Genomic DNA, 65,673 nt, shown 5'->3' on the forward strand with positions numbered 1-65,673 from the left:
TTGAGCATATATCCTTAATGAAATTATGGACCAGGTGACCCTACGCTGGCCAGGAAAGATGATTAAGCCTGCACATGAATGCAATAAGAACAAGTACTGTAGATTCCACCAAGATCATGGCCATGACACGGAGGAATGCAGGCAGTTAAAGGAAGAAATAGAAGCCCTCATCCAGAGGGGCCGCCTAAGCAGATTCATAAAGAAGGATGGAGGTTATCGAAGGCAAGAGAACCGATCACGAGAGCCCGAGGAGAGAATAAAATCCCCCCGCTCGATTGGGGGATAGTGAGGATAAGACAAATCCAGCGGGGTGCAGGCGCTATACTAAGAATGCACCCCTTAGAGAGATAGCTACAATCTTTGGAGTCCCAGGTTTGGGTGGAGAATCCTCAAATTCAAGAAAACATCGTTCTCGATGTGTGTTCTAGGCTGAAATGCCAGACAAGAAAAGAAGAATTGAGCAATAAATAACCTTCTCAGATGAAGATCTCTCTGATATCCAGTCACCCTATGATGATGCCTTGGTAATCAAGATGACTATAGCCAATTGCTCGATGGCCAAGATACTGGTAGATAACGGAAGTTCGGTTGGCGTGCTCTACTATGATGTATTTGAGAAGATGCAGTTGAAGCTTGAAATGCTGAAAAGGGTGGATTCTCCACTGTATGGGTTTTCCAGAGCACTCGTCACGTGGAGGGCTCTATTGAGCTATTGGTGACTGTGGGGACTGAGCCTTTGTTGTCCACAGTGATGATGAACTTTCTGGTGGTAAAGGTTAATTCCACCTTCAATGGAATACTTAGCCGACCAGACCTCAATCCCTTGCATGATATAGTCTCCACTCTCCACCTCGTAATGAAATTCCCCACTGAGGGAGGTGTAGGAGAGTGTCGTGGAAGCAAGATAACCTCAAGAAAATGCTATGAGGGATATCTGAGAGGAAAAGGGAAGGAGCCACAGATGCTCCAAGTTACACTCGAAGATGCTCGCGATGGTACCAAGCAAGAAAGATCAAAGTCAAGGACCTAGTCTCGGTGGAGATTGTTGAAGGGGATAATCATCGCACCGTGTAAATAGGTGCAGGCCTGACGGGAGAGCGAAAGAAGCGCATGGTGGAATTCTTGAGGGCCAATGTAGATGTCTTCGCATAGACAGCCATTGATATGCTCAAAATTGACCGAGAATTAGCCGAGCACAAGTTGAACGTCCATCCAACATCGCAGGAAGTCTTCCAGAAGAATAGGACCTTTGCACCTGAGCGCAGGGAAAAGTGGTTGAGGAAGTGGTTAAGCTATTGGAGGCAGGATTCATTGAGGAGGCCATTTATCCAGAGTGGCTCTCTAATGTAGTTATAGTGCCCAAGCCTAATGGCAAGTGGCGTATGTGTATTGATTTTACTGATCTGAATAAAGCATGCCCTAAAGACTACTACCCTTGGCCTTGTATTGATTAATTAATAGATGCCACGGCAGGCCATGAATTGCTGAGTTTCATGGATGCCTATTCCGGGTATAATCAAATCAAAATGTATGAACCATACATACTAATGACCTCATTCATAGCGGGCAGAGACACATTCTGCTACGAAGTCATGCCCTTTGGGCTCAAGAACACATACGCCACCTATCAGCAGTTGGTGAACATGATTTTCTAAAAACAAATAGCGTGCAATGTGGAAGTCTATGTGGACGACATGCTCGTGAAAAGTCTGAAGGCATCCGACCACATAACCAACCTCGAAGAAACATTCCAAGTTTTGAGAAAAATCAAAATGAAGCTCAATTCTGCCAAGTGTGCGTTTGGAGTAACTTCTGGTAAATCCATTGGTTTCATGGTGTCACGAAGGAGGATAGAAGCAATTCAGCCAAGATCAAGGCCATCTTAAATATGGTGCCACCTAAAATAATTAAATAAGTGCAAGAGATAACAAGAAGAGTAGATACGCTAGGGAGATTCATTTCTGCTTCTAGTGATTCGTGTTTTCCATTCTTTAAAGCACTGAAAAATCGAGCAGCTGAAAGGCAGGCCAAAGGGGTAAAGCTTACGTTTGAATGGACGAAAGAATGTCAAAAGGCATTCACATATCTAAAGAAATACTTGGCAAATCCACCATTGCTAACGAAACCTGGCCTTGGAGATGAGCTTCAGCTTTACCTAGCTGTTACCACATTAGCCGTCAGTGTAATATTGGTAAAAGGTAACAAGTGATTGCAAAAGCCAGTATACTATGTCAGCAAGGTGCTCCTGGCTGCAAAAACAAGATATAGCAATATAGAAAAGCATGCCTATGCGCTAATAGTGGTTGCACGGAAGTTAAGGCCTTACTTTCAGGCTCACACGATAGTGGTGGTGACAAGTCAACCTCTGAAGAAGATATTGGCAAAACCCGACCATTCAGGCTGATTAGTCGTATGGTCGGTTGAGCTCAGTGAATTCGAGGTTCAATATAAACCGTACACGGCTATAAAAGTATAAGTACTGGCGGATTTTATCATCGAATCCACCATACCAAATGATAACTTAGTAGTAGACACCGATCATGAAAGACAGGCAGAACCCTAGATGTTGTATGTGGATGGCTCCTCCAACAGCATCGAATGGGGGACAGGGCTGATTTTGACGAGCCCAGAAGGATTCGTAGTTCAATATGCGCTGAGATTCAAGTTCCAAACTACAAATAATAGGGCAGACTATGAGGCACTGATAGCTGGTTTGGGCCTTGCAAAGAGCTTGATGGTAAAAAGCATCACCGTACATAGTGATTCATAGCTGGTGGTCAATTAGGTGAACGAAGAGTATGAAGCAAAGGAGCAGCGCATGGCACAATATCTTGAGAAGGTACACAAACTAACAGATGAATTTACTTTCAAATATTGCAAGTACCCCATGCATAAAACGTATCTGCAGATGCACTATCCAAGTTGGTCACGTCAGATTTTCAAGAACTGGGCCGAAAAGTGTACATAGATGTTCTGAAGCACTGAGCATTAGAGAAACGAAGAATATAATGCCAATTAAAGAAGAACCCTACTGGATGGACCCACTCATCGCATATCTCCAGGGGGCTATACTCTCGACCAACAAGGAAGAAGCTAAGAAGATAAGGATGAGGGCAGCACGGTTCATCATGATTGGAGGAGTACTCTACAAAAAAGCATATGCTATGCCATATTTGAAGTGCCTCAGACCATCAAAAGCTAATTATGTCCTTAAAGAGGTACACACTGGCATTTACAGACAACATTTGGGGGGCATAGCGTTAGCTCACAAGGTGATCAGACAAGGGTATTTTGGCTGTACTTGCAAAAAGATGCAATGAATTTTATATACAAATGCGTTAAGTGTCAAACATTCGCACCGATCACTTGCTAGCCGGCAACCGAGCTCACCACAATCTCAAGTCATTACCTTTTTAACAATGGGGGATGGATATTTTGGGACCATTCCAAAAAGTAACCGGGGGAAGACAATTTATGGTAGTAGCAGTTGATTACTTCACCAAGTGGGTGGAAGCAGAAGCATTAGCAATAATCATAGCAGCCAATGTGTGGAAGTTCTTCCTGCAGTTTATTATCTATCGGTATGGAATCCCGAGGACCCTTATCACAGATAATGAGAACAATTCGAGCAGAAGTTTAAAGAATATAATGATCAGTATGTGATTCAACTGCATAAGACTTCAGTGGCTCACCCACAGTCCAACGGTCTAGCAGAAGCCATGAATAAAATCTTGTTGGATGGAATTAAAAAGAAGCTGGAGAAGGCCAAAGGGTTGTGGACGGAAGAGCTGCTGAACATCTTGTGGGCATACCGAACCACCATGAGGCTTGCAACAGGAGAAACTCCATTCATGCTGACATATGGAATTGAGGCAGTAATCCTTGTGGAGATCGGTGAAACTTCATTGAGAGTACAACTCTACAACCTAGAAACCAACAATGTAGAATTAAGAGCGAATCTGTAGCTACTGGAGGAAATCAGAGAAATAGCGCGAGTAAAGCACGCCACTCACCAACAATGAATAGCACACTACTATAATGCCAAGGTGAAGCCTAGAGCCTTTCACCAAAGGGACCTCGTGCTCCGCAAGGTAGAAGCTTCTAATCCAAGTGCCATGGGAAAGCTAGCACCCAATTGGGAAGGACCATACAGAATCTCTAAACAAGTAGCTTTAGGATCTTTTTTTTTTTTTTTGGTAGAAGTAGCTTTAGGATCTTATCATTTGGAAACCTTGGAGGGTGTACGCATACCAAGATCATGGAACTCAGAAAATTTGAGGAAATTCTATCAATAGAGGTCCGTCCTCATAGATCCTAAAGTTAGTTATGTACTCTATTGAGGAAAAGACCTCATACATAAACTCCAAGTCATCTATCATGATGATATAGAGGTTTTGATGATAACAAATAAAATCATATTGTACTAACTCTTGTTTAAATTGTTTAGATAAGAGCTTAGCACCAAGTGAGGGGGAGCACGCACTCAATTCAAGTGATTATTGCTCAAAGCTATTTTCAAAGACATGAAATGAAGAAATAAGCTTTGAAGATAAAGACTAAGTCAAGATAGAAGATTTTACATTGAAGACTCTCAAGAAAATTAAGTCTTGAAGATTTCAAGTTGTACTATATTGTAAAATCATTTGTTAAAGTCAAAATTAATATAATGCACACACACAGGCATGCATTCATATAGAATGACTTTAGGAGGTTAAAATAACCCCAATTCATGTGACCTAATTCATTTGGAAACCCCTAAGGTAGTCCATCAAAGTACTTAGTTTATTTCAGCAGAAATTAACTAATCCAACATACCGGATCCTTAAACGGCATACCGGATCAGTTTTGATCTCAGGAAATAACCTACAGTAACCTTCCAACGCACGCTGGATTGTGATCTAGCATACCGGATCAAAGGCTTGCTGTGTTTTACCCTGAACAGGATACCAGATTATGATCCAGCATACCGGATCATATATGACTGTTGGAATTTAACCGTTATACCAAAGATCATTTAAGGAAATTTGGTGAACCGGCATACCGGATTAGGAATCGGTATCCCGGATTAACATTGTCTAATCCAATCCAATCTTAAGACAGTTTCTAAATTTATTAGAGCTACCTAGCCTATAAATAGACACTTGTTTAAGGCTCTAATCACTACTACTAATCAACATCATTAAGAGCCTTCATTACAAGCATTCATTGCAATAGCATCAAGTGAGCCTTCATTGAATTTAAGCATCAATTCATCACAAAGCTCACACACTCAAGCTCCTTTACCTCATCTAGCTTCAAGCTCCAAGAGTGGAAGGTAGCTTACACATTTACTAAGGTTGAGGTAATCCTTTTCCTAGTAATTTTTTATTATATGTGTTAATTAAGTCCTCTTGGTCGGAATCAAGATTGGTTGAGTCCTCTTGCTTGAAATCAAGAGTAGTGTTGAGTCCCCTTGCTCGAAATCAAGGTTTATACGAGTTCTCTTGCTCATTCTCAAGATTCTTTTTAGTGGAGTTCTCTCTAAGGTGAGAGGAGTGGACGTAGGCAAGTTTTGGCCGAACCATTATAAATCTCTGTGTTATCTTTGTAATTTAATTGTCTCCTATTGATAATATTTTTTATTTCCGCATAAATTTTTATTTTCCACTACCTTCACCTATTCATCCCCCTCTAGGTGAATTCACATACTCAAGTTTATCCCACGTTTTTAGCTTTTATACTCAATAAAGGCATTTTCATCCAATTATTTCAATGCACAAGCATTTTCATCAAAGTATTTCAATGGACTTCAATGCCAAAAATTAATGGACAATCGACCATAATGGTGAGCTGCACCACAATAAAATTAATGGTCTCCCGATCATAGTAGTGAGTTGCACCACAATAAAGTTAATAGTCTCTCGGGAGACCATAATGATGAGTTGCACCACTATAAAATTAATGGTCTCTTGACCATAGTGGTGAGTTGCATCACAATAAAATTAATGGTCTATCGACCATAGTGGTGAGTTGCACCATAATAAAATTAATGGTCTTCCGACCATAGTGGTGAGTTGCACCACAATAAAATTAATAGTCTCCCGACCATAGTGGTGAGTTGCATCACAATAAAATTAATGGTTTCCTGATCATAGTGGTGAGTTGCATCACAATAAAATTAATAGTCTCCCGACTATAGTGATGAGTTGCACCATAATAAAAATAATGGTCTACCGACCATAGTGGTGAGTTGCACCACATAAAAATTGATGGTTTGCCAACCATAGTAGTGAGTTGCCATCACAATAAAAAAAAGTAAGGGCCCATCGACCATAAGGGAATAAAAAACGTAAGAAGTAAACGACAGAAGGCGAACAAAAAATACTGCTGATAAATAATGAAAAGTGAAGATTTTATTAGCAAAAAGTACAATTTACATTTACAGTATACATGATACATGAGAAGGTCACCGATACATAAGTTTCTTGCTAGGATGTCGAGCATTAGGAGGCAATGGACTAGGAAGATTCTGAGGAGGAGGAAAGAGAGGCAAAGAAATAGAAGAAGATTCCAGCTTCACGTCCCATACTGGGAGCTCGGGATTAAAACCTAAATTGATGTTTCCCCACTTAAAGTAGGTGGCAACCTTCCTCATTTTATTGTATAAACACTAAGCACCCTTTAGGGCCTTGTCCTCATAAAAATGGTGGAAGACCACTGACTTTAAGAGATGGTCAATGGCAAAGTTCGCAGCGGCATGCCTCTCAATCCAGAGATAGTCAGCAACATCATTAACAATATCCTTGGAGAAATCCAGCCTCTTAACTAGATCATCCGCCCAACTCTCAAGTGACTTGTAGTAGTCAAGCTCCTTTTCAAGATGAGTCTTGAACCTCCATAAAGCGGCGTTTGAAGACTCATAAATCCTCAACCGAGCATGCAGTTCCTCCTCTCTACTTGCTCCATCAGAAGGCACATCGAGCATTATGGGATGGCCCTACATGTAGAATTAAAAGGTCATGCTTGAAATTTGAAAGTGTAAGGATAAACCTAAGAAATAGAATTTCAACCGAAAGCTGGAAAACCACCATATCAATAATACTCTCTGCATACAAGAGGGGATATAGCAACAAAGCTCGGTTATAATCATAAAGCAAGAACAAAAGATACAAGGTATGGGGTGAGTCTAAACTAGGGCTTGAGTATCCATGTTCGGATCTTCAGCTTCAGAGGCAAGGGCTTGCTCATCTTTTTCTTCCACAAACTTGGCACGCTCAGCTTCCTGTGCGGCAGTCTGTTTAGCTTCAATTGTAGGATTCTGCTCGCCCATACCCGAGCTTCTCACCTTAGCTCCCGAAGATGTAGTAGCAGCCTTGGAAACCTTCAGTATAGGGATCCTCACCTCCCCCTTGGATGGGATGGGAACAAAAGAGCCATCTTCAAGCATGGACAACATCTTCTCCACCTCCTTCATACCACTGAAGTTAAAGATGGGATCCTGTTCCTTCACTTGTCTCCAGAAGGTATAGGCGTACTGTATTAGTGTCTTCGTTGAGGTCTTCAGGTTTTCCACCTTGTTCTCCTCAGAGGCTATGTATGCTGCCACTACTTTACTCCTGGCCTCCTTCGCTGAATTCTCAGCATTTGCCAGCTTAGTCTTCAACTTGGAGATCTCCACCTTCTGGCGCTCCACCAAGTTACCTCTTTTTTTTTACTCTTCTTTGACCCTCTTTTGAACAGTCATCGATGCGTTTCTCAGCCTCATCCCGAGCAGTATCGGCTGCCACCAGAGCAACCTCGGCAGTCCCCTTTGCCGACTCCAGCTCCCTAGCTACATTTTGGAGCTTAAAAATCTGTTGGTCGCGATCTTTGCAGACCTGCTGTAGCTCCTTAAAATCCTGCTCGAGTTTGCTGTATAGGGAAGCATACTTCCTCTTCCGCTGAACCACCTCAAAGGCGTAAGCTAGCACTGGGAAACTTAAATGGGTTAGAGAAAGGAAGAAAACTCATTGGAAATAAAGGAATGGATAAGACAGGGAATTACCTTATAAGCCCGAGCACATGCATTTCTCTCGAAGGAATCATCATCCATATTGGAGAGTGCCTCCCGATTAGTGGGAGGAATGCAGTTCAATGCCACTTGCTCGACAGCAGCGACGTCGTCCAAAATCTTTTGGTCAACTCATACCGACCACTTGGGGATAAACATGTCTGGAGACAAGTTCCCCTTGCCCATGGAGGACTTATTCAGTGTGTCCTCAGGCAAGCTGGTGCTCAGTAGCACCGTAGCTTTACTGCCTTTTTGGGACTCGGAAGGGACACCATCCCGAGCACCATAATCAGTGGCTTTGAGGATCTTCGTCGAGAGTGTCTTATCTTTCCTGCTAACGCGGAGGCTTTGGCTCTAGGGGACCTCAGTAGGCAGGCTACCCTTCTTTTTGGACTCCTTAGGAGGAGTCCCCTCTAGTTTGATGGGAGCCAACTTCCTCTTCCTCCTGTCCAACAGCGTGGAGGAGGTCAGCTCGTCCCCAGTAATCCTGATGTTCCCTTGAGGGATGAACTCCATCGCTGAACCAAGGTCAATATCCACTGCATCCAACAATGAAACTTGGTTAGTATGAGAAAAGAAAGTAGAACTACACGAACAATATACTTGAAGCCTCACCTCTCTCTAGGCAAGACATATCTAGGACATCAATGTCGGCCAGTTCCACAAGATTCTTGGAATCCATTATCAGTTGGAGAGTTTCCAGATCCTCATTGTCGAGGAGCGGGACCTTATTCAGAGTGGAAGTATTGGGTGAGCACCACACACGGGGAAACTTTATCCCGAATATGAAGCCCAGAAGAACCTCTGTTTCCAAGCGTGGATGGAAGAATAAATTTTACCCATATTCGGGATGTTCGGATCACGCTGGCTAAAATAATACCACCCAGGGTGGGCACTATGTGAAGTCAGTAGGAAACGTCTTATGAACAGTGCAGGGGAGGAACGTCTACATAACCGAGCACACCTAAGGATGAAGGCACCCACACACCTCCAGGAATTCATAAGTGATTGGCTGGGAGCCACTCCATAGTGTTCAAGAAGACGAGAAATGAACCGAGAAACAAAAAGACGAAAACCAACCTCGAACGCATAAAAAATAAGGCTAATTTCACCAGGACGATAGATATTCACTCTATCCTCGGGATAAGCAGCCCTAAGGTTAATGGATTCGGGAATCGAATAGATTCCTCAAATCTCAATGATGTCAGACACATCTAACACGGAAGGGATCTCCTCTACCTTCTTTCCTATGGTGGGATCGATCTGGGGTTGGTGAGTGTGAGAGACCCTATGACGGGAGGGGGCAGAAGTTTTCTTCGGAGGCTTACTAGAGGAGGTACTAGCAGTGGCATTGGACCAAGTGTGAGATGCCACCAGAAACTCCCCGGAGGAAACCGTGGCAGCATCCCCAGACGCAGGAGCGTGGAACAACTTGTCTGACTCCTCAAATAGGGACTCAGTATCCCCCACGGTCTTAGGAGCCGAGGTATTCTTGGAACTTGACAATTCTTTGATAAAAAGAAAAGAACTCAAATGCAGAAGGAAGGAGAGGAAAACTTACTCGAATGAGAGGAGTGTAGTTGAAAAGAAGGCACAGAGCAAAAAACATCAAAAAAAGTTAGAAAGGCAGAAAATCGAAACTCCAAAGCTTCAGAAATTGAAAACGATAATGAAGGAGAAAGGTCCAAGGAAGTTAGTGCCTTATATATCCAGAGGAAAAGGATGGACGCTTTAGATCAGTCCAGCATGTGCCAATGGATGGTCAAGATGCAACTAAAATTTTAAAATCAGAACGTGGGAGGACACGTGTCATACGCTCAAAGGAAGCTTCTTCAACAAGGTGAAACCGGGATACAAAGCGTTTCAAATTCAACTTTATGATGTCCCTTCAAGTCCCCTCGAAAGGCGCAAAATCTAGAAGATATTTTGGGCTCACGTGCTAGAAACGGTAAATGGTGGCGCACTTTTGGAAACTCACGTTTCGTATCTAGGACCATAACCGTCAACGACAGTAACATATATTTTAAAAACGAAACAACTTCCCTAATTCGAGGGATGCTTTGCACTGTCGACCATCCTAATTGATCGATTATCAACGTAAATCCCATGGTCCACCAAGGTCAGGAATAACGGATAACTGATCGTGATGGTCGGTAGAAGGACACCCAAAGGAGATGTGAAGTTCTTCCTATGCCTTGCTCCAGACAAAGGGAGTAGGGGGCAAATGACACCATATTGTATTCAACCAGTTGCAGGGTGACACGTGGTAGCACAAGGCCCGAGAAACATATTCCTTCGAAGACTCCTACATCATAAGAGGCAATGAAAACGTGGGGGAACACATTAGTAAAGTTAGTTGGAAAGAATCCTGAGGCCGTTAAGATTGGAAACCGCACTCCATATATGGAGAGACTCCAAATGGCTAAAATGTAGGAGGAGATCACTCCTCTAAGGAGAATCCAAAGCTTAGAAGGACTCAATCATCCAGAGAAGAAGGAAGGCAATCTCGCACGTCTTTGGAAAGGGAATCATGGGGGAAACATGTATAAATAGAGGCCATAGTGCCATAAGAAAGGGTTTGATCCTTGAATCAATTAATAAAGATTTTTGCAGTGTTCTTCGTGTTCAATACAATCTCTTGTGCTGCAGAGAGGGAAACCTCGCTTCTTTCTTTGTGCAACAATATATAACATGTGTTAGGAAGTTTTTTCTTTTCTAGTTTTTTAATTTTGGATTGCTTGGAACCGATTAGGAACTGGCCCACCCACTAGTTAATGGTCCTGGATCGCATCAGGTTTTAGCCCGATTAGTTTATTGGTCTGGTTTTGGCCTTACCACTTAGGGTTGGAATCATTAGGGAACCGATCCAACAGCCCAAAACCGGACCAATTGACACCCTTCCCCCTAAAACTGTCCCTTCCATTGACGAATGACGATTGCCGATTGGGTACGGTCGGGTCGGTCAGTTTACCCACGTTTGGTTCCGACAATAGTTTAGGGTTTCGAATCTAAAACCCCTTACTGTTCGGTTGCAGAGCCGCTATTTCAACCCGTCCGAGGTAAATCTTTTCTTTCCTTGATAACCTTTCACATTTCCAGTTGCCTCTCCATCTATAGCGCGGCTGAAATTGTACAGAAACCCTGAGTAGCATCAGAAGCTTTTTTTTCTGTGAGCCTTAAGCTTAGGAAGTCTGATAGAGCTGGGATTGGAGTGAAAGAGAAACACTAGAATGGAAGATTCTCCAACACTTGGCAAGCGGAAATCCCCTGAAGATTCAGAGGCCGAACTCAAACAACCCTCTGAAGAAAACTCAAAACCAGATTCAGTATTGAAGCGAAGGAATTTGGCTCGTACATGCGTTCATGAGGTTGCAGTTCCCACTGGCTACACTTCTACCAAAGATGAAGCTGTGCATGGGATCCTTTCGAATCCTATCTACAATGGTGCCATGGCTAAAACTTATCCCTTCAATCTTGACCCATTTCAGCAAATATCCGTAGCTTGTCTTGAGAGAAATGAGTCTGTTTTGGTCTCGGCACATACTTCTGCTGGTAAAACTGCTGTTGCTGAGTACGCCATTGCAATGGCTTTCAGAGATAAGCAAAGGGTTATATATACATCACCTTTGAAAGCTTTGAGCAATCAGAAGTATAGAGAGTTGAGCCAGGAGTTCTCGGATGTTGGGCTTATGACGGGCGATGTCACGCTATCACCTAATGCGAGTTGTTTGGTTATGACGACAGAGATTCTTAGAGGAATGCTATACAGGGGTTCTGAGGTGTTGAAGGAAGTTGCATGGGTTATCTTTGATGAAATCCATTACATGAAGGACCGGGAAAGAGGAGTTGTTTGGGAAGAAAGCATTATATTTTTGCCCCCTGCAATTAAAATGGTTTTTCTTTCAGCAACAATGTCAAATGCTACTGAATTTGCTGAATGGATTTGTTATTTGCACAAACAGCCTTGTCACGTTGTGTACACGGATTTTCGGCCTACTCCGCTGCAGCATTATGTGTTCCCTATGGGTGGCTCAGGATTGTACCTTGTTGTGGATGAGAATGAGCAGTTCAAGGAGGATAATTTTATGAAGCTACAGGATACTTTCACAAAACAGAAGAATAAGGGTGATGGTAATAGGAGTGGAGCCAAAGCAAGTGGAAGGATTGCGAAGGGTGGGAGTGCTTCTGGTGGTTCTGACATATACAAGATTGTGAAGGTATGTGCTATATTCTTATTATTGGTTTTTTTATTGTTCCTGGTGCTGTTTGTTATTTGTTTCAATTTTTCTATCAAATTAGGCTGCAAAAGTATTTATTTTCTTAACCATAGCTGGGCTTATCTTGTCTTATTCATGTCTCCCATGGGAGTATGGGACACTTGTAGTCCGGGAAAGATAACTGCTATTCATATTTTCAATAGTCTTCTTACCCTTAGACCATCAATGGAGACATGTACATGGGTATGAACAGAAACATGCCTTACTGGCATTACTCAATTTTTCTACTTACCCCATCTTGTTTTCGAAATGAGTTCAATCACCATCAGATGGAGAAAAAAAGGGTAACTGATTGAAACTGACTCCATTAAGGATTTAAGAAGAATCTAGAGATTCAAAGGATTGGGACGCTTTGATTCAGGAAGGGGAAAGGGTTAAGAAACCCCATTGATCCTCCAAATGCTCTCCTACTTAAACCATTCAACCTTTTTACAATTTTCACGCAACATAAGTTAACAAATGTAAAAAGAATTATCAAAATTATGGAGTGTGGAGAGGTACTATAAAATTAGTGAATGTAGAGATTGTGCCTTCTCTTAGATTACCTAATGTAGCCTAGGTGAAATAAATCTCACTTAGGACCAGGTTCTGTTTTAGGGTTGGCCGAATGGGCAGTTTAGGGTAACTAGGGCAAAATTAGGGTTAGGAATGGGAGATTGAGTTAGGGTTTTATTGGGTAATGGTCTGCAGAATTTTAGGAGTCTATTAGAATAGGTTTTAATGAGGTTTGAATAAGAAATAGAAATTCAGAAATATTAGGGTTAGGGTTTTGGGTTTTCAGATTTAGGATCTAAGCTGAAACTAGGGTTTAGGAGCAGATTTAGGGGCTGGGCTTTAGGTTGAGTTTTCCTAGCAGGGAGGGGGTGGTTCGGCTGGACTTTGGTGGGGTTTTGATGGCTGGTTAGGTCTAGGCAGATCTTAGGGTTTCTGGGTTTTTATGTTGAGGGAGGGATTTAGGGTTTGTAGTGAATAGGTGAGGCTGCAACTGAGATCGAGTGGGAGGGTTACTGTGATGGACCTGTGGTTAGGTTTTGAGTGTAATCTGATGAGGGAATAGGGCTGTGATGAATGTAGATGAAGCTAGGGTTTGGGGAAGTCGATTAGGTTAGATGGAAATAAGAAGAAGAGATGATAAAGTTGCAGGAAATTGTAACTCTTACTGGAATTGCAGAATTTCAGCAGCAGCAACCTTGAAGAACTTGAAGGAAGAAGAAAACGAACCTCCCGATCTGCAAGATGCAAGGAGTCGCCGGATTACTCCAGCCCTAGCCCTTGATATTACTCACAAGGGGTCTTGATATGACACACAAGACAGAGAAGCAAGAAAGATCATGGCGGCAAGAAGACAAGAAGAAACAAAATTTCAAACATAATAGGTGGGGAGCCTCCCACGATTCTACTATTTATAATAATAAGGAGGGCCTAAAGGCCTTACAAATAATCAATCTAAAGCAATCCTAATCGGATTAGGAGTTGGGATTCCTAATCAATCCTAATTATAAAACATAGAATAGACTTATACTCTAAATAGGAGTATGAGTGTAAACAACTAAAACAAATAAAATAAAATACTAATCCCTCTAAAATCGTGGAGGGGAACTAAGAAGATAAACCATGAAAAAGACTGTTTTAACCCTAGGCTAAAAGAACAAACAAATAAAAAGGCTCCAACGAAAAATCAAAGAACAGCCAAATTAATCATGGTTTCAGCCGCATCAACTCTCCCGACTTAGAAACATTCATCTCCGATGAATGGGTGAAATCCATGCAACGCTCTGGCAACTTGGGGCTGAGCTTGTTGACTTCATGAATGGGAGTCCATGTACCATGCTTGTGTGAAGAAACTCGTCCACGAACCTTGTGATGAGGAGGAGGAAGTAACATGTGGGCAGCACTTCAACACTTCCCTGGCTCGTTGAAGGTATAACAGTGGGAATATGGTCTTCAAGTCGTGGGGCCTTCTCTTCGAAGAACCAAGGGGCATCACAAAATCAATGTGTTCAACCTCCAAAGGGTCTTCAATATTTATAACCTTCTCATTCAGCCCCACCTCTTCAAGAACAAGAACTTGCTTGATCTGTCTCCCGTGAAATGTTCCCAATTACCTTGTCACAATCAACCACATCATCCATGAGAACTCGGAGCAATTGTATGGACACCTTGAGCACCACCATCTAGATCTTCAAGGTGACGGTCTAAGTCTTCATCACTATCAGGGGGTAGTGCATATATGCCATGCTCATCGTGCTCTTCAGAGGTTTCCTCTGCCTTGGCAGCCACATTAACAGGTCTATGCTTTTGTGGGCAATCTTTGGCATAGTGCCCAAGTTCATTGCAATGGAAACACTTGTGGGGTTCATTGCTGTCCATGGGAGCTTTACCTTTATAATCAGCACGTGGAGGACGGGAAGAACTACCAGCGGAGTAGCCTGATCGAGTAGGACCAGCCGTAGAATTTCCAATTCTATTGTGACTAGTGGTAGTAGACTTGAATGCTGAAAAAGTTTTGACAGTACCCTCAGTGGAAGAATCAAATCCTCTATTCCCAACCAATAATTCTTCAGCCTTCAATGCCTTCTCAAAACAATCCTTGACATCCAGAACATCCACAACGCCAACAGCCCTGAGGATGTCAGATCTCAATCCCAACCGGAATCGGGACAACATCTGAGTAGCACTTTCTATTGTGTCAGTGCGAGATGAGAGAGAGTCAAACTTTTGCATGTACTCGGATACAGTCATGTTCCCTTGACGAAGGGAGTTGAATTGATCTTGCATCTGAGCGGTGTAGTGTCTTGGTAAGTACTTCTCTTTCAAATCATACTTCATATCCTCCCAGTTGGTAGGTGCTTTACCTTCACGTTCCATGTCCCGCTCTGCCTTGCGCCACCATTCTCGAGGAACCAATTAGTTTAGTGCGTGCGTCTCATCTTTCGGTCTTCGGCAAATCATACTAGTCAAAGTAGTCAACTAGGGCAGCAAGCCGGTCATAGAATTTTTGTGGATCACCATGCCCATCATACTCTTTCAATTCTAGCTTGACCTTCGTGTATCGAACCGCCGGTTAGTAGCTTCATCTCCAGTGAAGTAGGACCTCAAATATTCCTCAAAGTTAGGTCTTCGAGGTGCTTGATGAGTTCTGTCCCTGTCTTCTCTGTAGTCATCTCTGTCATACCTACGTCGATCCCTGTAGTCTCGGTCATGTCTAGACTGATCTCTGTGGTCCCTGTGACGTCCGGGATGACTTCTATGATATTCATCCCTTCCCGAGTTCCATGTACTTGAATGAACTTGGAATCTGTCTTCCTCTACATATAGAGGGTTGCTTACAAGAGGCACAGCTTGCCTTTGTTCTATTGTTGTCATTCGATCACCAAGAACTTGTTGGTCTGTTGAGATCTTCTGCAGCATAGCCATGATTGCAGCAAGGGAATCAGGTTGGGGTGGTCGTGTGGGATCCATAGCAGGGCTGCCATGTTCAGCCATGGCTCTGATACCAATTTAATGTAGCCTAGGTGAAATAAATCTCACTTAGGACCAGGTTCTGTTTTAGGGTTGGCCGAATGGGCAGTTTAGGGTAACTAGGGCAAAATTAGGGTTAGGAATGGGAGATTGAGTTAGGGTTTTATTGGGTAATGGTCTGCAGAATTTTAGGAGTCTATTAGAATAGGTTTTAATGAGGTTTGAATAAGAAATAGAAATTCAGAAATATTAGGGTTAGGGTTTTGGGTTTTCAGATTTAGGATCTAAGCTGAAACTAGGGTTTAGGAGCAGATTTAGGGGCTGGGCTTTAGGTCGAGTTTTCCTAGCAGGGAGGGGGTGGTTCGGCTGGACTTTGGTGGGGTTTTGATGGCTGGTTAGGTCTAGGCAGATCTTAGGGTTTCTGGGTTTTTATGTTGAGGGAGGGATTTAGGGTTTGTAGTGGATAGGTGAGGCTGCAACTGAGATCGAGTGGGAGGGTTACTGTGATGGACCTGTGGTTAGGTTTTGAGTGTAATCTGATGAGGGAATAGGGCTGTGATGAATGTAGATGAAGCTAGGGTTTGGGGAAGTCGATTAGGTTAGATGGAAATAAGAAGAAGAGATGATAAAGTTGCAGGAAATTGTAACTCTTACTGGAATTGCAGAATTTCAGCAGCAGCAACCTTGAAGAACTTGAAGGAAGAAGAAAACGAACCTCCCGATCTGCAAGATGCAAGGAGTCGCCGGATTACTCCAGCCCTAGCCCTTGATATTACTCACAAGGGGTCTTGATATGACACACAAGACAGAGAAGCAGCAGCAGTCATGGCGGCAGCAGCAAGAAGAAACAAAATTTCAAACATAATAGGTGGGGGAGCCTCCCACGATTCTACTATTTATAATAATAAGGGGGGCCTAAAGGCCTTACAAATAATCAATCTAAAGCAATCCTATTCAGATTAGGAGTTGGGATTCCTAATCTGAATCCTAATTATAAAACATAGAATAGACTTATACTCTAAATAGGAGTATGAGTGTAAACAACTAAAACAAATAAAATAAAATACTAATCCCTCTAAAATCGTGGAGGGGAACTAAGAAGATAAACCATGAAAAAGACTGTTTTAACCCTAGGCTAAAAGAACAAACAAATAAAAAGGCTCCAACGAAAAATCAAAGAACAGCCAAATTAATCATGGTTTCGGCTTCTGCATCATTACCTATCTATGCTGGGAGTGAAGGCTGTTGAGAAATCAAGAATTATCACTAAAGTTTCTGTAGTTATTTGTTCCCGAGTATTGTACACGTAGAAAAAGTATATTTCTTTGTAGATCCAGAATAAATTGAAATTTCAGTTGTCAGATCTGCAACTGTTCTATGTTTACTTCCTCTGGATAATGACTTCATACTTCTCAGGGTTATTTTTTCTGTTACTTATTTCTGTAAAATTTACTCAGAATTCTTAGCTGTCTATTCGACTTTTTTTTTTTTTAAACCTTTTGCTAGTCATAGTAATTATTAAATTCCTATGGGGTTTGAGTTGTGTCTTAGTTTTCATGCTTGTCAACTTGCTTTGTTCTGACAAGGACGTATCTATGTAATTATGATTTGAATCCTTTCACCTGGTCAGTGCTTAAGTTGGAGCATTTCTTATATTTCAGATGATTATGGAACGGAAACTTCAACCTGTTATCATATTTAGCTTCAGTAGAAGAGAGTGTGAACAACATGCAATGTCTATGTCCAAACTTGATTTTAATACCAAAGAGGAGAAGGAAATTGTGGAGCAGGTTTTTAGAAATGCAATACTTTGCTTGAACGAGGAGGACAGAAACTTACCTGCTATTGAATTAATGTTGCCACTTCTCCAACGAGGTATTGCAGTCCATCATTCGGGGCTTCTTCCAATTATCAAGGAATTAGTGGAGCTTCTTTTCCAAGAAGGCCTTGTTAAGGCCCTTTTTGCTACAGAGACGGTAAGATTATTATCAAACACTACTTAGTCAATGTCACATTAGTCTTTGATGTCCATTAGTTTTGATGAATGATAATCTCTGTGATTATGCTATTTGAAATGTCAAGTGACATTGATAATATTCTGCATGGTTTGTTTTATTGCAGTTTGCGATGGGTTTAAACATGCCTGCAAAAACTGTTGTGTTCACAGCGGTTAAAAAATGGGATGGTGATAGTCATCGCTATATTGGATCTGGCGAGTATATCCAGGTAAGTGAAGTGTTGTGAACTGCAACATTGGTAGTACATATACAAATACATCAGATTTTTCTTTTCACTTTTTAACATTGTGAGCTGTTCTTCAATTGTGGATAGATGAGTGGAAGGGCTGGGCGTCGTGGCAAGGATGACCGTGGTATTTGTATCATAATGATTGATGAGGAGGTATGTTATAGCAAGTCAATCTGCTTGCATATTGTTCTGTACTTCTGTAGCGATGTTTTCCTCCCATCTGGTCACTTCTTATTGTCAAGTTTGACTGCTTGGTTCTAATTAATGCAATCATACTTGATTTTTTTCATTTCTGAGTTGTTTACTCTGCTTTATTCTTCAGAATCAAAATAGGATTATTTCGATCCTGACCGCTGTATGCAGTCATGCAAAAGTTGCATCACTCTGGCAAAGAGACTCATTTCCTTCAGTTTTTAATACACTTCAAATATGCCTAATGCTCGTCTTATCTATGGACAGTACTAGTCTTGCAATTATTGCTTCTATTTTTAAAAAGGGCGTACCTAGTGCATGAGGCTCTTGCCACTACAGGGTCTGGGGAGGGTCATAATGTACGCAGCCTTACCCTTATTCCCCTGTTTATGCAAAGAGGTTGTTTCTAGACTCGAACACGTGACCACTTGGTGACAATGGAGCAACCTTATCGTTGCGCCAAGGCCCACCCTCTTTATTTGCTATTAATTTATGAACTTCAATAAATGAATTTTTTTGTAAGCGGTTAAGATAAGCAGATCAGATATGGGTTTCTAAATCCAAGAACAGGGCCAGGATGTATTGAAAGTAGAGCTTCCTATCAATTTTGGAAGGTTACATCAGTAATTACAGTTATATAGGTTTTTATAAGCTTGGGAGATGATGTAGGCTGGGATTTTGAGTCTGATCAATTCAAAGCTCAACACGGCCACCATCATATTTTACGGAGATCTGAGCGTATCAAGCCAGCAAACTGAGCTAGCAAGCAGCCCAGCTTGCTTGCAATGCCATGTCAGCCAGCCTCTCTTCCCTATCTCCACGGCACTTAGTAGTGAACCTCCTACCGATTTCAGCATGAGAGGAGTTCCTACTTTTTGATACTTTCTGATTCTGAAAATAGAAGGCCTTGCTGATTTGCAGCAGTGGAGAATATTGTCTTTACCTACTTTCCAATTCTGAAAATGTCAAATATTTGAAAAGGGAATTCATTATTTTTTGTAAAGTTCTATTGGAGGAGGATTGTATTGGGCTTAGCCATTGGTAATATTCCTTCTTTCATATTTGCCGAGTCCTTATTGGGTTTATTGGAGATTTTAATGGCCATGGCAGCAGCATCTTTTATTTTTGGAAAGCCATTGACCAAGGAGGATCATCCCCAAACTCACCAAGCATGACCAGTCAAGGGGATCGATTTTTGCAGCCTTCTTCCATAGCTTTTAATTTTTAGTATAATTGTGTGAAAATAGCCAAGCCCTTTATGTCTCATGATTTTGGCATTGGAACTTTGTTTTGTCTTTTTTATTGGTAATTAAGCCTTAGACTTGGGTTTTTAACTTCTTATAAATGTAAGCTGAATTGGCCATTAACGATAGAATGAATGAAAGAAGTTTTTGAGTTATCGGAACCTTGAAGTGTTCTACCTAGTAACCCTGAAAAGTTACGTTGCATCCTTGAAGAGTCATGTTAAACCCCTTGAAACCATAGAGAGTTTCACTACAGTCTGGTAATATTGTAGTTTTCCCCTTTGCGTTATCTTTATCTTTTGTGTTTATGTGACACGGTTACAGTTAGACACCTGGTAGAGTGTGTTCTTGACTCTCCCGATCCGTAGCTTCCAATGAGGCTTCATCAAGAGATATTGAGATGGAAGTTAACGTAGTCATCATGGTGCTAAGGTGTGCTAAGGTGATGGTCAGGAGGGGCCAAGGTGCCAGGACAAACACTATATTGTATAGCTCAGGCCATTTTTCCAGGTATGAGTCTATGTAAGGGGGTTAAAAATGATTCTGTGAAACTTATAAAGATAGAAGTGAGAAATGCTTAAGTTATATAACATGTGAAGGGCCCAAGACCAGGTTTTAGGTTTGGGCACCTTGACACATAAGGCAACTGGGTTTACATTGGGCCTTAAAGCACGCTAGGCAACACAACACCTTGACAGCCATGTTCCTCAGACTTTCAGGTGTTTTTATTTTATTTTATATCATGTTTTGTTTTGTTTATAGGATGATCAAGGCTTTTAGATCTGTAGTCTTATGGCAACCTGATGTAGATCGAAGCATGAAGAAGAGCAAGACAGAATTTAAACACAAAAATACTGTTCACGTGAATAGTGTTGTGGGGCTCAAAATCGACAGCTGGCTTGGATGAGATGCTGCCAATATTTGTTAGGATACTATCTATTTGTTTCTATTTCAGTAGTTTATATTTTCTTGCATTGTTATTGAGTCAATAGCTAGAGTTTCTATTTCCAGCAAGTTTCTACTTTTATGTTAACTTTATTCAGTATTATTGGCAGCCAAGCAATCTCCCCACGCTGCTGGGAGTTGCTAATTTTGTAACCATTGATGAGATGATTACAAATAAGTATATGTGGCTGAGCAGAAAAGGGACAGAGATTGAAGAAAAGAGAGCTCTGGTTGAAGCTGTGAGAGGCAGAGACGGTGAGAGACCATGGGTGAGAGACCCTGGACTGAGAGAGTCCCATATCCCCTTCTTCTTCTTCCCTATACTTTTATGTTCTTCTTCATATGTAAACAGAAAAGAGCAATAAAAAAATTAAGTTATTCAATTTTGTTCTCCCTATTTTCTTGATCCTGCTGCAATCGATCTCCCACTAGTTTTTCCTTGGTTAGAGGCCGAGTTTGCATTACAACCCTTTGAGTTATCTTAGAAAGGAACTGAACAAGTCCGCAGGATTGCTTTCATTCTATAGTTGATGTGATCATGATTCACTGGAGCACCTCTAGATTTGCCAATTAGCTATTATCATATATCTGCTTTTGGCTATCTCCGTAAACTATATTGGGAAAGATTGCCTAATATGGTTGTCTATTCTATCGTGCATGGTGATTTATAGGCCTTGGCATTGTGTCAAGCCTAATTTGATGGTTATTATAGTATAAACTTTGCCCCTTTGAGCAATGGTGGAACATTTAGGCTGCATAATGCTCCTTTCCAAAGCAAAAAAGAGAGAAGGAAAAGTACGAGGTTTTCCTCTGTTGCTTGTCTAGTTTGCACTTAATGAAGCAATATAATGCCTGAAAAGTGATTTTTTACCATGCGAATATTATTTTCCTATAGCTTACGGATGTCATGGGTACATAAACTTGAGGTATGAGATTTCCAAAAAAGTAATTGTTTTGTTTCCTCATTTTGCCTAGAGAAATGACACCAAATTTTCTCAACTTAAGATTTTCCTTCGGTTCTCCTTTTTGTCAGTGCCTGAGAAAGTAACCAAATGGAACATCAATTTTTTAACATTAATCTGATATCCTTGGTGGTTGAGATTTTGCTATAGCTGAGGTCTGAGCTGTACCTCATTGGTCTTTAATTGTCTTCCACTTGGCATTGAACACTAAATGATTTAGAGAGGGATCCTATTGTGGTAACAAGTTGGTTCTCTTACTAGAGTATAGTCACGAAGATTGTCTTACTACATTGTAGAGTTGAGTCAGTTGACAGTTCTGACACGTTTTTGAGATTTCTCCTGTGAATAAGTAATGATGAACCAAAAAAATCTTTATTTATCAGTATTTTCTCAACATGATTGGCAGTGACTAAACTTATTTCACTCCTATTCATAATGGTAAAAAGGGTAAATTGGGTGGACCTCCCCTGTACTATGCCCGCCCCATATTCACAACACCCCCTCAATTATGAAAAATCACTTGAACCTCCCCTAGTTAAAGGGGTTATTACAAAATGGTCCACTCCATTAGTTGTATGCGGTTAAGTGATGATGTCATCAAGTTAATTTTTAAAATGACTAAACTACCCTCAGACAAAGGTAAACTTACTGTTTTACACTTGTATAAAAAAACCTCCAAAACCCCATTCACGTTCTTGGTAAGGAAGTGCTCTGAAGACCACAACCTGCTGCTTCCATCTCCAACCGACCTGCAGCTTCAATCTCTGCATGACCTGGACCTGAAGCTTCAATCTCTGATCGACCTGCTGCTTCAATCATCAACAAATAATCGTAGATCCTTGTCAATCTTTCTGCAATGAGTTAAACTACCGTGATTCAACCTTCTGCAAACCCTTGATTTCAACTTTCTTCCTTCAATTCTGAGATTTCAGCTTGTAGATCCTGGATTGGAGTTTCAATTTCTGTATCTGATGGAATAACATACTGAACCTTAACCAGAACTCCAGGTTCTCTTCTAACAGCTCATCAATGTCCCTTCGGAATTGTCTTCAATGATTGAAACATGAGGTTCACCAACAAGATCTACCTTGATCTTTTCTTCTTCATCTTCTGCTGCTGTTGGGTAAGTTTCCATGGTTCCATTTGCAATAGATTTGTTGGTTCTTACTTCTTAGTGCGGGTCCAACATTTTGATCATCTAAGAAACTGAAAAGTTGGCTGCTGGTCTGAGTTTGTAACCGGGAGATTGGAAACATGGGGCCGTCCCTGTTGTGTGTCTTTAAATTCTGAAATGTTGGTATCCAGATTTCCTTCAAAACTTGTCTGCATAAAGCTTAGTTTCTAACGTAAAGATGTAATCTCATCATCCTTGATGGATTGGCACACTTCAGGTCCCTTAGTTGCACCACTGTTTCAAAGGCATTTTCGTGGTTTTTCTTCTCTATCTTAGCAAGCTTCTTCTTTGCGTCCTTATAATTCCGAAGAATTGAAGTGTAGCGTGCCAATAGAACCTTTTCTCTATCCTCCAATCCACTTGGGAACAACTTTTTCCAGTTTGGTTCTTCTTCTTCTTCGATTGCCTTCTGCTGTGAGCCAACATTGGACATTCTATATTCCAATTGGGAGGAGTTGTACTCCTTAACTTTGTTCAGTTTCCCTGAGGCCTCACCTGCTTCTCAACTTTGGTGTTTGATGAATCCAAAATCTCTTCTCCAGGCTTCACAGAATGCAATTCATTGCACAGGTAATCAAGGTTGCAAATATACCATGAGGGTGTGGGCGGTGATGCAGAGGGTTGCAGACGCAGGGTTTGGAGGAAGAAACATGGGGTACAGGCGGGTGCATTGTGCCGATGGGTTCTTCATCTCAACCTAGATCGAATGAAGAGGTGGAGAGAATAGAGAAAAGAGGTCTTACTGTAGCTGTTCAGGTTACCGGTGGAGGAGAAGAAGGCCCTTGCAGCTCCAATTTGCAGGTCTTCAACGTCTTACTGGGGTTCATTCAGCCAACGGTAAATGGGTTTCAAAACCTAACGAAAGGGATGGGTTATATCAGGAAATGGGTTGAGGTTAAAATTGTCTTTTTGTTTTTTTGATTGTTTTAAGTTAACATCGCTACTCTAAAAGGGGACAGAAGTGATTTTTGATAATCAAGGGGGTGTTGGGAGTATGGGGCATAGTACAGGGGAGGTCCGTGTAATTTACCCTAGTAAAAATATAAAAAGCAAGCCCTCCTTATTGGCCCTTACGGTCCAATTCTTATTTGAACCTGATTTAATAGAGATTCAAAGTAGCTTGTCCAAAGCTCATAAATTATTAATGCAAGGCCGGGTTATGGAACCCTAAACTTGGGTCGCTGTAGGCCCACAAGTGACTAGCAACTCAAATCGAAGGTGGCAGTTTTGTAAATATTCTGAAAGTTTAGGATCCTTTTGGAAGAGACAAATAGGATTTGGGACAAATCAGTAAATTCAATTTAGAGGGAAGGACGAATCTGGAATTTAAACAAGAACAGGACAAAACTGAATGAACTTATAACAGGAGGGCTTTTGTGTAATTTAAACCGAAGTGTCCTTAGTTGTAATTTAACTAACTAATCATCTTCTTCTTCCCACAATAACAGGAACCAGTGGTAGCCCCAATTGATTTCAGGTGAAGCAACTCACTCAGATTGAATCCAAATCAGTTGGAGTTTTAACATTAGATTCCCAACTACCAACCCTCTCAACAAGAAGTAACAATAGACCCAATAATCAATTGTAAAAATTAAAATAAATTCCTGAAATTAGGTGGGGTGGTAAGAACAGAACCAGCTGTGGTTCCAGATCTGGTTCTCACAACAGAGGGTTTGGTAGGTTTGGGAACTTTAGGTGTTAGATTGCCCTTTGATGGTGAACTAATACCCAAACTCTCAGGTTGAAAGGGTTTGTAATCAGGGAGTTTGTTAACACCTTTCCAACGTAGTGGTATCTCTAGTAGCAGGCAAAATAGAGAACGGAAATAAACAAAACAAGAAGTAGGGAAAAGAGGGATAACACTCAGTTAGCAGGCTTGCTCATCGGTACTTGAATCTAAATAAACTATTTCAATCAACCCTATGCAAATCTATTCAATAGAAAAAGATTATATATATAATGCGATGAAAATAGGAAATCCTATTCATACTCTAAAATAGAGATGGGAGTTTGAAAGGAACTCCAACTCCACAACTAATCGACTGCTAACAGAAATAAAATAATAAATATTAAATTACAAAAAAATAACCTAAACAAATTGAATGTTTACATCTTTCTCATGACTAACTTATTGTCTGTACAGTCTCATGTTCCCCTCCACAGGAACCTCAATAATGGCTCCAACTGAAAAAAAAAAATACTTCAAAATCGATCCATTGAGACTTACATCCTTAAATTTATTTCTTTCTTCTTTGCTATGGCCCCAAAAAGGCTTGCACTCTCTTAACTGATGAATTGATACATCAGGCCTGTTGGATGGTTTATTTATGTATTTGTTTATTACTTTCTTTCTTTTGGTTAGTTTAGTTCTCTTAGGACAGATGTATCTACCTCTCCTTGGTTTCTCCCATCTTCTCACAGAACATTTTAAATATTAAGGAGATGATAAATAGAAGCTTTAGTTTGAGGTGATGTTCTATTACTTCTTTTAAACAGAAAACTTAAGGAGGCAGTTTTTTGGCCATACTGAAGTGGCGTAATAGTGAGGTCCTTTGTTGATCTCTCTTAAGAAATGCAATTCCGGTTTCCTTCACTAACAACTTTGGGAAGCTGCTAGTTATTTCCAAATTATGCACATAAGGGCCAACTGCTGTTAAATGAGGATGCTAAGGCTTAGTTTCCCTTGCCTTTATTTCACATTTTTATCAAACGGTAATTCATTCTTGCATCTGCATGCTTGCTTCTCAAATGACTTTGGGAATAGAAGTCACAGCTTTTCATTATTACTTTCCAATTCAGTTCCAAAACCTTTGAGAAAGTGGGATATTTTTATTGTTTATTCAAATGAACTCGCTTTGATATTATTCAGATGGAGATGAATACTCTCAAGGACATGGTTTTGGGTAAACCAGCTCCTTTGGTCAGTACTTTTAGACTGAGCTACTATTCAATTTTGAACTTAATGAGTCGTGCTGAGGGCCAATTTACTGCTGAGCATGTCATCAGGAATTCATTTCACCAATTTCAGTACGAGAAGGTTATTCAATTTGTTCTTCATTCACATTAGCAATTTTTTTTTCTTGATTTAGATGTGTGTTGTGAGAATAAGCCATACTATTTTTTTCGTTGTTTAGACTTTACCTGATATTGGGAAAAGGGTTTCGAAGCTGGAAGAGGAAGCTGCTACGCTTGATGCATCGGGAGAGGTGGTCTTTTTACCATTTTATTGTTACATGTGTTCATGATGTTCACAAGTTTCCAATTGAACTTATTTTTGTATCATCTACAGGCTGAAGTTGCTGAATACCACAAGCTAAGACTTGAAGTAGCCCAACTCGAGAAGAAGATGATGTGTGAAATAACCAGGCCTGAAAGAGTTCTGTATTTTCTTCTTCCTGGTAGGCTGGTATGTGCAAAACATGGTCATTTTAGTGGAATGAGGCATTGGTTTGATACATACTTTTAATTTCTCTTCCTTCTTTTGTAGTAAATTTGATTTCTATTCTATGTCTCAACATTTCGATCAACTCAAGGTTTAATTCTAATGTTTCATATTGCGTTATTCTAAGGTTTATTTTAATTTTTGACTCCTTTACTTTTTTTGGATTATGCTAACATGTATGTTGATGTATCAAGTATGACCTCAAATAGAGCTGTTTGGAGGGCACAAGGATCCATGTAGCCAACCCCATTTAATTGTTGCTGTTAACATGTATCTTAATATAACCTCATTTATTCTCCTCCCCTCGGGTCTAGAAGAAGTTGTTTATAAGTTATTCAACTTTATTTTACATGGAATAGAGGGCCTAGCTTTTAGGGTGCTGCTCCATTTTCAGTTGAAGATTTTCTGTTGTAGTTTCAAACATGCTCAGAAATGGTTCAAATGTTGCAGGTGAAGGTACGTGATGGTACAACTGATTGGGGTTGGGGGGTAGTAGTCAATGTGGTGAAAAAGCCCCCAGCAGCATTAGGAACTTTGCCTTCACGTGGTAGTAGTTATATAGTGGACACTTTGCTTCATTGCTCTCCTGGTTCAAGTGAGAATGGTTCTCGCCCCAAACCATGCCCACCTCGTCCTGGAGAGAAGGGCGAAATGCACGTGGTGAGTTGAAGCTCATGCCAATCAACACTTTTATCAAGGGTCAGTTCATTGTTCTTATTGGTTAGGTAGTTCAAACTAAGAACTTGGTTTGAGCAGTTGTGTTATGTGGTTGATTTCATCTTCTGTAGGTTCCTGTTCAGTTGCCCCTAATTTCTGCTCTGAGCAAAATAAGATTATCAATCCCTTCTGACCTTCGACCAGTGGAAGCGAGGCAAAGCATACTGCTGGCAGTACAGGAGTTGGGAACACGCTTCCCTCAAGGGCTTCCAAAACTTAATCCAGTGAAGGTATTCATCATTTATTTTCAGATTTAACATAATCACTTGTCTATTGATGCAGGGAAGTCCATGTATGTGTATATGATGCAACCTAGGGTTTCAAAACTCTGATTAGGTCATGAAGGGCCCTCCCATATTAAGAATTCCAAACAATAGGAACCAGGGCAATTCTGTAATTTCAGACTAGTGCTGGACACTTTTGGAATGGTAAATCAGACTTTGGGTTAAGAGGTAATTAACTCTGAATAGAAGGACCTGTCTGGAAAGAACTTAAAGTGGTTGGAGCTATTTTTGTAATATCAGAAAGAATATAACATAAGTTTACCAGAGGTGCACGATGGGTGTAATTCCAGGTAAAAAGCTTCAAATTTGCACAGACATACAAGTCAGGTGTCTTTCCTTCAATCAAACAGCCACATAAGTTGATCAAAACTTGTGAGGCTTTTAACTTAAGTTCCCAACCCCCAAACCCCTGAAATTCCAGAATTTGAATATTTTAATAAAGTAATGTTTGAACTAAGGCTGGGGAAACAAAAATCAACAGCAAAGAAGGAAAATCATAGAACCTGCTAGCAATTAGCAGGAGTTCCAGTTCACCATGAACTGACTGAAGGTTTCCCATCAACCATTCACCCAAGAGAACCCCTTTCTCTATTGAAGAAACCAAAACCATAACCATTCCATTCAAAGCGATTGTGAAGAGATAATATTTGTAGAATCGAACCAGTGAAAGAATAAAGAAACTTATCTAAAACAAAAAACTCAAAATTAGAAACCTTCTAAAGATAGATAGCAAAAAATTAGAACTGCCTATCGTATCTTCCTACTAGCAGCCAAAGAATCAAGTAATCATACGTATTGGACCATATATGTTCATAATTGGGTTGTTGATATGACATGCTCCGATTAGGAATGCTGGAGAAAAATAATATGTATCGGGTCGTATAGACCCCCAATCGGTGATATGACCCAAGATGGGCCGATATGACCTGATACATAGTCAAGATGGAAATATGAGCATAGCATCAGCAGCAGCGATAGCGTATCCATGGACCGGCATGAACCCTTTAGGAAGTCTAGACTGAGATGAGCAGGATCCAAATCTGGTTTCGGTCCAGTAGGATAATTAGGGTTTTATGTTTTATCTGGGGTTATCTTGTAATCTTTATTTATCTGGAATGTTAAATACGTAGGAGTTGTTTCAAGTTTTCTAGTTTGTTTAATTTCCTTTGAATTAACTTCTGTTTTTTTTTTATAGCCTATATATGTAAGCAGTTGATAGGGATTGAATATAATGGAATATTGAGTTGACGTTGATTATTCTCACAGTTGTGAATGTGGTGTGATTGCATGCCGTGTAGCATTCTGATTCAGTTAGATGTTGGATTAATTAGGGATTATTTTGGGATTAACATTCAATATTTAGTTTATTTTATTGAGTAGATATGTAGGGGATTTTGCTTGAAGTTATTTAGTTTCTATTTCAGTTTTTTTTGTTCTTTTCTTTTAGCTGGTTTTCCAATTTAGTTAGGTTTCTATTTTTTTATGCAAGAGAGTCTTCTTTATATTCACTGTAATATGTAGGAGAACACAGACTTGAATATTGAATGAGAATGAGATCGAATTGAGTTTGCTCATGGTGTTGAGTGTTGCGTGCTTTGCTGGTCGAGATGGTCGGTCAATGCTACCCCTCTTTTCTTCTTCTTATTCTTCTTTTCCTTCCATTCTTCTTATCTTCTTCCTGATCTCAGTTTCTGTTCTAGCAGAAGAGTGATTAACAGAGGGTTTGTCGGAACTCCTTCGGCAGAACTCTGTTTGATGCAGAGCATCTTGCTGGTCCAGCAACCAGCCCAGCATCAAGAAGGCCTGATCACTATTTTGCCGAGAAGTATTCTTGGTTGAAGGTCCAGTCCAAGCCGACAGTCCAGCCTAAGCTCAAGGCCCAGCCCAAGACAAAGTTCCAGCCCAAGTTCCCACTCGGGTCTAGTAGGAACTGATTTTATTTTGGGGCCCAACCAGTCCAATCTTGGACCCTTAGGACTGCCAACTTCTGGCCCACATATCAACAAAGAGTCTTGTGACTTTTCAGCTCCCTAGAACAATTTATTATTTTCTTGTGTGTTGTTCCTATGTCTTGGAACAAGTTTCTAAGTTTATTTGAGGAGAGTTTCTATGTATGGGGAATTGTTTTCTAGGTGTGGGAACTCCACTTAGCTTGGGAAGACCATCAGTCCACTTATTGTGAATTTGTGATGCATGTATCCAAGAGACATTTTGTGCTCTTCCTCCCCTATAAATAGAATTCGTGGAGGCTGCTATAGCCATTCCAGATTTTGAAAACAAAAGACTAAGTCTTCTTCCCTTTGAGGGTGCGTGTGAGTTATCAAGTGGCTTAGGTGAGAGTGCGAGACTCCTAAGGTGAGGCACTAGTGGGATTCTAGTTGTCTACAATTATCTTATTTTCTCTACATTATCAAGTTCAACTCATCAACTACACCAGCCGAAATCACCAAGTCAGCCAGCCTTCCTTTATCACAATCTTTCGCTTCATCCTCCTTCATTTGCAACCTTTTCTTTCCATAAAACCCTCCATCCGTGGCCCCTTTCTTTACCTTCCATTATACCAGAATCAATCTTGGCAGCAGTCATCTTTGTCTGCACCAAATTTGTATCAGAGCTATGTCTGATGTGGAAAGTAACTCCCGATCCCTTGAGGAAATTTCTGCTACCATGAAACAAGTGCTCGACTCCATGCACACCTTGTCAGCTCGAATACTACCCATAGAGCAACGACAATCCTCCAATCAACAATATGGAGGTTGGAAGTGAGCATCATCCACCAGCTGGCTCTTATGCTGCCAGCAGAGTCCCTTTGCAGCCCAACACCTATGCTCCACCACCACTACCGCATCATCCACCTACTTTTGAAGATTACATGCAATCATATTTTGATAAAAATGCTGGCCAATCTCTCCGAAGGCAAGATGATACTCATAAGTCAAGATGGAGTTAAAAGAGTAAAATGGAAAGCTCAATCCCCAGGTATTTCTCGACTGGCTGAATGCTATAGATGATTATTTTGAATGGTATGAGATGCCCGAATTAAGGAAAATCAAAGTCATCAAGACCAAGTTAACTGGTCCTGCTCGAGAATGGTGGAAAATGCATGAAAATAGGATGGCTGCCAAAGGCACTCCCATCACATCTTGGGAAGAAATGAAAGATGACTTGAAGGATAACTATCTTCCCCCTTCCTTCATTGACCGACTCCATGATCAAGTTCAATACCCTCCATCAAGGAACCTTATCCGTGGATGAATATACGGAACAATTTACTTATTTACTTTCTCAAACTGGTATTGAAGCTAGTGATGCTCAGCTCATGTCTAAATTCAAGCATGGCTTGAAACTTGAGGTTCGTAGAGCAATGGGAACCACTAGTCTCTGTGATATTAAGGACTGTTATCTAAAGGCCCTAGAAGCTGAAGATTTGTTAAAATTACCATTGGAGTCTTTTAACACTTCTACTAGAGATACTATGACTATTTTCAATCGGCCACCCAACAATAGGCCCCCTCTTCAATCAAGTGCTGTCTCTAGAGCTGTTGACAAAGGAAAGTCCCCTATGCAAGAGAGTGGAAAAAGCCAAACTTGTTATCATTGCAATCAGCCTGGCCATTTTGCTAAATTCTGCCCACAAAAAGCACGACTTGCTAATCTTGCTGTAGCTGAACCTGAACCTGAACCTGATGATGATATTGAAATTAATGATGGTTTACCCCTAGATGATGAAGATGAACAGGTTTTTGAAAGCCAAGAAGATGAATTAGAATTTCGTGATGTATATGTTGTACATCGTAATCTAGTGGTTGAAACACAAGGTGAGGACTGGCGAAGACAATATGTATTCTACAATAGAATGGCCTGTGGACCCAAAGTAGCCCAGGTTATTGTGGACAATGGTAGCTGTGTTAGTGTTGTATCACAAAGTTTTATTGCAAAAGTCAATCTCCTAATTGAGAAGCATCCACAACCATATAGGGTATGCCTCCTCAATATAATGGTTAATCAAAGGTGTTTGGTTCCGCTTAAGTTGGGTTCCTATGAAGAAGAAATCTGGTGGGATGTCATCCCTATGGGTATGACCTATGTCCTACTTGGTAGGCCCTGAATTTATGACAATGATGTAGCACTTGGCGGCAAGAAGAACCTTTGTCCTTTCATTCAAAGGAAAGAAGATCATCTTCAATCCTATGAACCTGCAAAATCTGAAGCAGCAAAGCAAACCAGCCAGCAATACACTAGTCCAAATGTCCGAGCAGAAGCTGGCGAAAGGTAACTCCGGTGGTGTTAAGCTTTTAGCTGTACCACACCGGTTACCACACTGGGAATTTGTAAAGGCAGGTACTGAGACTGGCCTTGTTTTGGCCTTGGTCTCAAAAGTAAATACCCCTACTCCCACAACTACTTATCTCAAGCCCATCCAGGCCCTGTTGAATGACTTTGCAGATCTTGTACCAGAAGAACTTCTAGATGAGTTGCTCCCAATGAGGGACATTCAGCATGCTATCGACCTTGTGTCGGGGTTTATCTTACCAAATCTTTCTGCGTACTGTTTGAGTTCGACGGAACATGCGTAGTTGAAAAGACAAGTTGAAGATTTGTTAAAGAATGGCTTTCTCCAAAAAAGCACGAGTCTTTGTGTTGTACCAGCCCTTCTCACCCCAAAAGAAAGATGGTTCGTGGCGAATGTGTATCGACAGCCGAGCTAGCAACAAGATCACTGTAAAGTACAGATTTCCAATCCCTCGGCTCGATGATATGTTGGACATGCTCTCCAACTCCAATATCTTTTTCGAAGATAGATTTAAAGAGCGGGTATCACCAAATTTGCATCCGACTTGGAGATGAATGGAAAACAGCTTTCAAAACTAAAGATGGACTCTATGAATGGAAAGTCATGCCTTTTGGACTTACCAATGCCCTTAGTACTTTTATGAGGGTGATGACTCAAGTATTGCGCCTATTCATTGGTTAATTTCTGGTTGTGTATTTTGATGTCATCTTGATTTATAGCAAGGACACAATTGATCACTTGGAGCATTTGCGCCGTGTGATGTGAGTTCTCCGTTCAGAGAAGCTATATATGTTAACTTGAAGAAGTGTTCTTTCATGCTGCCCAAGGTTTTTTTCCTTGGATTCATTGTCTCTTCTAAAGGCATCGAAGCTGATTTAGAGAAGGTTCAAAGCATCGTTGATTGGCCAATTTCAAAGATCATCATTGAAGTTTGGAGTTTCCATGGCTTGGCCTCTTTTTATCGACACTTCATCAAAGGATTCAACACCAATATGGCTCCTATCAGTCTATCACAGAATGTCTCTAAGGCAAAGGAAAATTTGAGTGGACACCTGTTGCAACTAATGCCCTCATTCAAATCAAGAAGTGTATGAAAGAGGTACCTGTCCTACGATTCCCCAATTTTGACATTATTTTTGAAGTATCTATTGATGCTTCCCATAGTGGTATTGGTGGCGTTCTTATGCAGGTTGGACACCCAATTGTATTCTATAGTGAGAAACTCAACGATGCCAAATGGCGTTATTCCACTTATGTTTTGGAGTTATATGCTGTAGTCCAAGTCTTGAAGCATTGGCGCCATTATTTGATTGGCAAAGAATTCATCTTATTTACTGACCATGAGGCCCTCAAGCATTTACATTCACAAAAGTCGGTAAGTCAGAAACATGCCAAGTGGGTAGCGTATTTGCAAGAGTTTGTCTTTGCTCTCAAATACAAGGCAGGCAAGGAGAATGTTGTGGCTGATGCACTTAGCCGAAAAGTATTGGTGCTTAATACTTTTTCAGCCTATGCCATGAATATTGACCACATCAAGACTGAGTACCCTATAGACAAAGACTTTTCCAAAGTCTATACAAATTTACAGCAAGGTGGGAATGATCCCAAATACTCACTGCATGATGGTTATTTGTTTATGGGCACTCGTTTATGTATTCATGCATCTTCCCTAAGGCAACACCTTATTCGGGAATTACATGGAGGAGGATTAGGTGGCCATTTTGGGTGTGATAAGACTCTCCTACAAGTAGCTGATCGCTACTATTGGCCTCACCTTCTTAAGGATGTTGAGCATGTGATTAAACAATGTTGTGCTTGTTAACTGGCGAAAGGAACTAAGCAAAATACCAGGTTGTACTTCCCGTTGCCCATTCCACATGCACCGTGCGTTCATATAACTATGGATTTGTGATCGGTTTTCCCCCCTACTCGAGACAAGCATGATTTTATATTTGTGGTTGTTGATTGTTTCTCCAAAATGGCACATTTTATCCCATGCCGCAAGACCTCTGATGCACGACACATTGCTACACTTTTCTTCAAAGAGGTTGTTCGCCTTCATGGACTACCTGAGTCTATTGTTTCGGATCAAGATGTCAAGTTTATGAGCTATTTCTGGAAGATCCTTTGGTTAAAGACCAATACCAAATTAAAGTTTTCAATGGCATTCCATCTGCAAACTGATGGACAAACTGAGGTTATCAATTGAAGTTTGGGCATTCTCTTGTGTTGTTTGGTGAGAGACTATGAGAAGACGTGGACTTCCATTCTTGATATTGCTGAGTTTGCTTTCAATAGTTCGGTAAACCGAACTACCGGTTGTACTCCCTTTGAAATTGTGCTTGGAGTTCAGCCCAACCGACCTATTGACTTGGTCCTGCTTCCCTCCCATGCACGTGATGCAGTACCAAGTGTTTACACCCGAAGGAAGAAGAAAAAGAAGAAATAGCCATGAAAGTAGGCTTAGATTGGAGCCGTAGCTTAGGTTTACATTTAGTAGGTTCTATACTTAGTTTATTTTCATGTTTTAGTGTTTTATTGAATTGAACCGGTTGAACCACTGGTTCAATTTAAGTGATTTAAGTCTTTTATTTTAAGTTGTTAGGGACAATTAGGTCATTTTATTGCTTGAAGTTATTAGCTTTTGATTTTTATTCATTCCCTTCCACGATTTATGAAGGAAGAGTTTAGTTTTTATTCATCCTTCATCAGTTTTCATCCAAAATTCAACCACAGTCCTTTCTCCTTACCCCTCACACTCGACTGTGAGTTCTGCCCCTAATTCTCATTCAAACCCTAAGATCCCCTCATCCATATAAAATCCAAAAAAACCCTAAATTCTGCATAGCCCAATTCAGCCATCAAAATTACACCATATTACAACCGAACACCCTTCTCATTGCTCCTAGCACTTGGCCAGAAGCCCTGCCCCAAATTCCCATCTCAAGCCCTAATTTCGACCTAAATTCTAAAATCCAAAACCCAAAACCCTGACCCTAATTTCTGAAATTCCAAATTCTTATCTAAATCTAATCAAACCTAGCTTATTAAACTCCCTAAAACTTGCCTATCATTACCATATAAGAGTTGGCTCATTACTCTCACCATAACCCTAGAATTGTCCTAATTTACATCAGTTCTGCCCATTTGAACCAGCAGCCCCTTTTGATCTAGTTGCTTGGCCTCTAGTAGGATCCTTCTCCGCATTGAGGCAGATGAATTCCTTCATCATATCACTGAAGTGCAAGCTGCTGTCTGACGAAGAATTGCTCTTAGTAATGATACTTATGCTGCCACTGCCAATAAGCATCGTCGCCTAGTCACATTTAATCCAGGAGATATGGTTATGGTTTGTATTCCTGTTGAGAGGACTACTCCTGGAACCACCCACAAGTTGAGCCCTTGCAAGATGGGTCCCTTCAAAGTCTTAAAGAAAGTTGGCCCGATCACCTATGTTCTTGAGCTACCACAGAATATGAACAATACCAATGAAGTTGACCCCGAGCATTCTTTTCGTCTTCCACAATTTAAAGCTCTTCCCAAAGAACACATTGAAGATGTTGTGGATGACAAATATGTTATGACATACAATAGTGGATGTTATCATCAATTTCTTATCATATGGAAGGGTCACCCAACAACAGATCTCACATGGATTCATGCAGATGATTTCAAGAGCATCGGTTAGGATCTTTATGACCAATACGTGTCACTTTTACATTCGGGGTCGAATGTTTCTCAACCAGGGAGGGTTGATGCAGAGCATCCTGCTGGTCCAGCGACCAGCCCAGCATCAAGAAGGCCTGATCACTATTTTGCCAAGAAGTATTCTCGGTTGAAGGCCCAGTCCAAGCCCACAGTCCAGCCTAAGCTCAAGGCCCAGCCCAAGACAAAGTTCCAGCCCAAGTTCCCACTTGGGTCTAGTAGGAACTGATTTTATTTTGGGGGTCAACCAGTCCAATTGTGGACCCTTGGGACTGCCAACTTCTGGTCCACAAGGCAACAAAAAGTCTTGTGACTTTTCAGCCCCCTAGAACAATTTATTATTTTCTTTTGTGTTGTTCCTAAGTCTTGGAACAAGTTTCTAAGTTTATTTGAGGAAAGTTTCTATGTATGGGGAATTGTTTTCTAGGTGTGGGAACTCCACTTAGTTTGGGAAGACCATCAGTCCATTTATTGTGATGCATGTACCCAAGAGACATTTTGTGCTCTTCCTCCCATTTAAATAGAATTCGTGGAGGCTGCTATAGCCATTCCAGATTTTGAAAACAAAAGACTAAGTCTTCTTCTCTTTGAGAGTGCTTGTGAGTTATCAAGTGGCCTAGGTGAGAGTGTGAGACTCCTAAGGTGAGGCACTAGTGGGACTCTAGTTGTCTACAATTATCTGATTTTCTCTACATTATCAAGTTCAACTCATCAACTACACCCGCCGAAATCACCAAGTAAGTCAGCCTTCCTTCGTCACAATCTTTCCCTTCATCCTCCTTCATTTGCAACTTTTTCTCTCCATAAAACCCTCCATCCGTGGCCCCTTTCTTTACCTTACATTATACCAGAATCGATCTTGGCAGCAGTCATCTTTGTCTGCACCACTGTTTGGTCCAATATCTTTGTTGAAGGTAGGGCTTTCATAGGCGATCGGAACCCTGGAGTTTCTTCCCCCAAGTCCTCTGTTGTGAGCAAGTAAACCAGTTGCCGGTCTGTTTTCACCTTTGCCACCAGGAGCAACTTCGGGGGGTTAATTTGATTCATCGAGTACTGTTTCACCAGATTGTTACTTGATTTTCATAGGACTGAAGTAGAGTGACATTCTCCCAAAATCTGGGTCCCATCAGAGTGCTGTGTAGGAAGATCCAACTCCCATCGTGTTTGGGCTTTCCGCCTCTGGTTTATTCTAGAGGTTGAAGACAACCCCCAAACCCTCTCCACGATTCCTTTTACTCTTCGTATTTTACTCCTTCAGTTCCAGTATTGCCCCTTCCTTTTCTTCATTATTCTAACTTGTTCTTAATTCATTTTAATTCCTACTTTACCCTTATTCTTTAAATAGTAATCTCAATTTTGTCTTCTCTTCTAGTTTACCTTATTTACCCTTTAAGATCTCCTTTAATTACGATACTGACATTCCATTCTGCCATTGCACTTATAAACTTCGAATATTTACTGTTTTGCCACTTGTGCTTATGTTTTGAGTTATCTAACACTTGGGTGGGCCCGTAAGCAATCTGAGCCGGGTTGTCGAATCCTGGATCCGCATCACCTTCTTCCTTCGTTGCAATTGGAGTGGGGCCTGAAGGCAAGGCAGCACCAACAAGGAGACCAAGGCGCCTGAATGCCAAGATGCCTAGGCAACGCCTTGACAACTATACTTCTCCATCTCAGGTGCACTGTTTTCTTTTTCCTTCAATTATTTCTTCAGTTCTTTCTTTTTTCTTCCTGGGCGGCACTTGCAGCCCATTTGTTCTTATCGATCTCCTTTCAACTGTAATCCTTTCAACCCCTAAGTTTCTGTGTTAGTATCTACTGTAGGGGCGACCTAATTTATGAAATCTGGAGTCCAGTACTTGTGTGGGCTGTGAGACACAACTTGAATCTCAGACTTGGTCTTGCTCACAGCCAGGTTCTGTTTCCGCTTTTAGATATTCCTTCTTCGATTTCTTTTTGGGGCGACTAGTTGTTGCATTCAAGAGGGAATTGGGTTGGCAACCATACCCTAACATTTTAGCTTTAACCGTGATCGTGTGAGGGAGTTCTCCCTTTGGGAACAACATCAGCTTACCGCCTCCCTCGTCTCCCATCATGAGGAAGTTCTTCTATATGTTATTAACAATATAATTCCTGTTATATACATCTAAGTCCCTCAGTTTCAATCCTTGTTTCTTTACATCCTCACTCCCTTTTAAATATCAGAATAGGCCTTTCCCATTTAAAATACAGATTGGCCCTTCTCTTTTGGAGTTAACTATTATGCTGCCATTGAGCCTATTTGTCCTTTTGTAAAGGATATTGAACTTTGCGCTATTTATAGTGTTGCCACTAAACTCGAGTTATCTAGTATTCTTGTGCATAGTTGTCGAGGTGCCTAGTCACCCCATCCATTATATCTAGTATAGCAATGACATAATTCTGCTTATATGCTACATCAAGAATCAACATTTAAGCTACATCAAGAATCAACATATAAGCCACATTAATACAATATGTTATAATTATTGCTAGTAATGACTTAATATAAGAAAACCAACAAATAATGAACAAACTATAGGAAAAGTATAGGTTCTGTCAAGATGTTATACATTTATTTTTATCAAAGCTTACAGACAATAACTTGAGATTGTCTTCTATCGAAGTTGAAACCTTCCTTGCTGGATCCCAGGAAAGCTTCCCCCATTTTGACTTGAGGGTGCTTACCCCCAGCAACCCCCTATGCCAAACCAGTTGAGTGCAAGGGGATTAGATGTCTGAATCCTGATACCCACCCTCCGATATAAAAAAACATATTCATCGAAAATCAATATACTAAGGGCATAATAGCATATAATTAAGAAACTGAACTACATGTACAAATCATGTAAATAATTAAGAAACAGAATTAAATATATCCAAGTTCACATTTCACAACAAACTCATACATCCAAAATCCAATGGCTAAACAATAGCAGAAGCGAAGAACTGACCAATTGTTCACATTTAACAACAAACTTTGATTATGATAAACTAACTAGCAGTAAAAACTAATTAACTAAAAACTTCAGTTCAATTGTAAGACTGAAGTAAATGTGTAGCAATAAACTAGCAGCACCCACACATGATAGCAGAGAAGGGAGAGTAAGAAACAGAGAATATAAGAAATGGCAAAATGAAAAAAAAAAATGAAGCAAAAAGCAGAACAATAAATTCCAGCTGATAGCATTCTAATGAGTATTGAGTAATGACTGCACTGTATATAGTCTAAAAGAGCAGAATTGTAGACCACACTATTGACAGATGTGCACCCTTCTTCAATGCAACAATTGCCTACACAAGAACTGAGGTATTTAGTCCAATATCAAACTTCTAAGTTCTACCACAACTAAAAATAAACAGAAGGAATCCGTACCAGTAAAATAGACTAATGTAGTCCAGGATCTGTTGGTAGAGGACCAACTAGGAGCCAGTAAACCAGGATCTGTTATGAACAGGTGAATCGGCTAGGTCAAAATAGGGTTTTTGGTGAACTTAGGATTAGGGTTTGAGGTGTTGGTTATGCTAGGCAGGTGTAGGGGAGTCTATCAGGGTAGGTCTGAGATGTTTTGATGGGCGGAAGTGTGTAAACTAGAATGGCAGCAGGTTAGGTTTACGGGTTTCGGGTTTTTGAAAAAGAGAAAAAGAGGGGGATCTAGGGTTTTAGGATGGGAATTTGGGGCTAGGATTTGGATCGATTATTCCTAATATAGGGAATGAAATTCGATTCAGGTATGGTGTGTTTCTGATGGTTGGATTGGTCTGTGAAGAATTTGGGTAATGGGATGATCTCCAGAATTAGGTGGGATGTTGTGGTTTGAATGGGGTAATGGGAAAACAGTTTGGTTTGAGTTTTCCAATTGGGGAGGAGAATACTCGATCCAATTATATGAAGGTGTTGTTAGCTGAATGGTTTGTTAAGAATTTTGGGAGATGGGTAGGAAAATTAGGGTTTTGGGGAGGTTGGGAGGATTAGGAGAAGAATGGGTATTGATGGGATGATTCAAACTTACGGTTGTTGCTAGGGCAGCTCAGTTGGTTAGAGGATCTTGAATAAATTTTGAATCTTGGTCTTGAACAACATTTATCTCTGGAATATACATTTATTAATTCCCTAAAATCATATGTGCGAGGCTAAATTCTGTTTGAGATTTGGTTTGATGGCCTTGGCCTTTCGATGTTTGTATAATCATGATGCACGTTTCCATGCTGTGTCACAGACATGGATAGATGAGGGTTGGTCCCTGTGAGAAGAGGGGTGTCATATATTTCACGGATTGAGTTCCAGTGCAGAAAGAGAAGGGGAGGCAGTTATGAAGAGAACCCAAATTTTCATAAAATGGAAAAATGCTTATGTGAATCTAGTGCATTTTTGTAATTGTCACTTTCGACTAGCTTTTGAGGCACTTCCTCTACCTTTTGTGAACCTCTGCCAATGAGATGGATGTTCATCCTTTGTGAATGTGCTTACCCGTTTCTGCCGCATGGCAAGTCATGATGGATGGTGATCGTTGCTAATGGATTAGATATATGTATAATGTGTCAGATTATTCAGGAACTATTCTCTGTTCAGAAATCTCTCTTTTGGTCAACCCCATGTAGTAACTTCTCATCAAAGAAAAGAACATGTCATTCTCTTCACTATGCTTAATCTAAGATCTTTGCCTGCTGTGGGCACAGAGTAGATAGCTAAACCAGCAAATTTTGAGATTTTAAGTTTTGCTCTATTCTAAATTTTAACTATTTGGCAGGATATGGGAATTGAGGACCCTGAGTTTGTTGAGTTGGTCAATAAAATAGAGGAATTGGAACAGCGGTTATTTGCCCACCCAATGCATAAGGTTTGAAATGTTGATCAAAATCAATATGAAGCATCTATATATCTGTGCTCTTTGAATATATTTGTCTATTAGAACAACTTGCATGAGCTTGATGCAATTTGGTAAAATATCTGCTTTGCAGTCTCAAGATGAGCAACAGGTCAAGTGTTTCCAAAGGAAAGCAGAGGTGAATCATGAGATTCAAACACTCAAATCTAAGATGCGGGACTCCCAGGTATTCAATATTTTCATTATAGGATCCAATGGTCCTGATGTGTCTATGAAATATGGAGAGGCACACTCTTGCTAAGACAGGGAGAAGAAATAATACTATCCTGCCTTCATGCAAAATACATCCAAGTGTTTTGAGACCTGGCCAGAAAATTGGCCCAAGAACATTATGGTGCAACCATGTATATTTGTCTGGCTTGGTTGATTTGAGCCCTGGTAATCTCCGGGGTGGGGGTAGTCTTGAATCTTCATTTTGCTATTCGTGTAGCCAACACCACCCTCCCCCCCCTGGTTCCTTAATCTTTTATCTTTTGTAGAAATGTTATTATGTGGCTGATGTTGTTTGGAAAGTTTCAGTGGAAATTCTATCATGCTGCATTTCAATTATTTGTTATTTAATCGCATACAATGGTTTCTGTAGCTTCAAAAATTCCGTGATGAGCTCAAGAACCGTTCGCGGGTTTTGAAGAAGCTTGGCCATATTGATGCTGATGGTGTTGTTCAATTAAAGGGGCGTGCTGCTTGCTTGATAGACACAGGAGATGAACTCCTTGTTACTGAACTGATGTTCAATGGTGAATAATATGCCATCCACTTTTATTATTATTATTATTATGTGGAGTATATTGTCACTGACTCACTAGATGTCTATATGATTTCTGGTTGAATCGTTGCATAGGTACGTTTAATGATCTTGATCATCACCAAGTTGCTGCTCTTGCTAGCTGCTTCATTCCTGGGGATAAATCAAACGAACAAATACATTTGAGAACCGAACTTGCAAAACCATTACAGCAACTCCAGGACAGTGCGAGAAGAATAGCAGAAGTGAGTAATGTACTGTTTTATTTGTTTGAGTTTGCACATTGTTTTTGTGAAGCAGTTTGATCTTGCTGCATATGGCTGCAGATACAACGTGAATGCAAATTGGAGGTAAACGTTGATGAGTATGTGGATTCAACAGTAAGACCATTCTTGATGGATGTGATCTACTGTTGGTCGAAGGTTAGTGATATCATTTGCTTTTGCTGTAAATAAGAAATGGGGGAAGTTTTCATACACGGCCGCGTAAGCATGAACGGTCGTGTCCCCTCTCACAAAGAGTTGGAAAAGTCATAAACCCCCACCCATTAATTAATGCTTAGAAACTCCCACCCGCTCACATTCACGGCTTACACAGCTGTGTATGAAAACTTTCCCCATAAGAAATTAAGTGGTTCTTTTGATCAATATCATGGTTCTTTGTGAACTCAGTTAATCCGAGAGCTAATGTTTCTTCTATTCCAAGTGGTTCATGATATTCTACTATGTAACTTTGACAAATTGTTTCTTCTATTCCCTGTTTCAGGATGCCACTTTTGCAGAGATTATAGAAATGACTGATATCTTTGAGGGTAGTATCATACGACTTGCTAGAAGGCTTGATGAGTTTTTGAACCAGGTAACTGGGAATTTGGGTGCCCAACCTCACCAAGGGAGAAAAAAGAAAAACACTTTAACTGCTTAACTGCTTAACTGCTTGAGGGCCAATTGATTGGCGTTTCATACTTATTATGCATTGTGTAAATCTTAATAATTTAGTTTTGGAATTTTTTACCTAACAATCTGTCATACATTGTTGTAATTCCTTGTTTTTGGTGTTTTTAGTTGTGTGCTGCTGCTCATGCAGTGGGAGAGGTTGATTTGGAGAACAAGTTTGCTGCTGCCAGTGCGAGCCTTCGGCGAGGTATTATGTTCTCGAATTCACTATATTTGTGATCTATGAGACGTCTTTGCCTGATTGTGATCTAGTGAGACTACCATTAAACAAGCACATGGTTGGAGCCAGGGATCAGTTGGATGTGATTTCAACTGACATCATGTGTTTCCTTGTTATTGTTAGATATTTGAAAGTGTTTCTGTACCAAACTGTATTTTTTTAGCGTTAGTGTGTACATGGAATTTTTTTTTTGTTGGTAGAATTTGTACATGGAATTTGAGGAACATGAAAATGTATACATAGTTCAAAGTTTTCCATATTTATCAGTGGCAGCTTTTGTTCTATTTTTTTTTTTTTTTTTTGAAAAAAAAAGTCATGGTCTTGAATAGCCATTTCAATCAAAATACCCTCCCATGTATTGGCTTGCATCTCATGTATATTCATGCACGGTTATGGTATATTCCGACAACATGGTACTCTACCACAGCCCAGGATTTTCAAAGCTCTGGTTTGCCACGTGGAGAACTCCGATAGTGCTGAAACATGACATAGTAGGGGATCTAGGGGTATACCTGTTTATAAAATTTGGGTCCTATCTGATCTGCCACAAGATGATTGTTGTCATTTTAAGAGCTTGGAGGTACCAGGCTTCCCATTTCTTTCTTCACTGTTTGAAGTAATTATGTATTTTAAAGCATTCCTTTGAATTCTGCCCATAGGATTTGTTGCCCTTGGGACATTTCTTATTTAGTCAAGAGTGTAGTGTAGATAATCATCTAGAGGACACAATTGTTTCTCTCAGATTTTGATCCAAGGGGTTGTGTACAAGTTGGCTTGTACTTTTAACCCAATGGAGAAGATACCACATGAATATGTTTCACGTGCGTAGTAGAGTTCTGTATGTGCTAGGCGATGAATCAGACCGACTGAGGAAGAAAAGATATGGTCTACTGTAAATTAATTGAAACAACGTAATGGGAACCTAGTTGTTCCAACCAAGCCTTGAATCTGAACTTCTACTTTGCTAGAGAACTAAGAGCTCTTCCTCTCTCTCACCTTCGCTCTTTTAATCAGTCTGGACACACTAATATCTTTGAAAGTTATAGGTTGGGTTTTGGGAATACTGAAATTATTAGTCAAATATTTAAGCTCTATATCTCTCAAGTGTACTCCACTCTTAACAACCATACAAGATGGAGGCAGGTATTCATCAAGATGTCAACCATGTGGATTTGTTATCTTAAGCCGCATCAAGATGTCATACACATCATTTCAATAGGATCGATAGTTCTTTACTTCATTTGGCATGAAAGAAACCAGGTTATTAACACGTATGCAATTCAAACCCATATTGAGTGGTAAACCTGATTAACAAATGGGTCAATTGTTTCAATAAGGATAACATGAAGTCGGTTGGGCAAATCTGAACCAGCCTCGTTCTTTTGTGTTGTACTTGGTGAAACTATGACTATCTGAAGTGGAATTCTAGAGGCACTATCAGACAACATGGAGTGGATTATTTTGGAAATAGATTGCAAAGAACTCTGGTCTTATGTTTCAAGAGCAACTGATACTGTCATTGTATCGATTCAATCTGTGATTGAGGGTATTTTATATTTGTCCAGTTACTTCCGTGATTGTAAGTTTTAAATTGTTTCTATGGAGTTGAACAAGACTGCAAATTTCCTAACTAGGAAAGTCTTGTGGTTGACTTGTACGATAATTTGGCCTTATTCCAGTCCGTGGTTGACTGATTCGTATGTCTCGGCAACTATGAGTTTGTTATGTTCAAATGAATAAATTTCTTTCTACCCAAAAAAAAAAAAAGAAAAAAGAAACCACTGCTGAAGCAAAAAGGAAAAATTATTGAGAAAGGACTTCCTTGAAGAGTTGACAGAACAGGGCATCAAGCACGTAGAGGTGTGAACTGCCTCAACTGCTGTTGTGCATCGACTTGAAAGAGTGAACTTTTATTAATTCATGGTCTTGTATTCAATAGTCGGTACTTGTTTGATCTTTTTGATGAGGCAAACATAACTGAGTGAATTTGTTAGGCCTGCTCATGATCTAGCCAATAAGACTAGACGAACCAAAACAATGGGATAGGATGTCTGCTTGTAACATTGATCCTTGGTTCTTCCTAGTTTTTGTTTAATGCAAAATTTTTTTTTTTCACCAGAAAAAGGGAAAAACTTTGGAGAACTCTACTTTCAAGGTTTGTTTAGCATTTTGGAGAATAGGAGAAGCGTTTTGGAGAATAGGAGAGAATTAAATTAATAAGGGAATGAAAAAATGAATTTACTGTTTCCCATTGGTGTCGGCCCTTATAACATTGGAAAGAGCCAGTGGGAGAAACTGTCTGTACATAACTGGATCTCATGGATAGACTGTAGGAATCCCATTAGGAAATTTACACAACTATTAATCTCTCTCACATGATTACATGAAGAGATAGCTCCGAAAGCAGTTCCTCAACTCAAGAATATCATCCACCAAGCCAATAGAGTGGAAAATTATGTGCTCCATTTGTTGCCAGGTCCATTTCCTCAATTCCTGCTAATAGGAGGTTGGGTGGTCATTTTTGCCCCCTATTAGAGGAACTTGGGGGAAATGGAGAATATAATAATCCAATAGAGTGCCATGGAATTTAAAAGCGCCTACAGATCATTTGAACCTCAACTAAGGAGTCTGATCTCACTTAAATCTGAGAGAGATTCAAGGATTTTGCCTTCAAAAGACCTTTTTTTTTTTTATTGCCAATAATTCAACAAGCACAATATTGTCAGAGCAAAAATTGCATCCCCAGAAGAATCATGTCCAATGGAACCATCACAATGATTGCAACCTATATATCCCAGAGGAGGACATGCCCAAGTATATATGTTGTTGGGATGCGATGATGGTAAGAAACCTGGAATATTTCCAACGATCAAAGAAGCTCCTAATTATATATTACTGCTGGTGTCAGGCACCTGAGTATGTTGTTTATCAGAGTATCATGCCCGAGTGTGGTGAACAATCAATCTAATGGAGAATACTGATAGGCTTTTTCCTTTCCTTATGATGTAATAAGAAAATCATATTGTTGCGTTCACCCCATAGCCTGCCTGTACACCGTAGCGACCATAAATTTCCTATGTCCCATGAATTCAATGGAGTTTTGGAATATCCACTCAACTGTAAGACCCCTTTCCAGACCACCGAAGAGAAGGAACAATATTAATTGGAAAAACAAATGATCTATCTCGTCTCTGGAGAATTATGGCATAGAAGATAGGTGGTGTCGATGTTGATGCCCCAATAAGACAATCTGCATTGAGTACGTGGTTAATCTTTGATGAAAGGCCAACCAAACTATGAAAGAGAAACGAGGTTGAGTAGATGGAAACCAGATAAGATCAGACCATTGAACTTTATTTCTAGCTTCGCACACTATCTCCCAAGCCATTTTAAGGGAGAATTAGCAATTTGAAGTGACTCCAAACCGCTAAATCTTCCTAAAGTTTAGTATGTATTCTGGTGCTGGATATCTCTTCTAATCGTTCAGTAATCACTGGATCCACGACAGAGGTATCCCATATGATCCGTCGTCTATATGCAACACATCAACATGATCGAAGGTAAACTGACCAAGAGCGTCAGCAATCAATGCACCTGAGTAACAGATTGGACCACTTGGTAACCATGGATCAAACCATAGCATGGTTCCTTTGTTAGGGTTTAGGGTTTAAGCACAAGGTTGCTTAAAGCATTATACCCTGAGTATCGAGTTTGGAATACCCAGACTGCTGCCTCCAGCTAGTTTTTATAGGAAAACTAAGGTTTAGGTCAGATGGGTTAATTACTAGATTGCCCCTCACAGCCTGAGCATTAATACAAGTAGGATTATGTTAAAACATATGAAGGGATATTACATAAATTCCCTTACAATCTCCTCCTATGTTCTACATATATCCACCACACATGTATAGAAAACCATTGTTCAATCAGTAATTGAATCAATATAAATTGAATAAGTTGAATATCAACAATCCAATAAATCAAGTAAATAAACTTCAAGAAATAAAACTAGGGTTTTAAGTCAAAACTAAACCCAATAATAAATCCGAAGTTCCACATGCAAGTGGATAAACCAAAAGAAATAGTCAAAAGAAAAAGTCCTTACAATCTATGTGACTTTACTCATCAAGTAAGTCATCCTCATCGAGATCCAGGTTCAACTGTTCTCCTCCATCTTCGTCATTCTCTGTAATTCGTCAAATATGAATTTCATAAGATAATATGAATTCAATCATTTGTACAATAGTATCTAGTTCAACAATAAGAACTTAGTACATTCCATATATGGCTGAAGATAAGTAAAAAACCAATAAGCATCATCATCAAGTTTCTTTACAAGAACTCGATCTTATATAGTCTTTATCACAAGGACCATATCATGTTTCCATTTGAAATATTGTGTTCGTTATATCAGTCATAGATTTATGTTGTATCATCAAACCTGGAACGGTACACCATACTATGAAAGACATGTCATCAAATTTGAAATGACATAAAGACTAGCACAATATCATTGAAACATATCAAACATTTTCCATATTCCTTTGTGGAATAACAAAGTAAGGAAACTTCACATGAAGAATTTGCTACACCATCAAGTTTGGAATGGATTCACAAACCCCCATACTTAGTAACCTAACTAAGTTATCTGAAACATGTAAACTGTCCCGAATGCTTTCCAATGCTAGATGAGATTCGAATAATTCAAAATAACACTGGGTTAGGTTAAGACATGACTAAATGGTCTTTAACCCCATCTCCCCCGTAGTTTTGAATGCTCGATCTTTGTTCAATCCCTTTGTAAGGGCATCTGTCGTATTATCCTTTGATCTCACATCAATCAAAGTGATAATCTCTTGTTCTGTTCGATAATTCAGCATGATTCAGCCTGATGTGTCTCCTCTTACCATTAAAGAGTGAGTTATTCACTATTGTCTTTGTTGCTTGATTATCACAGAATATAAATATAGAGTTTAACTTAAAACTCCTCAATGGAATATCCATGATCAGATCCTTTATCCACTCTACTTCATCTCCTGCAGAAGCTAGAGCATAAAGTCCGATTCCATAGATGACAGAACAATACCAGTCTGTCTCTTGGATTTTCATGCTACAACTACTCCTCCTAGTGTAAATACATAACCACTGGTGGATTTGCTGTCTCCCAGATCTGAGCACCAAGATGCATCAGAATATCCTTCCAAAGTTGAAGGATGTCCAGTATAGCATAGAGCATAGCTTAGAGTACCCTTAAGGTATCTCATCAGCCTTGTCAGGGCATCCCAATGCTCTTTTCTAGGATTACTAGTGAAACGACTCAGCATGCCTACCGTAAAGGCTATGTCTGGTCTAGTGCAACTCATTACATACATGAGACTATCAATCAGTTTAAAATATTCTAACTGATTAACGGTGTCACCTGTGTTAGGTTTCAACCATTTGTTATAGTCATAGGGTGTATCAATCGATTGACAATCACTGTATCCCCAATTAGAAAGTAGCCTCTCAATGTAATGAGACTGACTAATGGTGATCTCTTGCTCACTGAAGCTTACTCTCATTCCAAGAATGGTGTCTACCACACCAAGATCTTTCATGTTGAATTCTTTGGACAAGATTTTTTTAATGTCACTCACTACAGAAAGATCAGAACCTAGAATCATCATGTTGTCTACATACAAACAAATAATCGTGACCTTGTTTGACTCAGACAAAAAATAAAGGCACTTATCCGAGTTGCTGGTTTGAAAACCAAGACTTTTTATTGTCTTGTCAAACTTCTCATGCCACAATTTAGGTGCTTATTTAAGACTATAGAGAGATTTATTTAATTTACAAACTCTTGTTTCAGAACCTTTCATGACAAACCCTTCAGGTTAGTTCATATAGATTTTTTCTGTTATGTCTTTATTTAAGAAAGCCGTTTTTACATCCATTTGATGTACAACATAGTGCTCAATAGATGCTCTGGCAAGAAGAATTCTTATCATTGCCAAATGATAGATCGGGGAGTAGATGTCAAAATAATCTATCATTCTCACCTGGGTATAGCCCTTAGTTACTAACCGAGCTTTATACCTGGCTATAGACTCATCCGGATTAAGCTTCTTCTTCAGTACCCACTTATACCCTATTGTCTTGGCCCCCTTTAGGCAGATCAACAAGGTGTCAGATCTCATTCTGCATTAAAGAGCTCATTTCCTCGTCAATGGCTTCTTTCTATAGCAGTGAGTCCCTAGATCTTATCGCTTCCTTATAGGTGGATGGATCGGCCTCTAGATGGTAGGTCACAAAATTCTCTCCAAAATTCTTGGGTACTCTATCTCTAGTAGATACTCTTCTAGATTCTGATTCAGTAACCATTGTGGGTTGAGTATCAGAAACAATTGGTTCATTATCCATGGGTGATTCTATAACCATTTCTGTCAGATCAGGCAAGGCCAGGCCTTTATCTCTGAGGAATTTATCTTCAAAGAATATAGCATCCTTAGATTCTATCACCACATTGGTTGATAGATCTAAAAATCGATCTACAGCACTGTCTTCTGCACAACTTACATACACACAAGTGTTTAGTTCTAGTTCCCACCTTAGGTCTTCTAGGGTCTTGTATCCTAACATAAGCTATACAACCCCAAACCTTAAGAGTGTCATATCTACAGGAATGGTTATGCCATAGTTCATATGGTGTAAAAGTCAATTTTGAATGTGGTAGTCTATTTAGAATGTGATTTGCAGTCAACACTGCTTCTCCCCAATAGCAAGAGGGCATGCCAGCTGTCAATAACATGGAGTTTAACATCTCTGTTAACGTCCAGTTCTTTCTTTCAGCTATGCCATGTGATTGAAGTGAGTAATGAGCAGTAGTTTTAAGGATTATGCTCACAGAGGCACAGAATTTATTGAACTCTGTCAATTTGTATTCACCTCCCCTATCACTTCTAAATCTTTTAATTTTCAAGTTCAACTGATTTTCTACCTTATTCTTGAAAATTTTAAAATTCTCAAATGCTTCATCTTTAAATTTTAACAGGTATAAATGACAATATCTAAAAAAATTGTCTATAAGTGTTATCAAATACTTTCGATCTCCTTTAGTTGTGTAGCTTTTAAAGTCATAAATGTCAGAATGTATAAGTTCAAGAAGTTGAGTGCTCCTAGAAACCGGTCTGAAAGATTTTCTAGTTATTTTAGTTTGAGCACACACTTCACATCTGTTAAATCTAATTAAAGTGTCTAATGATAAATCATGAGTTTTAGCTAGTTTGAGTATTTTCCTATAGTTCACATGTCCTAACCTACAGTATAGTATTTTGGGATCAAGTGAAATATGGTTAACCTAGTTTATTATCTCATTAGCTAAACTCAACATAAACATACCATTCAAATTATAAGCACATCCAAAATAAAAGGAGTTAACAGATAGTGTTACTCGACCACTACTAAAAGTAATAGACATGCCAACATCAAGCAAAATTTCCATTGAAATTAAATTCTTTTCAAAATCAGGAAATATTTTAATATTTTTCAAAGTTAATATTTTACCTGATGAAAGAACCAAGTTCGCTGTCCCTTGTTGAATCACTTCCACGACGTCTCCATTTGCAACAGTGACAGTCTCTGCTACTTGAACAACATCAGTGAGCAAGTTCTTGTTATTGCAAACATGACAAGTTGCTCCAGAATCTAACCACCAATCTGAAGATGTACTGGCCAACTCCTTACCCTTGCCAACTATGGCAACAAAGTTAGTAGGCTCAGTCTTGTCCACTAACATGTGAATTTTCTTCTGTGGTGTGTCAGTGTTCCCTTTCTTAGGACCCCTACACTCAGATGCATAGTGACCCCACTTTCTACAGTTGCGGCACTTGCCTTTCTTTTTAAAGTTAGTCTTTTTGGCCTCCAACTGTTGGGGTTCTTTCTTATGTGGTTTGGACTGCCTAGGATTTTTCTTGGGTTGTGAAACTAAATTGGCAGATGCCTGTTGTTGTTTCACCATCTCCAAGTTATTCCTGACTCTGTTCTCATCTTCGATTCTAATGAACCATTTGAGATCATCCAGCCCCACTTGTGTTTTCTTCCTATGCATCTCAGTTTTAAAGGAATGCCAGGTAGATGGTAACTTAAAAATAATTACACCCACTAAGAATGCATCAACAACAGAGATATTTTTTTAGTTCAGTTTTGTTCTCAAGTTCTCAAAGTCTATAACTTGAGGAGTGATTTCCTTGTCTTCTTGAAACTTGAAATCCATAAACTTGTCAACCAAGTGAGTCTTTGATAGGTCCTCCTCCTTTTTGAATTGGGCTTCTAGGTTTTTCCAAATCTCTTTTGTAGTCTCATATTTACTATAGGTCTCTACCAGCCTATCTGACAGGCAGTTCAATAAGTAGTCTTTGCAAAAGTCCTCATCACTTATCCATTGGGTTTCAGTTAGGCCCGTATAATCAGAAAAAGTATTTACCATAGTGTAGAAAATATTGAGGTACTTTAGTCCAAACTGAGTCCTCTTTTTTCAAGAACTGAACTTAGAGCCACTAAAGCTTTCCAATTTGATCATCTCAATTGGAACAACATGTTTCTCCATTGTTATGTGATTTGTTTATATGCTTAAGGAAAAAATTCAATTAAAAATAAATGCTCCAAGGAACAATCACACCTGAGATGGAGAACCCTGGATTTAGACGGCGGAGGAAAGGATGGTAGCGGTGCAGCGGCGTCGACACTCGCGGTGTGTACGCTAGTGCTGGCTGGTACGGGTCATTGACTGCTGATCCTTGACGGCTGGCACTGGTCGCAGCCCGCAAATAGTGACCGAACCCAAAAAAGGGTTTGATAAATCAAATAAAAAAAGTATACTTTCTGCCATCGTATTTTGCAAAACCCCCTTTCTCTTTTTTATTTTTTATTTTTTACAATCAATCAAATCAACAATGCTTTTTCACTCTTTTGTCTTCTTTTAAAATTCAAAGCTTTCCTTGTGAATAGAGACAAAAAGATGATTGCAGACTTCACTTTTCTTTATTTGTTTTTGAAATCAATCAATAAAAAACAAGGGTTATAAGAGAATACCTTTGAAGAGAAAAACGAAGACTTATCTCTTAAAATCCAGAACGTTAATGGGCACTTAAACTTATTTACTTTAGCCTTTGTAGTCAATGCGAGGAGAGCAGTGAATCGAAGACAAAAAGCTTGATTGGACAAAAACTGTGGATCCGATCACCAAAAGCCGATCAAAGAGGGAAACAAAATTAATGTAATGGATTACCCAGACTGCTGCCTCCAGCTAGTATTTATAGGAAAACTAGGGTTTAGGTCAGATGGGCTAATTACTAGATTACCCCTCATAGCCTGAGCATTAATACAAGTAGGATTATATTAGAACATATGAAGGGATATTACATAAATACCCTTACATCCTTCACCTTCTTTTTGAGTAGATATCTGATGCACTTCGTTGTAACATCACGAGTTCTTAAGATCGCCTTGAATTGAAGGTCGTCGTGCACTGAGTTGGGATCGAAAGTGACCAAATGGAGTGCTTCTGTAACCACCTGTGTTTGACAAAGTGAACCCAACAATTCATGGACTTAGAGGCAATGTTCCATATATATATCTGCCGCATCAAAGCAGCTGTATTCCCACTCAGTCAGATGGCATAGGGCAAGCCCACCCTTGTCCTTAGGCTTTGCATATCGATTTCCAAGAAATCTTGTATGCACCCTTATTCGAGTTCCCCCACCATAAGAACTTTGCCATTATATTTTCTAATTTGCTGAGAATATGCCGGGGAATATGGAAGATATTCAACCAATAAGCAATGTTGCCCATGACAATGGATTGTAGAAGGGTTAATCTACCAGCATAGGATAAGGACTTGACTCTTCAAGAAGACACTTCTTTCCACTTTGGCAATAAGACCCACATAATCATGAGGCTTGAGAGATTTAGAAGGCAAAGGAACACCCAGGTATTTAATGGGTATATTAGCCGTGGGGATTCCTAGAGGATTATTGAAATAGGACTCCACCTCCAAAGGACAATTAGTAAAGAAAATACTTGACTTACAGTGGTTGATGATGAGGGCATTGCTAACTGTTGCTTTCCCAAACACAGAGATCATCGACGAGACAAACCGATGTGATTTCAGGTTTGCTACAAAATTGGTGATAAGAAAAAAGGCCATTTTTAGCTGCATATGCAAGAGAATCAGTGAAAACCTGAAGGACAATATTAAATAAGAAGGGAGACATTGGGCATTCTTGTCTCAACCCTCTATTCGCAGAAAACTTGGGTGATTGTGCAGCATTGAGAAATACAACGTAGTTTGGATCAGTAATACATCGAGAAATCCAGGCTATAAAACGAGGGGGAAAATTCAACCGCAAGAAGAGGGTAAATAGAAAACTCCACTAGATAGAGTCATAAGCCTTCCTCGATCAGGTCTAATTTAGTGGTAAAATCATACCTCTGTTGCAATGATAATCATGAAGTAACTCTTGACATAGTAGAATATTATATGTTATTTGCTTCCCTTCCATGAATGCCGATTGGTAGCAACCCACTAGTTTGTGCATACACTTCTTGATTCTATTGGCAAGAAGTTTAGCAATAAATCGATAAATAAATGGACTTACCGCAATAGGTCAGTAGTCATGGAAGGTGTTCTGTGAATCCCCTTTTGGAATTAAGGTCAACTTGGATAATTTAAGTTGCTCTAGTAACCTTTGTTCCTGAAAAAATCAAGAATTGCAACACAAACATCCCACCAGTTATTTCCCACGTTTTCTTAAAGAAATAAGCCCAATACCCATCGGTACCTGGAGCATTGTGATCGTTTGATGCAAAGACCATGGGTTTGATTTCATCAACCGAGAAATCATGTGCAAGACACTCTGATTCTACATTGTCCATTGATCTGTCAATAGGGAGATCAAAGGGAGTGCAAATAACCTATGGGGTACCCATATAAGCTTCTTCAAAGAACCAAGCAACTTCTAGTCTGATCTCATTTTCATCAGTCAACCAATTGCCCGCCATAGATTGAACAATGGTGATCTGGTTTCGAGCTCTCTGAGTCTTCAAAGAACTGTGGAAAAACTTAGAATAATTGTCGCTGTGACACAACCACTTGACATGAGCCCTTTGCCACAGCTCAGATTCTCTTGCATTCATTAATCTTCGAAGGTGAGAGACCATGGCCTTTTCACGATGTAAGACATCAGTATCTAGATGTTAGTTTGAAGAGCAGACTGGAGGCGATGCACATCATGACTAACAACAGAAATTTGTTTGTCCAATTTATAATATGCAGCTCTACTCCACCCCTAAATTTAAGCTTGAGAGCTTTTAACTTATAAAGGAGTACATGCATGGGGTTGCCACTTACCTGCTGGTTCCAAACATCATGTAGGAGAGGTCAAAAGTCATCATGATCAACCCAGTGATTGTAGAAATAAAATTGCTTACCTCTCGTTTGAGGCGGCAAACCCAAGGAGACGACCACTGGGCTATGGTCAGACAACCTTGGATTATGACAATAAGCAAAGGATGATGGGAAGTTGTCCCTCCAACAAGGATCAATAGGAACATGATCAATCTTAGATGCAATGCGCTCCACCCCAGACGCTTGGTTGGTCCAAGAAAACTGACAGCCAGACCATTTAAGGTCTACATACGCCAAACAATCTACAAAAGGTTGTATCATTCACGAAGTCCCTGGTCTACTGCCCTATTTTTCACACGGAGATTCGATTGGATTGAAATCTCTGAGTAGAGCCCATGGGTGTGAGGTAGAGGTACGTAGCTCTCTGCTATCTATCCAAAGTGCTTCCCTATCTAGAGCAAAATTCCCACCATAGATAAATGAGATGTTTAAGATTTGTTGAGTGTTTAATAGTGACCTGAATGTGTCAGTTGAGAAGTCGTCAGCAACGGCTGGACCTTTAAAACATTCTCATCCTCGAGCACCCAAAATGATCGGCTTTAGACACAACTTAATTGTTACAATAGTTCTGTTTGATAAGAAAAGTAATCGCAAGTGCATAGTATCAGCTATAGCTACGGGTTGAACTCAGGGAGGTCGGGTTGCTTAAATCTTTACTCTGCATTTAGGCAAATTACAAACAATTTATATCTCTAAACTTAAACTAAGAAAAATACCAAGATCAACTATCAAATTAAGAAACCATGTTAAACTAGGGCAAACAGAATTAACACAAAAAGTAAGAGAATGAGATGGGTAGATTCAAATTGAGATAGGCTTTTAGGGATGGAATCCACCACAAGGTTAGGGTAAGTTAGTGATCAACACATTAAAGCATTGCATATATCATGGTCTAGGTTTATAGGAAATGCGGCGAAAAGGGCTAACATATCCTATGAGTAGTACACATTCAATACATAATTAGATCTTAAAAATCATGAACATGAATGGTGTCATAATGGTTACGGCGGCAGTATTGCATATAGTCCATTAGGATGACATGCACAATGCGGTGGTTAACAATTGTAAGCCCAGACAATGAACATGTTCATTAATACACAAGCATGCAAATCATCAACTCATCCTTCCCTCATGGCTTCATCCTACCCCAAGAGTTGAGGGTTTAGTTGGTCATAGGAAAATCGATGGAAGGAGAGCGGGTTGATGAAGAAAACATTAAAACTAAACTATAAAAATAAAATCAGAAGATTAAAGAACTTAGCTTGTGTAGAACTTGAACTTGAACCACTTAAGAGAAATTTTCAGCCTTAAATTTGAATCAACAACTTGAATTACACCAATGTAAGAAGGGGATGATGATTAAAAATCCTAAATTACATTAGATCTAGGAATGAAAAAAACAAAATTATATCAAAGCTCTAAGCTTTAGACAAAGAAACTAGAAAAGAGAAAACAAGAGAAAGAATGCTAATACAAAAGACTAAAGAGAGAATGAATGAATTTCCAAGGGGGAGAAGACCCCCTATGTATAAACACAACCCCCAATCCCCCTTGCAAAATTGGGCCAACCAAGGGAGAGATTCCCTTGGTCAATGTTTTTTGGCCAAGAAATCTTAAATTTGATTTTTTTTTAAAGAAAAGAGAGAGAGAGAGAGAGAGAGAGAGAGAGAGAGAGAGATTGAGACTTTTATCCAAGAATAGAAAGGGAGGTGGAGATTGGATCCACAACTTAAAAAATAGAAGATTTCAATCAAATCACCAAGAAAATCTTTCCAATTTTCCAAGATTTGAGTAGCTTGCTTTGACTTGGGCTCTACTCCACAACTGAAAATGCTAGATGTCATCAACAATGCACTTGGATAAAAATACCCCTTGGCATTTTCGATGGGAATATGGGCTGTCCCTATTGAATTTTGAATTTGCTTGCTTGGGTCTTCATGGCCCAATGGTCCAGCCCATATATGAAATTAATTCTTGGGCCTATGGACATGGGCTTTTTTAAAATTTGATTCCTTGCATTTCAGCTCCACAAAGGCTTCTTACAATAATTTGGGCTTCTCTTTCATGAATGGACCTAAAACTTGAAAACACATAAAAACATCTCAAGTAGCTCTGTTTAAGCATGAAAATACAAGAATATAAATGCTTAAATTCACATATAAATATGTTCATCAAGTTCCATCTTTTACTAAAATTCGAAGAGTGCTAATAAAATTGTTTGGTTTCACACGGGTTTCCACCTAGCAGAACAGAGAGAGTTGATTAATCATGGCCTAGTCCATGACGGCCAAGGGTGTCAATTTGGGACCAGAACCAAGAACTGTCCCAGAATCGTCCCGCTAAAACCTGGTACCGAACCGTCCCATTAATAAATGGGACGGTGTTGGGATCTGATTTTGGTACTGAATAATAAATGGGACGGGACGGTTCTGAGACAAGATTCCCAATGGCATTAGTACCGAAATACCGGTGAGGTACTAAAACAATTAGCACCCTTTCAAAGGGTACATTTCATGTTCTTGTGTTGAAGCTTTATGGTTGTAGTTTGATGTATTTGAGTGGTATTTTTTCTTATATAGGTTTCAACTAATAGACCTTCAGTTTTATTTCTACAATATCATTTAGTGATGGCAATAAAACCATATAATGGGGCTTGTTTATTTCATCATCAGTAATTCTTCGACGTTGTTTTGATTAGCTTACATGTGATCTTAGATAGTTTGAAGAAGTAAAACCATGAGTTCATCTTGGTTTCGTATTCTAAGTTGATTTCTAGTAATCGAACCATTAAATTTCTCCCTTTTTTACCAGGCCTAGAACCGTTTAGGAATCAGTACTGTCCCGTCCCATTAATAATCGAGACCAGGACCTAGGTTTGGTCCCATTTACTAAATAGGACGGTACTGGGATTGGCACCTTTAGTACCGGTAACAATACGGACCCATCCCAAATATTGAGAACTGTCCCAATTGACACCCTTAATGACGGTCCTTCGTTTACTAGGGTCATTGATACCCCTAGTGTTCCATGCCGCGAACTTGATCAAAGAGGTTTGGGTATTGGAGCTATGCAAAGGGTTGCTTTGAACCAGACTTCTATCTCGTTCCCTCATTGCAATGAGAGTGCTCTCATCTTCCAAAGTATCATTCCCAAATTGGTCAGATTGCAAAATTGAAAAGCGATTCCGTTGGCCAGCTGCCGCAACAATGGAGGGATATCTAACAACATGATCGTTGATGGATTGAGCCAGGGCACACACAGAATGGTTTGAGATTTTCATGGAGTTGGTGTGTATGGAGGAAGTGGGGGAAGGATCCTTAGGGGTGGAGATAGGATCCTTGATTGGCGGGGTTGTATCTTTAGTGGGTGAAACTGCATAGCTACATGGGGCATGAGAAGTTTCTATAGTTTCCTTAGCACTTCCATTACCACGTCAGCCACCAGCTTGGACGTTGAACTTCCACCATCCTTAGTGATTGAAGTTTGGAGGCAATTCGAATGAGCCCTTATGCCGAAGGTCGCCATAGGTATGGTAAGAGTGTCGGAGTCTGTCTCCACTAGTAGTGGTCTTTTCCTCTTAGCACGACGTCTAGCCAAAGTCCACCCTTGGCTATCTTCCATTTTTACATCTTGGCATTGTGGGGAAGGCTTGGTAACACTCTCAACAACAATAATTGGACATGATTGCTCCCCATGGCCGAAGACTTTGCATGAACTACAGATTGGCGACGCCCAATTGTATTCCACCTTCTGCTCTATGGTCGAGCCATCATAAAGAACGATAGGAATGGAAGATGGTAGGTCGTCCTCCGCCTTGATCGGCAAAAGAGAGTCGTTGAGATGTTCTCCTGTTTGCGTATATGGGCTGACCGAGAACACTGCTGATCTTACTGAGTGTCCTACTTCCCAAAAATGGAGGTTTAGACCATAGAGTCTCACCGATAAAGGAAATTGACTCTCCTCCTTGACCAGAGAAATGTCCAGCGATCAAGGACGTAAGATCAATGGGCAAGCCCCCCACGTCCATGGTCCCTTGTCAAGAATTTGACGACTCAATTCAGTTGCTTGAAAATCAAAGATGAAGATATTGCTTTCTAGGCCAAAAACCTCCACTTCGACAATATGAGACCATTTCTCCTGTACGAACCGCCTAATGGTCGCAAATGAGGGTCTAGGTCCGAAGATATACCCCACCAGAGCTGACTCCCACCTATCCTTTTCCTTGGATAAATCCTCCAAGTTGTAGTGAGCCATCTTCTTTCTGTCAATTACCATTGGTTCTATGTAAGGTATTGCGTTTGCACTATCACGTACTTGTCCTCCTAAAAAGAGACTAACCTACGAGTGTAATGAATCACTCCCCTCAGCATTCCTGCCACCAATAGGGGAAGTGGGTTAAGCTTCATGGGCCACCGGGATAGGTCCGTCGATGGCCATGTGTAGCCAGAAAACAGTCGAAAGAAAAAAGAAAAATAATTGCCACTTGTCTCACACTTTCCTATTAAATAATTTCGTTGTATTGTACCTCACTCAAATTGTAATTGTAATAAGAAATAGAATGATGATGTCTATCAAGGTTTTAAGAGATGAAATTGGAGTCGGTCCAAAGAACCCTAGAATAAGCTCTTAGATAAAAAAAAATGCAGTAATTTTAGGGTTTTAAGCGTGAATTGGCCAGAATCAAGATTAGTTACGATCAATTTCGACCTGAATTGACCGATTCACTGATTCAATTCTTGATTCTTGAAACCATGATGGCTATTGTTGAATGCCAGAATACCAAGGCGCCCTAGCACGGATTCCCACAGGTACACAGGTACAAGCTTTAGACTCAAGAGCCAAGTTTGTGGTTTTCATTCATGGCTTGCGGGTTCTTTGAGGTTATGTTTGGTTGCCAAGAGAAGAAAATAAAAAATTCATTTTTTTTTAATCTGAAGAGAGAGAGAGAGACACACACACACACACATAAATCAATCATTATGTCATCATGGTTTTTGTCTTATTATGTTTTTTTTTTTTTTTTCATTTCATAACCAAACATAGCCAGAGAGTTTGGATGAATATATAGTAGGTCCAATGTCCTTGGGGTCAAGTGGAGATGAGCAAACCCAAGTTTGATTCCCTCTTACTTCTCAATTGTACCATAACCAAACTGGGCTAGATCCGGTCCGGGCGCCCACTCGTGGAGGGCAGCCACGTGGGCAACAACCCGCTAGGGTAGAGAGGGTCGCCCAATTTATGTGACCTTCCCTTTTTGTATTCCTACTATGATTCTATTAATGGGAGGGACTATATATACACATGTATCAACAACCCCCCAACCCTAAGTTGATATCTAGGTCTCTCATTCTCAGTCTTGCCTCTCAATCCATTTATTTGCAATTGCGCTATTTCTCTTTGGGAATCCATCATCTCCCAAGGATTTGTGATGTGAACTCTCCAGTGGAGAAACCTAATAGATATCTAGAGATTGAAGTAGATACGTGAAGTTTGTGGTGCTCATAACCTTACTTATTCGTGATCCTATTCCTGTGACAACCCCAAATTAAAAGCCTAGCTGGGCTCACGAGACCAGACCTGGCTAGGAATTCACACAAGGAAAACTCTACTCTAACAGTAATAAGCGGAAAATAAAGCATTCAAAATAAAAGCAAAACAAAACATCAGAGTATTAACTAACTACAAAAGAAAAATGGATCTGATGGCTCTAAACATTCTCATAAACTTCTCTGTTCATGTGTGGCTACTCATAGGTAGCACACCAAAATATTTACATCCTTCCTTGAAAAGAAACTGAAATGTACTGTAACATTTCCATTAATTACAATCCTCTATGATCATTTACAAACGTTGAATATAAGTTCAGCATAAAAAAGTAAGAAATTTATGAATCCCATACGCCTCATCTGACAAGGAAATGCCTTTGCCTGTCTCTTGTCTTCCCTCATTTGTAATGGTAAACATTAAGGAGTGAGCTTAATAAGCCCAGTGAGTAATCAAACTCAACCATGCTACAATCATCGCATAACAATAGGATAGCATATATCAATATATACAACAATCATTTGCAAATTGATATATAGCAATAAACTCATTCTCTTTCTTTCAACCAATATTGTTATTATTTCATATCATTTCTTTTTATGTTATTCTCCTAACTCTCATTTCAGTTTGCATTATAGCAATTTATTTCTTTTAGCTGACCACAATCCCCTTAGTGGATATGTACACCTCTCTGTGCCAAAATCCATCCTTGGCCAAAGCCTCAAGATCCAGACTTCTCTTGCCAAGACTTATATTGGCCAACGCCTCAAGGAATTGGACTTCTCTATGCCAAAATCTAGCTCAGGCCGAAGCCTCAAGATCTGGACTTCTCTTTCTGTACTCCACTTGGTTATATATTGGCCACTTCTCTTATCAGTTCTCTTGTCGGTTCTCTTTATCAAAATTCTTTATAGTTCTCTATACAGTTCTCTTTATAGTTTTTTTCCTATTATAATCATACATACATTAATCATGCAGTTCTTTTTATATTCTCTTATATTTGACATGTTTTAGTGATAATGATATGTTGATTCACATGATTATTATTATATGAATGTAAGAATGGATAAGACACAAGACATAGGCTTCATTTATCAAAAGTTCATCATAACATACTATGATTAATAATTAATCAATAGCATCATTTACTCATACAATATATTCATTATATAACTATCAATCAAGTTAAACCACTCACCTCAAACTAATACTTGTCCGATTCGTCACAATTTTCAATTAATTTATGAGGTCACCAAACTCTTGACTAAAGAGGATGTACTATAGTGAAAAAGGTAAATTATACGTCACCCCTGGTTTTCAAATGAAACTCAAATCACCCCTTATATTAGACCCCAATATGACAAATTAGTCCCTACCGTTAGTTTTATGCTGTTAAGTGACGATATCAGCTAGTTAAATAAATTTAAGTCGCTAAACTACCCTTGACATCCAAACATAGATTTTTAAGGGTAGTATTATAAATTTAATTCTAATATTTTAGTATAAGGGTAAAATAGTCCTTTCACACCAATAACGAATAGCAGACTAACACCGTTATTGTAGAGGGGGAGAGATGAGTATTTTCAAAAACCAGGGGGTGATTTGAGTTTTGTTTGAAAACCAGGGGTGAAGTGTAATTTACCCTAGTGAAAAAATATCACATTTTGTGTGGTTTCAGACACCAAAAAGTCCTTTATGGTCATTGAACAAACCCCACAAAAAAACGATCAAAATTGGCATTCAGGGCAATTGGGCGGACCAGTCCGTAGAGTTTTGTCCCCTACTCCTTGAACTTCTAGGGGGATTTTGAGAAATTTCTAGGCGAAATTGGGAAATGACCATTAGTACTCAAAATGGTGGTATAAGAGTTTAATTTCTAACTCAACTAAAATCACTCAATTTTAACAACAAATGAGAAAGTTATGACATTTTCAATGAATGAAGATCAATCTGCTGAAAACAAAAATTCTGCAAGAATGGGGTTTCATTCCATTCACTGGCCACTCATGAATCCCATAATCCAAGCTCGAAATATAACTTTAAAACCCTATCAAGGACTCATAAAAGAACACTAATAAAGCTCCAGATCCATGAAGAAATTGCAAAATCACAGGAGAAATAGGGATTTACCTTGTTCTTATCTAAACGCTCAAAAGCTAGGGTTAAACCACTTTGAACCTTTGATTTCTTGGCAAATCCGTGGCTATACTTCAAACACTTGTAAATATAACAAAAAAACATAATAAATTACACATACCATAGAAACGTAAATCATCACTTGATTACGAAACCAAATCATTCCGAAGCTTTCTTATCAAATAAAAATCCCAAATCTGCTTCAAGAATGAGAATAAACTCTAATGGAGTGCAAGACCTAGCATCCACAACCATTTCTCATAATTAATCCACTCTCTAATTGTCATTCCATCAGAACAAAGCAAAAACCAAATCAAAATCATGATGTTCTTACCTCAAATGGTGATGACTCTTGAACCCAAGTGAGTCTAATCCATAGCCTTGAGTTTCTACATCGTCTTTGACAAAAAATCTCTCCAAAAAGTCTTCAAATCACCAAGTTACATCAATACTTGCCTCTTCAAGCTTTCTTCCACAAACACTAGTTCTCTACAACAAGTGTTGAAGGAGAAATGACTTTCAATACTCTAAAAAGCCATAACTTAGCCTCAAAAGCCCTTTGATGGCAAAAATCGTAATTCTTCAATGGATCCATTAACCTTTCAATAATACCCTCTCAAGATTGCTTCCCTTTTAATTCTCATGGCCAATGACATAAGAAAAAGTATCAACCAACTTCTCTCATTTCTCATTTTCCCTTGATCATCGTCTCTAATCACATAAATACCAAGATCACTTAAAATGAACAATCCTCAAACCAAGTTCAACCAACCCATTGGCTCAATCCAATAAATCAATTGAACCCATACCAACTACCATATAAAATACTCAATATTAACAACAATCATAGAGAATAAAATACAACCACACACCATAGATTAGGGGTGTCAATAGGCCAGGCTAGGCTGGGCTTGCCCTAAACCCTAGCCCAACCCTAGAAGCCTTAACCTAAACCCAAGCCCAGCCCGACTTGCCAGGGCCAAGCATACCCTCAATTAAACTCGACTCTGGCAGCGTTTTTGCAAGCCCGGCCCAACCTTGATTGACCTTGAATATCTTGGTCCATTGAGTTGTGGTGCTAACAAAACCTAATCACAACCCACTGAACAAATCCTAGGCTATAAAATAAACAATGTTTTTAGCAAAGAGAGGTTGTTTCAAGACTCAAAAGCCATGATCTCTAGCAACCTTGGCCATTGCACCAAAGTACATCATTAATATATTGTATAAATATATATTATATAATACAGGGTCGGGCTGGCCCTGTTAGGGTTGAGGCCTCAACCCAGGCCCGGCCAGCCCTACCAGGCCCTGCAAATATCAAACCCAGCCCAACCCTTGCTCATCCCTAGGCCCGGCTCAACCCTGTCTAGGCTCAGGGTAGGTTTGGGCGGGTTTGGACTGGCCAAGTTTTTTTGACAACCCTACCATAGATATAATATAAGATAACTAAAATAACACATATCATTAAAATTATATTATACAAAACAATATTAGTAGTATAATGGTCATAACAATTCAAAATCAAGAAATTTATTTCATATACAACATTCAAAATTCAATTAAGGCCATTAAATAAATAATACATTATAAATGCATGATTACATCTATCAATACCGACTTCATGAAGACATCGGATCACCTTCCAGTACCATAATATAATATAATAAATTAATAAGTCTGAGATGTAGGGCATCACAATTCCATTGCGTTTCATAATCCTTTTAGGTATCATCCATGAGGTGTAATTTTTTTTGTTAACATTGGTATCAGAGCCATTGGGGTTTTGGTTCGCTTTCGAATTGGGATGAGAGGAACCTGTAATGAATGATTGTAATCTTTTTATTTTGTAGGAGAAATTTTTTGTTTCACAACCTGGAGTGGTGTACGCTGTCGTGGTAGCACTCGCACTATCGTTGGTTGCTGGTAATGCCCCTGCTGGCCACACCCTACAGGCCGCTCCTTTGTTGGATGCGCTCTACTAGTCTTGGTCACCCTTCACCCCTGTCGGCTTGCCTATCACGTCGTGCCCCTGCCAGCTTGCCTATCGCGCCAACCCTGGAGCCCTCTCCATTGTCTTGTCTCGTCTCTCTCTCTCTCTCTATCTCTCTTCCCTTGATCATTGCTTATGCCATGCACGCAACAACATCAATAGGCTACGGCCTACTGCTGTGTGCAGCCAGGGCTACACATCCATGTGCACACAATGATAACAACAATAGGCCGCGGCCCATGTGTGCTACCATATATATATATATATATATATATATACTAGTAAATATGCACGTGTAAGCATTTGTAAAGTGTTGGAGAGCAAATTATTTTGGTTTTGTAAGGTAATGAGACTTCATCAATATGCAAAATAGTATCAAGTACTTGACTTTTTTCAATAAATATTGATGTATAATAAAACATTATAGTATAGAAAAATGAGAGATAGTATAATAGAACCGAATACTAATAAATACACACTGTAGGAGTAGTGGTAGATAGCTTTGTAGTTTGTAGAAATTAATTTTGCATACTTGGAAGATAGAAATGGTGATTGGGTTGACATGAAAGTAAAGTATTTACTAGATCATCAAGATTTTGTATCCATTGAAGACTGTTTTCTTAAAATGGGCCGATATATTTTAGCAGAAGAAAAATTAGCTAAATTCAAAAATATAAAAAAATGGAAATTATGGGTCGAAAGAGAAAAGATTATTTTTTAAGACTTTTATAACCGTTATGAAATAAAGTAAAATCAGAACCCTTCACCATTTCCTTTTGAACTATTCATGGATATGGATATTTATTGTTCTAACATGACACAATTCTTTATTTCTTTCTAGATATTTTACAGTCCACAATTTCACAACATTTGAACCGAATAAGGTCCAATAATGTTTGACCCAATTAGGAACTGAATCTTCTATATATCTAATTGGCATGAATGCCGAGAGAGAGAGAGAGAGAGAGAGAGAGAGAGAGAGAGAGAGAGAGAGAGAGAGAGAGAGAGAGAGAATAAAACTATAAGTTTATGGGGGATAACACAACCAGTACATAATAAAGGCATCTTAAAGAAAAATATGCAGTAAGAAGTATAAAATAACAAAGAACCTATAGTCAAAATTAAACAAGTTAGATAGAGACAATTTTGTAAGCTACTTGATTCTCTATCTCATGAAATACCAGTTCCCATGACATTACTGTTGAAATTAAAATGAAAATATAGATAAGGGACTTGGTGGATTCCAACCACCATCCTCTTGAAGTATGGAGTCATTTCTCACACCCCAAGTACTCTGCCAATTGAGCTAAATACCCATATTTAATACTTGTGAAATCAAGAAAAGAAGAATGGTATTAACCAACAAGATTAATTTGGCAACAGAAACCCCTACTTACTTATTTTATTGGTATCCATGCCACTACACCTAATCGAAGAGAGTTCAAGAAATTTAACCAATATCTTCTGAAGTCCACATACAGTCACAAATTCAAGACTAAATTAAAATAAAATTAAAAGTATCAAAAGTAAAACTGGAAACAGAGAATCTGAACAAGCAATTAGAAGATGAACCGAGGTATTCTTTCTGTATATGGAAAAAATAGTACTTACATGTGCAAATGCACGTGGACACATTAATGGAAACCATGTTCAAACATCCTTTCCATTGCTAGTGCCCTAGCAGCCTTCTAGAATGGTGTCTTTACTAAAGCATACCATAGCTGAAAATACAAAAACCTATGCTAAAGTTCATGAATAAATTACTTATTGTTGGTTTGTTGATCAACTTCTATGAGAAATTACTAAAAGTTTGGAGATCAAGTTTGGTGACTTGTCTCTCTTCATCGTATTGTATTGATTGATCCATCAATTGGACAAGAAGAAATCAAGAGTTTGTTATTAATCTGATTGCTATTCATTTGGGAGATGGATAAATTTCGTACTCAAATCTGTAAAGGTAATTTAATTTGGACAATTTGTATGGATTGAATGGTTTTTATTTTTTATTTTTTTATAGAAATCAATAAAAAATCTTTCTGGAAAGAGAGGAATCTGATTCCCACTCACCACCTCCCCACAAAAAAAAAAAAGAACTGAAAATAAGTTTACTGATCAAGTAATGGATAGTTCTCTAACAATGTTATGAAGACAATGGAGTACCAAAAAGAAAAAAGAAATTGAATAGAATGGAAATGTTTCCAAGATTATCCATTGAAAGAGCAGAAAAGCTCCTTTGTAAACTATAAAGCAAAAGCAATGTAGAAAAAAAAATGGGAGAAGAAAAAGAGACACACTCTTGTATATTTCTTTTTGTTAGATGATATTGCAAGTAGATGTCATGATGGTGGGGAGCCTCATTTCGAGCAGGAGAGTCATGCTGATTATGATAGTGTGGGTTTGGACCTGGTCGGAGGTTATCCCTCTAGTGCGGGTGATTACGGTGACTGTTGAAGAAGGTCCTTGAAGGGCGGGCAGCTGATTTCGTCCAACCTAGGGATTCTTTTGATGTAGATAGGACTCTACTGACTTTTTCCCTTTTTGTGTAGCTTTATTTGGGGTGTATGTTGTCTTGCCCCTTTTTTATTCTTTTGTAAAGCTAATGGTTGGAAGTATTGGGACTGCCAGGTGTGAGATGTGAGAGAACAAGAACTAGAACAATATTGTATATATTTTATCTTTGATGGTTTAATGTAAATATTTGCTTCCACAGCGCTCTGTGTTTCTATTTTTATCCATTGTTATGGGTGTGTGG

The 65,673-nt window shown here is 39.5% G+C and overlaps 1 protein-coding gene across 3 annotated transcripts; it reads left to right on the plus strand.

The window, feature by feature from the left end:
- The first annotated feature begins 11,150 nt into the window (after positions 1 to 11,150).
- On the plus strand, positions 11,151 to 58,986 carry LOC122661470 (DExH-box ATP-dependent RNA helicase DExH10). Of its 3 annotated transcripts, XM_043856864.1 has the most exons (18): positions 11,151 to 12,246; positions 17,430 to 17,744; positions 17,890 to 17,994; positions 18,100 to 18,168; positions 25,402 to 25,569; positions 25,667 to 25,738; positions 25,822 to 25,938; positions 26,425 to 26,634; positions 26,763 to 26,921; positions 39,744 to 39,833; positions 39,955 to 40,047; positions 40,465 to 40,618; positions 40,723 to 40,871; positions 40,953 to 41,048; positions 41,392 to 41,484; positions 41,691 to 41,826; positions 45,956 to 45,962; positions 58,974 to 58,986. In XM_043856864.1, the coding sequence occupies exons 1-16, from the start codon at positions 11,260 to 11,262 to the stop codon at positions 41,799 to 41,801; spliced, it is 2,988 nt and encodes a 995-aa protein (XP_043712799.1). In that variant the 5' UTR covers positions 11,151 to 11,259; the 3' UTR covers positions 41,802 to 41,826; positions 45,956 to 45,962; positions 58,974 to 58,986. The 3 variants fall into 3 exon arrangements, with proteins under 3 accessions (XP_043712799.1, XP_043712798.1, XP_043712800.1); XM_043856863.1 differs by lacking the exons at positions 45,956 to 45,962; positions 58,974 to 58,986 and having other exon boundaries at positions 41,691 to 42,056; XM_043856865.1 differs by lacking the exons at positions 41,392 to 41,484; positions 45,956 to 45,962; positions 58,974 to 58,986 and having other exon boundaries at positions 41,691 to 42,056.
- The last annotated feature ends 6,687 nt before the right edge of the window (positions 58,987 to 65,673 follow it).

Source organism: Telopea speciosissima, chromosome 5 (genome assembly GCF_018873765.1).
Source record: "Telopea speciosissima isolate NSW1024214 ecotype Mountain lineage chromosome 5, Tspe_v1, whole genome shotgun sequence".
NCBI lineage: Eukaryota > Viridiplantae > Streptophyta > Magnoliopsida > Proteales > Proteaceae > Telopea > Telopea speciosissima.

What these genes read in the sequence shown, in the direction of transcription:
- LOC122661470 (XM_043856864.1), top strand. Translation starts at nt 11,260, where the DNA reads ATGGAAGATTCTCCAACACTTGGCAAGCGGAAATCCCCTGAAGATTCA. An exon ending in TACTGAACTGATGTTCAATG is followed by an intron (nt 40,619 to 40,722) that starts GTGAATAATATG and finishes ATCGTTGCATAG; the next exon opens with GTACGTTTAATGATCTTGAT. An exon ending in TTGATGAGTTTTTGAACCAG is followed by an intron (nt 41,485 to 41,690) that starts GTAACTGGGAAT and finishes TGGTGTTTTTAG; the next exon opens with TTGTGTGCTGCTGCTCATGC.